The sequence below is a fragment of the Glandiceps talaboti genome, chromosome 1 (genome assembly GCF_964340395.1).
Source record: "Glandiceps talaboti chromosome 1, keGlaTala1.1, whole genome shotgun sequence".
Classification (NCBI taxonomy): domain Eukaryota; kingdom Metazoa; phylum Hemichordata; class Enteropneusta; family Spengelidae; genus Glandiceps; species Glandiceps talaboti.
The window spans coordinates 24,286,877-24,347,824 of NC_135549.1; the positions used below are offsets into that span (position 1 = coordinate 24,286,877).

The 60,948-nt window shown below is 36.6% G+C and overlaps 5 protein-coding genes and 1 long non-coding RNA gene across 6 annotated transcripts; 2 read left to right on the plus strand and 4 right to left on the minus strand.

Annotated features, from left to right (window-relative positions):
* Positions 1-13,620: 13,620 nt before the first annotated feature.
* LOC144441153 (MICOS complex subunit mic25-a-like) lies at positions 13,621-19,450 on the minus strand. Its single transcript, XM_078130694.1, has 7 exons — positions 19,299-19,450; positions 18,584-18,632; positions 17,308-17,336; positions 16,726-16,824; positions 15,735-15,805; positions 14,784-14,919; positions 13,621-13,886 (listed from the first exon to the last, which is right to left on the minus strand). The coding sequence occupies exons 1-7, from the start codon at positions 19,365-19,367 to the stop codon at positions 13,848-13,850; spliced, it is 492 nt and encodes a 163-aa protein (XP_077986820.1). The 5' UTR covers positions 19,368-19,450; the 3' UTR covers positions 13,621-13,847.
* Positions 19,451-21,954: 2,504 nt separating this feature from the next.
* LOC144443287 (uncharacterized) lies at positions 21,955-23,028 on the minus strand. Its single transcript, XR_013481681.1, has 2 exons — positions 22,904-23,028; positions 21,955-22,610 (listed from the first exon to the last, which is right to left on the minus strand). It is a non-coding gene; the product is annotated as an uncharacterized LOC144443287 (long non-coding RNA).
* A 544-nt stretch (positions 23,029-23,572) lies between these two features.
* LOC144434724 (uncharacterized protein aq_928-like) lies at positions 23,573-38,346 on the minus strand. Its single transcript, XM_078123239.1, has 3 exons — positions 38,225-38,346; positions 24,329-24,655; positions 23,573-23,711 (listed from the first exon to the last, which is right to left on the minus strand). Exons 1-3 carry the CDS (start codon positions 38,278-38,280, stop codon positions 23,573-23,575), a joined length of 522 nt encoding a protein of 173 aa, XP_077979365.1. The 5' UTR covers positions 38,281-38,346.
* LOC144437751 (uncharacterized) lies at positions 31,074-34,233 on the minus strand. The gene is made up of 2 exons (XM_078126769.1): positions 33,987-34,233; positions 31,074-32,066 (listed from the first exon to the last, which is right to left on the minus strand). The coding sequence occupies exons 1-2, from the start codon at positions 34,186-34,188 to the stop codon at positions 31,888-31,890; spliced, it is 381 nt and encodes a 126-aa protein (XP_077982895.1). The 5' UTR covers positions 34,189-34,233; the 3' UTR covers positions 31,074-31,887.
* A 7,628-nt stretch (positions 38,347-45,974) lies between the features above and the next one.
* LOC144434740 (NCK-interacting protein with SH3 domain-like) lies at positions 45,975-48,791 on the plus strand (the record flags this gene model as incomplete). The annotated part of the gene is made up of 3 exons (XM_078123240.1): positions 45,975-46,200; positions 46,890-46,999; positions 48,644-48,791. Coding segments are annotated over exons 1-3 (426 nt in total), but the record flags the coding sequence as incomplete, so codon positions are not given.
* A 33-nt stretch (positions 48,792-48,824) lies between these two features.
* On the plus strand, positions 48,825-59,813 carry LOC144438508 (NCK-interacting protein with SH3 domain-like). Its single transcript, XM_078127566.1, has 8 exons — positions 48,825-49,769; positions 50,101-50,271; positions 52,401-52,487; positions 54,112-54,331; positions 54,733-54,861; positions 55,520-55,612; positions 56,541-56,713; positions 57,264-59,813. The coding sequence occupies exons 1-8, from the start codon at positions 48,849-48,851 to the stop codon at positions 57,459-57,461; spliced, it is 1,992 nt and encodes a 663-aa protein (XP_077983692.1). The 5' UTR covers positions 48,825-48,848; the 3' UTR covers positions 57,462-59,813.
* Positions 59,814-60,948: the final 1,135 nt, after the last annotated feature.

The window sequence follows — 60,948 nt, forward strand, 5'->3', positions numbered from 1 at the left end:
AGAGTCATATCTTTAGAAAACAGAATTAGGGGAGGATCACATTTTAGTTGGATTAATTGGATTGCATCATCTGACTTCAAGTTTTGCATTATTGTGTAATTGTTTGCATCGCTTACCAGTGCCACAACTGCCATACCTTTCTACTGCCACTGTTTTACCATAATATCATAACACATCAGCCAACTCGATGCTGAAAACAATGCAGTGAATCAATTATTAGTTATGGTGTGAGAAAAGGAGTGGGTCTCGCAAGAGCATTCTCGCTTCTACTGAAGTAACTTCGCGGGTACGTTTCGGACGGTGTGTCGTAAGGAGGCCTGTGGTTGCACAGGAGTGAAGGGTGAACAGTGTGGTAAGGGATAACATGTTGGAATCATGAGTTCTGGCCTTCAGCTCCCTAATTAGATCCACTCACGGAAGTTACAGTGCCTTCAAAAACTGACCATGCATGGTGCTGGTAGTAGTGACAAACAACCAATGGCTACAGCGAGACCGAGTCCTTACCATTGATTTTGTTACTGTTGTTCCTTTTCATGCCTGACATTAGTTTTGTTTCATGTTTCTTACTATTTTAACAGGATCAGGAGCTAGGATCATATTTTACAGAAAAGGTAAATGATGGAGGGCCACTTTTTTAGAAAACAGAATAGGGGAAGCGTCACATTTAACGCAATAGACGGGGCTTGATTTCCCCTGGCCCTTCCCTTGTTACTGAAGGCTCTCTAAGATAAGATGACATCGTAAAGTTAATAAATGTAACACTTTGCGCACCCAGCTTGACTATATATAGCTGCATTGCACAAAATCACTATCATGTCTCCATGTTTTGCTAGGGGCCATTGAACTTTATCTGACTCAGTAGGCATGTACACAAAACAGGTTTATTTACGACCAGCGGTATGAGCAGGGCACTTTACTAAGGGACGGGTTAGTTTCTTCGGCCCTGAGGAGGAGGGGAGCGGTGGATTGGTAAGGGTCACCTTGTTTTGAAACTTTTGGATGGGGTAGGTGGAGGTTATTATGTTTAGGATTGTGATGGAAGAAAAATTTATTTCTACAATGGGATGACCTTGTCTGAACTGTGATATTTGTTCTTGACCCATGTATAGCCTTAAATATTACTTCACCTGGAGTGACGTTCAAACATATCTATATACATATACATATACATATACATATACATATACAGATACATATACATATACATCTACATCTACATATACATATACATATACATATACATATACATATACATATACATGCATTACCTACCATTTAATGTATGTGTGTTGTTAGCATCTTTATTTACTTTGTTATTATTCATACCAAAAACCTTGTGGTAGATTTTTAACAAATTTAAATAATAATTGTGCCTCGAAACTCCATACTCTCTCTAGTTTGGTTGTAATACTGTACATATCACAAGTGTCGATGTGTTATCGTTTGTTTCTAATTGTTCCAAATTTAACCTTTTTCCTCTAGATGTACACCAATAAACGGTATCCTTCGGCAGGTTTGTAAACAAGACGTAAAGGAGAAGTTACAAACAATGAATAGTTTATCGCCTAATATTTCAAATGCCATAGCTGAATACATGGATACAGTTAGTATGAGATGTATCTACATCTCACATCCACCGTTTCCACAGGTAATTGTGTAGCTGGTCTAATCGTAAATGGAGTTTGTTTGGAATATTCAAATAAATAAAGGAGGAGGAATGTCTTTGATTGAAAAGAGAATTGGAAAGTAAACGTGTACCCTTGTAACATTTTGCCGTAAATATAATTGCATTGCTATGAGTTGACCGTGTATATTGTTTCTGTTAGATGCCAGGGAGCCTTCAGTAATTTCAAAGGGGATTAGGTGGTGGGTCGCTTTTTACAGATCAGTCCTCGGGGGGGGGGGGGGGGGGGGTCAAATTTAGAAAATGGAAATTAGGGGAGGGTGACATTCTACTTTGACTAATTGTTATCTAGCTTTGCATTATTTTGTTATTCTATCCTAATCCCACCGCTGCCACCGGTTCTAAATCCTACTGCTACCAAATCCCAAACCACCATCGCCACCATTATAAGGTACCATTATAATCCCGTCACTTTTGCTAGATTTTAATAATTATGATTTTTTTTGTGGTCGAATTACTTGATTTATGAAAATTAATTTACAATTTCGCGTTGAATTGCAAGACGTGAGTGAGTGGGTCAAATAGTCTAATCAGTTTTCTTCTTATATTTCTTCATTTCCATATTTAGGATTCGTAGAATTAAAAGCTGACCCAATGGATGGTTATATTTGGTGATCGAAATAAAAAAAGAGAGAAATAATACACATTTAATTTGTAATTTAGTGTAATTTTTAATCACGTTTGTCACTGTGTTGTAAATGTGGAGACGGGTGTTGATACGCAGTACTTCAACATTCAGAAAGTAATTCAAACAAATATAAAAACAAATGTATGGAAGATAATTAAACCTAAACACATGTACTTCTCTATTATTTCAGCAAATAGTATCAGACATGAAATTTAGATTATCCGAAAACAGAGTGGTAAGCATTGATGACGTCATCAAATTACCCTGTATGAAGAACTATGCAAATGATACCTACGTCATCTCTCTCATCGAACAGGAAATATGCTTTCGTAAGTTTCATACATACGTAAATAAGTTAAACTTGACAATGAAACAGTTTGTCATGTGAATTACATCATATCCTAATTAATAGAGGCCCGGGATAGAGGGTGCCTAATATCAACGGGGTATCAGTATTGGGTGTATGTGCCCATCACGAAATGCAACAAACCCCTAACACAGCCAATGGTAACGCCTTCTATATTGTTGATGTTACATACTACACACTATCATAGGAACAATTTCATCCCTCCAAGTGTTTAACTGTGGGCTTACCTTTTAATCATTATAAAACTTGTCTGTTGATTATTATTTATATACCCTCTATTCCTTGTTCTTTCAGGGGCGAAAGAGTTTCTGCCTTGGTTTACGTATGGTTCCTGGAGTACAGTTGTTAACAGAGAACGCACCGCACAAGGCTTAAAGAACAGTCCGTTGTCAAGTCTTCCAGGGATTCCATCGAAGGCCATATCATTTTCAAGATGAATGGACTTTGTTGACACAAAAATGTAGTTATTTGTATATTTCGTGACGTCATTTTATAGATAAATAATCTGCGAGATAGGAGTCGGGACGGTGTAAATGCAGTGGAATACAACATAATTCAATAAGTGCTTCTACCAGTAAAATTATATATTACGTAATGCGGTCGTGTGTGTATGATAGTTTGAGATTGTCATTCAATGAGTAGATGTGTAGATGTCAATATGGTGTTATAAATAAGGGTACTCAACATGGGACCATACATTAGTCATTGGATTTCATTGTGTCAAAAACTGTTATAATTATAATTATTGTACTTGTGGATATTTTTTATGCTAAGATTTAGTGATTCCTGCTTCCACTGTACGGTTTCAGACATATAAGCTGTGTTTTAGTTTTTCTACATGTTTCTACGTATAGAGTGTAACTTGAATTTGAGAATGACATGCTTACAATATCATTTGTAATACGCGTGACAGCATCATATCTAGCTAGCTAGGCGCAACAACACCGCTGCATTGACAATTTTGCGAGCAAATGCTTTGTGTGAACAAACATGCTACAAATATTGCAACAGTTAAAGCAGAACTTGGTAATTATCCAGTTATTGGAAACATCTGTGTTAACAAATGTTTAAATTTTGGAGTAGAATTATTAAACAGAGAATATTGTTTATATGTTTTGTCTCAGACAAGTAACAACAAGATACTTGTCTGTGGTTTTGTAGTTAGATATAATTAGGTGTAAGTATATCCTTGACCATTGATTATGTTGTGCAAAACGTAATTTCAAGTCAAATAAAATATACTGTACTCTACTATTTCTTTGTGCGGTGACTCATTGGTCCATATGTCTAGTTAACACACCACGTGTTGCATCATATGGATCATAATTATGCAACACGTGGTGCGTTAGCTAGAGATGTACGAAAGGTTGGTATGGTGCACGGTACATTTGTTAGCCAGACACGGTACTAAAAGTTGGCCACGCAACAGGTGTCCAATAACGTTTGAAAACAATGAAAATCCGACCAATTCGCCGAGTCGCTCTCTCCCTAGGCCTATTGGCAACTGCCTTTATACTCACGTCTGTACTTGTATTACCAAATTTCACATATGATGGAATACAACTGAAGGTAGAGGCATACGAAGATTCGGGTCTACAAGAAAAGGTGAGCGTCCCCTACATTGTTTCCTTGCATAGATGATATATATGACTCCATTACTGGCATGATGATATCCCGGGGCTGATATTTGTATTTCATATACTGTCACCACATTCACCAATCTACTTAAAACCACACTTATGTTCAAAATCATTGGCGTTGACTTCAATTCCACCATGACGATGCCGTCAATATCTTTCGTTCACGGGTGTATCATTTTTTTCCCGATAATCAAATTATTTGATTGTAACTTTTCTTTTCTCGTTCTATTTCGCATTCCTTCTCTTCGGTTAACTGTGTAAAGACATATATTTCCTGAATTTATATTCAGAGTGGGTGTAATTTGGATCACCTGTAGACATCCCCAATAAGGAAATAATGAATAGATTGACAGACAGACAGACAGACAGACAGACAGACAGACAGACAGAAACATAAATACATACATGCATGCATGCATACATACATACATACATACATACATACATACATACATACATACATACATACATACATACATACATAATGAACATTACTTAATGAACCATGAATGGACATATGCATGTGAATGATTGCACGAATGAGTGGACGGTGGAAAATATTGCGCTTGGGCAAGGGCTGGCACTTTTTTACAAACATTTTGATGATCACCCTCGTCTTTGGCTTGCATTGGGCATCAAATTTAAGTTGATTTGTAAAGAGTGCCAATCCTTGTGCAGACACTAAATCGTGAGATATTGCCCTCGCTGGCATGGGTTATTTAAGCAATAAACCACCCCCTGGGGATGGTATACCAAGAGGTTTTGACCAGTGAACGAAATATATGCACGAGCGATAGCGAGTGCATATATTGAGTTCACTGGTCAAAACCGAGTGGTATACCTTCCCCAGGGGGTGGTTTATCGCTATTATATTATACCAGTATATTGAAAATATAGGAAACAAGATAAGAACTAACGTTTTCTCGTTTCATATGCGCCTCTGTGTCTAATTTGCACAACAATAACGCTGCTTTTCAAGACAGCTGATCTTGGCCTCAATGTGAACGTCGTGCAGCGACTGGGTTTATTTTATCTGCTCGTCGTTTCTAGGGATAATCTGTACATTGATCGGCTCATTAAAAGTGTACAGTGATGAATAAACAACCTGTTTGACTCAAGGTATAAACTTGAAGTGGTTTATTGAATACAGCGTGCTTCGATCGCTCCCGGCCGAATTCGTGACTCGGTGAAGTGATAGACAGGTTGATATTTACAATGTATTTATATTACTGGAAGTTACCTCAGTAGATTTTCGGGTTTGAGGATTTCCCTCTCGGATTGATGACTGATACTCTAGGACAGGATCCCAGACGAATTTCTATATAGATTAATGGTTAGTCGGCCAGTGTAACCTCTTTCACTTGCTTCATTTTTATGACAGGACAGGACAGCTCACCAATGTTTCCACTCCAGCCGCGCCGAGGCAGGGACCGATCTCGTGCATGCCTATAGCGCCTTGACCTTAGTACATGTAGTAGGCGATGATTTGAACAAATACGCGATGACTGGGTTGCTTTCGAAATTTCCTTCATAATTTCTCATAAAATATTGTCTCATTGAGAGAAAATCCTCCTCTGACAATTCGAAGAGTTCACTATCAGTATCACGGCGGACTACAACAAAATTTGGACGCGTGCCAGCAGTGCATTATCGTACCAGCAGTGCATTATCACTCGTTTTAGACGCGCTAGTTCGATGTCTAGACCAATCAGATCCCTCGATTTCCACCATCAATATACTGGTATAATATAATTATTGATATCCCCCTCACAGGAAATACATGATGTAACAGCGAACCTGTCAGAAGCTATAAACACAGAAGCTAGCACCGCCACCGCCAACAATAGTGACGTCGTGAACGACCAGGTGATGTACATGTTACCGTTATTAGATTACCAAAAGAACGGACCCGGATGGTGGATGCTTGAATTGAGAATAGCAGTAACCCTTGCACTGCACTTCAATAGAACACTAGTTTTGGTTTCTATGAAAACTCATCAACTAGATTCCGACAGAAGTAAATTGGCACCGTTCAGTTCTACGTTTGATGAGGATTTAATACGTCAGGGTTTGCCAGTTATTTCATTGAACGAATACAAAGAAGTCTGTGGCAAAGATCTAACGAGGAACAACATAGTTATTGATCCTTTCCATAAGGAGATTCCCTTGCAAAGATCCGAATACATAAAAATTTACAACGGTTATCGTGGATTTTTCCGAAGACATTTTGATATATTCTTACCCAATTCATCAATTATTCCAATCTCAGAGAAACAGTACGAGGAACGGTTACAATCATTACAATCCCAAAGATGCTTGGCTGTCCTGCGCCCTCACGAGGTTAAAATTGAAATTCCCGATATCGAAAAAATTCAAAAAATAGCTGCACAGACACTTATGAGAGCGTCGTACGTAAGAAATGTGGTTGATGATATCCAAAAGCAAATATGTGGTGGAAAACCATTTATTGCTATGCACTGGAGAAATAAAACTGGAGAAAGGTTGGTATTTCTTCGATGATGAAATTACATTTACACATTCAGAAATTTGAAGAAACAGTAAAAAATGATACAAAAATATATTGACGACATTTCAACAATCAAGGTGTCTACAACACAGGGACACGTAATATCTCTGAGATTCTTGTTTTCATTCTAGGCTATAGGCTCAAAATAATAATAATGTTGTGAGTTGAATATATTTTCCTTGCCCGTATCTAAAACAAACGAAGGGGGACATAGAGAGTTGGTATAAAGATACATTTGTAGTAGCTGATATTTTCCTTACGAAAACAACGTGTCCTTATGGTCTACAATATTCTTTACACAGAGGGAGACAGAAGACCCCGAAATCGACGTTTATTTTAACTAGCATGTTAAATGAGTGCCAACTGCTTTAAATTAAAATTTGATACGCCTTTCTAGGCTAACGACTCATTGCAGTACATGTATTTATCAAGCCAATACGGCAGAAAAGAAGTTTATAAACTTTCCAATTAGTTGTTGCACATATTCCTCCGCAGATTGTGATTGCCCACAATGCAATTGGACGTTTGTAATCATGAGGTGAGCCCCTTAGCCCGATGAAAATAAGAATACTAACATATTATAATCGACTCTACATATTTTTGGTAGCTATGTATTCGGAACTACACCATGTTTTATTTATCGTAAATTGGGGTGTTATACGTCTATTAAATAAATATTGTTATTGCTATCTTCCTCTATTTTTTTATTCCTTTCATATCATATGTACATTTATAATGGCAGGTAATGTTTGTTTGTTTTCCAATCTAGATGTACACCGACACCGCGAAAAGACGGCACTGTTTCTTTAGTTTGCAAACAAGATCTGAAGAAGACGTTACAAACGATAAATAACTTATCGTTAAATATTTCAAATGCCATTGCTAAATACATGGACAAAGTTAGCATGAGATGTGTTTACGTCGCACATCCACCATTTCCACAGGTAACAATTTTACTGTAATTTACGGCTTAAACAAGACAAAATAATTGCCGGCAATACAGGATTGGATAATACATATCACCCCATGTGTTATGTTTGGTAGTTACCTATAGCTATTATTAACCAGATTTAAACTGACCCGCCATAACTTGCACTAGTCTAAGAGTCCAACATGATTTTATATACTGTAAAAGCGTAAACATCAACTGACATATCTTCTTTCGGGCCAGTAAAAATCAATTTATGAATTATTTGTAGGAATACTGATGTTACGGCGATTTGATAAAGCATACTTGGTCCCCGGAATTTCGGTCTGGTTTTCGCTTATAGTTTCCTTGATACGGACCGGAATTGAAAGTTTACAAAATTCAAAAAAATTTGGCAAAGTCTTTGTGTACGAATTTTCATAGAAATCGGGTGATTCGACACGGCTGGCCTGGTTTGGCCGTGCTCTATATGTTACACGGCCAACAGAGATGCAGAAGTACAAACAAGTTCTAACTGTCGAAGTACAAAAAAGATTTTCAATATTGATTGAGAATGAAATAGTGAAGAGGTCGTATGAATTTATCTAGGCTAATGCTCCAGCAAGATTGCCCACTGATGCGATCTATTACGGCCAACACAACACTATAGGAAACATGTGTAAAACGTTGGGTCGGTATTCAAATTAGATAAGTCAACCGAAAATTTTAAAAGACTAATTACGAAATATGCAAATAACTAATTAAAACTAATAGCAATATCAAAAATATTTTAGGACAGATGCGCTTTGGTATCTCAAATGCAAGAATAAAATTATATAGAATTTGAAGATTGCACTCTAGATACTTAGGATGTTTACCAAAATTTGATCAGTTCTTGTTGTTATCATAAGGAAGATGCGTACCAAGTTTCATTGGAATTGATGCAGCAGCTTTTGAGATATCGTGTCCACAGACGGACACACACACACACACACACACACACATATATATATATATATATATATATATATATATATATATACAGACAGACATACAGACAGACAGAAGCATAACAATACGCTCCCTAAGATTTAAAAACAGAAATAGTGTCACTAAACATTTATGAAATTAAAGTAGTAGCTGTTGCTGTTTTTCCGCACTATCTTTAGTTCCCCCACCCCTGAACAATAGTCTCAGCATCATTTGGGTAAGGGTTAAAGAAATCACGAGCTCCTAAATATGTTTATTCCCATGTTTTATCCTCAGTGTGCAGCAGGCCTCTTCTAATCCAGAGTTTTCCAATTTTCATAACATCATTTCAGTGAGGTTGCACAAAGCAGGGTTGGTGAAAATAGCTTTTCTGGGTCCCTAAGCATAAAGAAATGCAGGCAGGATAAAATCCACTACGCCTTTGTCCTCCCCCCCCCCCCCACTTAATAAGTATTAACGTAAAAACTCTGCTAACGATATTAATACTGTACTGTTATGTTTCAGCAAATTGTGTTTGATATGAAATCTAGATTATCTGAAAATAGAGTGGTAAGCATTGATGACGTCATCAAATTACCCTGTCTGAAGAAATATGCAAATGACACCTACGTCATTTCTCTCATCGAACAAGAAATCTGCTTTCGTAAGTAAAAATACATGCACTGTTTTTGATAACATTCAACTTTTAAGAAAGCATGGTATGTTAACTAATATATATTATACATGCTATTTCTCATCTGTGTGTGATAAAATATGCCAATCAAATTATGCTCAATACCAAATATTTCTATTCTCGCCAAGGAAAACGTTTTTCACTGGTGATGCACACATGACATACTTTTGTACCTTGTCGGCAATGAGGACTCTTGGATACAAAACAAAAAAGTCAATTAGTGAGCATTCTATTGAGACCACCTTTGACCTTGACCATCATTTTAAAGGTTAAATAGCCGTAATTTGTCTTTTTACTGTAATTCAAGAAAATTGAATACTGCAGTCTCCATTCAAGTCTCTATACACACACCATTAAAATATCCGCATTCCCTTTATACTTTAACCTTCATCTTCAAGGTCAAATAGCAAATTGATTGACTAAATAAAGTTTTAACCTATAGACACCAGTAAAATATCTGCACCTAGGTAAACTTTCAAGCTTGACAGTAAAACCTGGACCTTGGCCCTCCTCATTAAGGTCAAATACACGTAGTAAATTTTTCAATAACTTTTAAAAGTATTATATCAAGAAGCACTGCACATTGCTAGAGATAAGCTTTATATTCAGACAGAATTGTGACCATGATCTTCAAGGTCAAATTTAAAAGTGTGCAATAACTTTGCCATGCAACAAACCAGTTTGAGATATTATCTTCCATGAAGGCTTGTTATTCCATTATTTGTTTCTTGTCTTTCCAGGAGCCAAAGAATTCCTGCCTTGGTTTACATATGGATCCTGGAGCACAGTCGTCTCAACAGAACGATCCACACATGGTTTCAAAAGCACTAGTCTTGCAAATATTCCAGGAATGCCATGGGAAGCAAAATCCTACCTGTAATACTGTTGACTGCAAGCTCCCCTCTCCCCCTCCCCATTGAACCTTTAAGATCTGATACCAGGGCATGACAAAAGCACATACATATGTAGTATAGCTGCTAGACCTTTCAGCTTTCTTCTGATATTTCAAGCGACCGAAGGTCACTTTTCACCAACAATCGAGGGTCTTTTGGCTGCGATTGTGCACCGATTAATATCATTTTTCGGCTACTGTTCGGCAACCTTTGGAGCACAGACCTGAGGTCTTATTACAGGACTACCGTGTGGTGACACACTGTTTTGTGAGACATATTGATTCATATCTATGAACTGGTAAAAAGAACACATAGGTAAAAAGAGGAACAAGTTCCATTCCAATCATCATGATTGGCTGGGGATTCCTTTTTGTTAGTAAATGCTGGAAAGGAAAGACAGCCTGGAAGCTTTCAAATGGTGCATATCATAATTTTACTGCCATAATGAACATTTTCGAAGATAAGGATACAATACCGTAGGCAAGCCTACATCTCATAACCTAAGTTATATACATCTTGGTATGTAATTTGCTGCATGTTGAAAGGCACTCGGAGCATACTAGCATTCAACTTACTAAGGCACAGATAGATAACCATGCATCGCTTGAACTCAAACCGATACAACATGTCATGTGATTGGAGGGTACTATACTTGCTTGTATCAAAATCAGGAGAAATGTCACCCAAACAATTGCCTCGATTGTCCAACAGTGTGTTTTATATCTTTCAATTTAATAGGTGAGAACAGGGTATTGTATTGCTTTGTCTTGTAATTAAAACTTAACAAAAATAGAAACGTGTGTCATTAAATAGTTATGATATATGTCATACAAGTATAACACACATATGATACATTACATACCTGGAAAGAAAAAAAAATACCTTAATTATGGACCCTATTACCCTACCACTCTGGTAGTGGCCAATAGGATACCAACACAAAATCATAATTTACTACATGTCACCATAGTAATGTATTTATATACTTCCACCGTGAATAGGTCATTAATTAATTACGTGTTTGTTATGATGGTGAATCAAATCAATCGGCGCAACTTGCATCTGTAAGTTCACCAACTTATTTTTGACAAAATCAATAGCCTAAAAGTCTAGTTATCCTCCTAGTTCTGATTATCAGCATAATTATGTTTAATGTTTACTTATGTTTAAATACAGACAAGTAAAAAACTTACTTGTCTGTGGTTTAACTACTATACTAATCACAGGTAGAAGAGTGTGTAATTCATTGATTGATCTATTTATTGGACTCGTGGAGTCATGATGGGCGAATGGTTAGAGTGGCCGACTTGGAACCTGCAGGTTGCAGGTTTGAGCCCTATCGTTGCCACTTGTTTCTGAGTGGTTAAAGTCCTCGGGCAAGATTTGAACCACGAATGTGCTTCAGTCAACCCAGCTGCATAATTGGGACCTGGTAGGATAAAGGTTGCAACGTGAATGTTTTAATCCTATGTGCTTATAAAGGCTGCAATGGATTTATGCTCCCCAGGGAGCTGAGGAAGTATAAAGGGCTGTTGTGCCGCTATAGATCCATACCAGGGTTAATAACTGTAAAGTGCTTTGAGCACAAAGTGGGAAAGCACTATATAAAAACCAACATTATTTCTTATTATTACTTATTTATTGATTTATTATTTGGTTGAATGACTGATCGATTGAATGATTAATTTTTGGGTGAAATAAAGCTTATTTTGTGTGATATTGATCAATTGACTCATTGATTTTTGTGGTGATTTTCTCCCTTCCCTGGCTAGTTGTCTCTCTGTAATGCACTCTTTATTGACGAAATAAAGACATCTTAACCATTCTTCTCCTCTTATTTACATTAAAACACCCATAATCTTATAATTGCCAAGAGATCGGTTACATCAACACTTTGCTTTAGCTCTTATCTTCTGGGAGATTATCACACCAAGCAAACACGCATTCATGCATGAACTATACTAAGTGTTTGTTCAGTGTGATCATGACCCAATAGATAAGAGATAAAACAAATTGGGTTGGTAATCTATCCCCATGGTAATTATGAGATTAGGAGTGTTTAGATTTAGATAAGAAGAGAAGAATGGACAAGATGTCTTGATAGTCAATAAAGAGAGAATTATATACAGCTTGAAGAGAGAAAACTAGCCAGGGAAAGAAGAAAATCAGTTTATATCACCACAAAAATCAAAGAGTCTGGTTCTGTGAGTGCATGCCAGCATTTCCAACCAGTCAAATGATATTTTAATCATGGCTTGGGTTTGACTATGGAAGGCATATGCAAAACACTTAAATTTGTGACTAAAAGCTGTACTAGCTGCAACTGGAATGTTTTGTTTTTTGAAAAACTTGTGTTTGTTTGTTAGATATGACATCATCATAATATCGTATACCCTGCACATTATTAGCTCACCTGTGGGTAAACATATATTTGTGTAGTACCGTAGTATGCATAGTACGGTGCAATGTATCCAATCAAATTGATTTTTGAGAATTAGTGCACCAATGTATCACTATCTACTATACTAGTTATAGATAAAATAGACCGCCAATTGACATATACATTGTCTAATTATTAGTTTTAACACTTTCCATTGACTAAATTGTTGGTTGTCTAATCGAAAAATTACTACCCAAGTTTCAGCTAGTGCCGGTTTACGACTTATTTCTGTATCATTGAATGTTTTACTCTATTATTCATATGTATAAACATATTAACTTTTAACAATTGATGACAACATACCCTATTACTCGTGGTGGTGAATTCACCCTTGTTTCCTGGACAACCTGTAGTCATACATGTATATCACAATTGTCCTATCAGAATACAAATTTTAGATGTATATGTCAATTAAAAAATTTGAATTTCTTATAAATGAGGAAAGAAAACCGACACGTGTAGGAACTGAACCCACGTACCCTAAACACTAGTCAGAGTGCTCTAACCAGCTGAGCTAACATGCCAACTGGTACATAACGTATATGATATCCACAGTAGATAACGTGAATTTATCCTGGATAACAGGATAAATTCATATTATCTACCAGTTGGCCTGTTACAAAGATAAATTCATGTTACCTACCAGTTGGCACGTTAGTTTAGCTGGTTAGAGCACTCTGACTAGTGTTTAGGGGACGTGGGTTCAATTCCTACATGTGTCACTTTTCTTTCCTCATTTATAACAAATTCAAAATTACTTTATGGTGAATTTCTTTCATTTATAGCAAACCCGAGAACAATTTGATTTGAAAAAAATAAACAGCAACAACACCATTAACAGCAAAATTAATATTTTATTACATTTTGTCTGATTCTTAGCTTGATTCAAGTAACAAACACCTACACTGAATGCTTTGATTGTATATGCTGAACACTGGTAGATGATCTTCAGGTGTTTATACTGAATAGCGTTACTCCTTGGCAACAATCTGGCTAACAATAGTAGTTCAGGAACTTTGAGTGCAGAAAACTTAAAAGTACACACACACAGGTAAAACACTCCTTAAGAAACATTCAGGAACAGCTTCCATTCCATCATCATGATTGGCCTGGGATATCCCTTTTGGTTAATAAATTCTGGAAAGAAAAGAAAAGCTATTAAGAAATCTTGTGATTACATAATTTGAAACTACTACTGATCAGATGATATGCTGTAAAAAGGGCATCAGCTGTGGCAGCTTGTTAGCAACCTACAGAGTAGTGTTGTTGTGACATCCAGTTTTTTTTAATCAACACAATTTTCTACTGATCTATCCATTATAGGAAAAGCCCGATCAGACATATTTCTGCCATCAGTACACTTACAATTACAATTACAAAAGTGTCAATAAAAAGTTCTTCGGCCTAAAAAAAAATTGTTTGGTTCCAGTTATCCGACCCCACCTAGTTTTTCACATTCACCTTAAACTTGTTTTCTGTATTCAAGAAAAAGAAATAAAATTGTGAAAATTGCGTAGTCTTGCAAGAAATAGTGGATGCGGAAACTGACATCAACTTAAAATTAAAAAGACAATATAAAACAGTTCTTCCAATCTGTAATGGCTGTACATCTGATGAGAAGAAACCAATAACACACAGAGACCATATGGAAAACAACGAAAAACATAACTACCTGAACTAGACACTCACATATGAAAAAAAAGATATATAAAAAAAATAAGTAAAAAATTTACCTACCCCCACCTACTCTAATTCTAAAATTGAGCGTAATTGGAACCACACAATTTTTTTTTGTTAGGCCTAGTCAAAAACATGATGTTTTCCTGTTAAACTTTGCAGGAAATTCCCACAATGGGCAAACACATGTCAAATGCAGCAGGGCTTCTTTACAAGATTTCAAAGTTGAGAGGGTCACCGGGGTGCTTTTTTAACACTCAAAATCATATGGATATTGACAGTATTGGTAGTAACCAATACAAGTGTACTACAGGCAGAAATAACACAATTTATTTTTCCTTCAGACATAAGACTTACATTTCTGGTTTCTTCCACACATGATGTGAAAGCTCTGACTTGGGCAGCACAGTTTAGTGTCTCTCCTGGGTTAAGACTGTAACACTGCAACACCTCATCCTGTAGATCTTTACATATTGGCCTGTATGTTTGGTGTCTACAAGCACAGGACAAAGACAAAAAACACGCGAGATGTTAACCCTTAATATGCCATGCCAGTATATCCACTATATCATACCAGAAAGAGTATATACTTGTACACTATCAGGGCAGTGAGGACTCTGGGGATAATACAAGTATTTTCACTGTCGTAACACATTATAAGCATCACATTTTTTACGCTCAAATCTTCAATGTTTGACTGTTGTCCACTAGCAAAAAGCAAGACACAGCATATCTCATGTTAATGTGTGTACATTTCCTGTAAACCTAGATATTTTCACTACAACTTAGTAGAACATTTTGTAATTTTAAAGCCTTTTGCCAGTTCCCAAAGATTAATTTTTACTAATTACCAAAATGGTACATTGTGTTCATGTACAAGAAGACATTTTATTTACTAACACTACTTATTTTTCTGTTTTTTGTTTTCTAATGAAAGAAGCAAAAATAAGTCTTTCACAAAAAATTCCACGTTTACAGTATGTCACACTCTGCAAATTATCATCAGATTTCACATTCAAGTTTTCCTTTCAAATTAAAGTATGAGTGGAGGCACATACAGCAATAAAAAATACAAGAATGAAATGTACCCTTTCAACACTGAAGGACCCAAACCTAAAATATAGCTATGAGTACAGGTATACGTTATATTGTATAAGAAAGCAGACTGGTATATTTTGGAATCAGCGAAAAACATCCACGAGTGAAAAAAGAATACATGCTGTAATTCTATCTATAGTATAGAGAAAAGAAATCATTTTGCTGCAATGATTTGGGTGGGGGTGGGGGTGGGAGGGGTGAAAGACTTACATGAATTTTGCTTCGACCTCTTCAGCAGCTTTAGTAAACTGTTCTGTTGTTAATTGGTACAACTCTGCATTCTACATGTATAACAAATATTCTAATGTTTAACATACTAAAGTGAAAAATCACACAAAATAATGGTATGATATAACTGAACCACACTGTAATGTGTAATGCCAGATTTGTGTATCAAGAATTTACAACATTGTCGTCATTGGGCTAAATATATATTGTGAACTTCCTATTTCACAGTGGCACAATATACATCATTTTTAATCAAATTAGAGATATTCAATATCTCAAGTAAATACTCATAAATATTACTGGCTTGCAAGTGTTAGCAAGTAGATCAGGTTGGTAAATATTTGTTAATTGGCTTTATCTATAGTAGTATGTAACTGTACTAATAAATAGTTCCTGTTACAAAACCAAGGCTTCTAATTACTTACTGGTGACATTCACCTGTTCAGGTTGACAGGCCTTGTTAAACTGTCAGTTTGCTTGTTTTACTGCTAGGGAGTCAGTTTGACAAAGTCTGTCAACCTGAACAGGCAAAACATTACTTGTATGTAATTAGAACCCTTTATAGTTGTGTAACAACTATGTTATGCCTAGCCTCTCTAACCAGTCCTCGGGAGCATTGCTATTAGCTGTTTTGTATGTAACAATATCTACCGAAGAATTGTACTAGAATATCCTTGTACTGTGGACCCTCATCAACTACATAGGGCTAATCATTTGTTGACATGTTACTGCGATTGTGCCCGGCATCGCAGTAACAAGTCAAAAATGATTAACCCTATGTAGTCGATGAGAGCCCACAGTACAATTTTGCAGTAGATATCGGTACATAAAAAACAACTCTTTTAGCAATGCGATGCTCAGAGGACTGCGAGAGAATCTATGTTATACCAACCAGATGAATGTATTATTGAGGACAGTGTGTAATTCTTTGGAAGGCCTGGCACAGTGTAACAACAATGGTAAATACATGTACCTTCAACTCTGCCTGTCTGAGTTTTTCTTTCCAATGTTCCTCCCTCTTTTTGAGTTGTTCTGCTGCCTTTTCGTCTGACTTTGGATCTTGTGGAGTTGACTGTGTAAATAATTCAAAAACAAAACAGAAGAGAATGTCGTCATACACAGGCAAACATAAAATAGAAATAAAAGAAAGTCTAGTTTCATTATGAGTGCTAAAAGTCTTATTGTTGTATCTTATATACCTACTTCTTTCTAATACAGTATTGTGTATTTTGTATTCCACATTTCTATTTGCTGAGATGCATTCCATGGAATCTCTACAATTCCTAGTTTCTCTTCATAACCTGCTATACATACAGATTAAAGCTTTCATGTTGCCTTTAGCAAGGTTGCAGAAGTGTCATGTGCAAATTAATGATTTTTAAGTATTTCTGACCTATTCATAGAAAAGTTACAGTACACTTGCAGCATTATTTTTCACTCTGTTTTATTAGTTTATCCATAACAATGCTGAAAACACTGGACAATTTCTTTATTTTTGAAATCTGTGATATAAAAAGATGAAAGGAAAAGATATACGAAAGCATTTCTGTCTTACTTGTTCTGGTCCCTTTGCTGGTGATTTAGCTGGAAAGAAAGTATACATTTGAATTTAATAAATTAGAATAATGTATGACATTTTTTGTAAATACTGCTGTTGCTTAAAAATAGAAATTGTATAATCATCTGTCCTACGTGATGGAATAGTACAAGCATGAATTTGAAGACAAGTAAAACAATTACACCTCAACGATTCACAAATTGTTCAACTGATTTAAAAGCTGCACTAGCTGTAACGGAAATCATTTTTTTCGATCAGACAACCAGCAATATATTTACTGAAAACTGTTAAAACATCAATAATTAGATATTTGCTCATGTTAATTTGAGGTCAGTTTTATCCAAAAGTGGTGCAGTAATGTGTTGAAATCACAGCAGCACTGAGGGCGCTGTGAATTTAGGTTGCCATTCCAAAAATCAATTTGATTGGATTCATAGTACAACTACAGAAATAAATTTCCCCTCAAATGATTCAATAGAGTTCAGGGTTGTATGATATTATGAGTAAGTCATTATATGTGACAAAAACAATTTTCTAAAATGAGCAAATTGCAGGTACAGACCTGCCCTATATAGAGAGGATTATGGCTAATGCAGATGCGGGAAATTCAAATTGCTGTACAGAGCACTAGCTTCTGGGTCTTGTTTTCATCATTTTTTCTGTTCTCCGAGAAATGCACAGGTCATGAATCATGTACAATTGTTTGTGAATGTCATAGGATGGTAACTTGATTGATACACAAATTAGTTGAAAATCAATCTATTTGTTTCATAGAATGTAAAAACCTTTCAAAATGAGACAAATTCTCCTGCAAACAGCTCTTTAGATTGTGTGTCACTCAGGATTATTCAAATATGCGACATTTGCATGTGTGAACAACCCAGCTAGGGAATGTTTATATTTTGGTGATTACTAGTACTTGTCAGTGAGTCACCACAAGTTCTCCACCCCCAAAACATAGTCAGTCATATGCAAAATAGGGTGCCAGGCACAGGCAGTCGTGCATAAAGACTGTAATCCCATAAGATCTCTTTAAAAAATGTACAACTCTCTCCTAAAAATATATGTGTAGTAAAACTTGCACATTTGAACCATAGAAACTTATACATGTACATGACTTCTTCTCAATACCAAGAAACCACTCAGTTTGGAATGGAAATGGTTGGACCTTCATGTTTTAAATTGAGTCTCTGGTATCTCAGACCAGTCCAAAAATTAATTCACTGATGTTGCTGAGAACCATTCATCTCAAGTCTTATGAGAAAATACCTACCTACTGGTTCTGGTTCACCCATCATACGCCGTACAACAGATTCAGATATCTGAAAATAAGCACACATAATTGTTTCAATAACCTCCCAGGTAGGAAACAGAACAGTGTAATGAAATTTGTAAACCCTAAAACATGTATTATGTTATTGTTACTAAATCTATCGACCCCATATACATCTATAAATGAGGGATGTCACATGCATGTGTGTGTGTGTGGTGGTGGTGGTGGTGGTGGGGGGGGGGGGGGTCTTCAGTCACAGAGTGAGAAACAAAATTATTTTGTTTGTTTGTACACGTTTATTTACGATTAGGTGGTGTTTGTTTTGCTTGTTTTTATTTAGATAACGACACTCGTAGACCTAACGAAAAGACTAGACGTAAGATAACCCCATGGGCCATGCAGTACGTGAGGGCGTACACACTGACAGACAAGTAGGGATGTTGTACAACTCAGTGTGTACCGGTTTATCATGTACACTCATTGTTGGGATCTACACGAGTCTTTGATGATCATCTTCATTCTGTATCTATGGAATTTTGCTGTCTAGACTCACTATTACCATGGAAGAAAAAATGACCTTTAAAATTTGACGTTAATCTAAACCGTAGTTTCAGAGTCACAAAACGTACGTGAATTAGCCGCTTGCTGTAGCTTGACAGTGTAAGTAACCGTAGGGAAAAATCCTCAAAAGTTTGATTATAAAACACGTACTCACCTTTACCGTTCCCTTTTCTTGATCCATCTCCACAGTTACAGTTTTCGGTGCACTTCCAGATGCCCCCATTGTGGCAAATTATCTGATCAGAACTCAGTGCTTAGGGCCAAGGTGATTTTCCGTCTGAAGAACACGTACATGCACGACCTATGACCTCATGTGACTGTTGGTTGTTTCTTTTCTCACAAATCAATCTAGCATGAATAGGCTGTGCTGTGTATATGTGTAAACACCGATACTTATTACAAACTCGCAATCAGATGTGTGTGTGGGCGTTGGGGGGGGGGGGGGACTCGTGCACAGGGGCGTGTAATATTTCATAGATTGTTGTTTTCTTATTGCTTAGAATGCCGTTTTCTTAGGAAAATATCGTACGAATCTTGCTGCTACAAATGTATCGATCTCTATACTACTAAGAAATATCTCCCTTTACATGTAGGAATATATATTAATCAAAAGGTTGTTATATTTAGTCTGTAGACCTGGAAAACAACAATCTATGAAATATTACACGCCCCTGTGGACTCGTGTGGGTAATGGGTATATATACCCTTGTGGACACAAATTACCACCACAAACTCAAAAATTCAAGAACTAAGGGTCAAGAGCCTACATTTTACCCAGAAACAGAGGTCAAATCGTCTGATCTGAGCTGGTCATGAGTTTTGAACACTTTTGCTATGATACACTTTTACGTGCATGCTTCAGTCACCACTAGTTCAAGGGCGGCATACATACGTATACCCAATAGGCGGGAGTACCCCCCCCCCCCCCAGTTCAAACCTTTAGAAATATCAAGACTCAAAGGTTAAGTCTACACGAGTCGAAAAACGGGGGTCAAAACCGCGGTAGATACGTATATATACCTTTTTATGGCAGTAACCCCCCCCCCCCCCCCGTTCACTGAGATCACTCGGACTGTTATTTTATTTTATTTTATTTATTTATTTATTTATTTATTTATTCATTCACGTGTTTGTTTGTTTTTGTAAACAAAAGTATCAGATTAGTCGCTTATAAATGTTGTTATATTTAAATTTCTTTGATATAATATCCATCATATATAAGCTTATGTCTCATACATTATATGAATGCAAAATAATTCATCATTATTATTATAATCATAAAACAATACATAAATGCCAAGCTAATTCCCAAATCAAATTCCTAATCAAACAAAATATGCATGGGCAGTAAATGAAATGTCATTCTAAAACTCATGTATAACTATTTATATATTGAAATGATATCCTATGTTTCTAGATGCACTATCTACATGTACACAATATAAAAACATAGTAAATTATTTCAATAGTATCCAGGCTCGTATATGCATGAATATAGATAGTAATCCATGAGTTTAAAATTATATTTCATTTACCCATGCACATTTTTGTTTGTTTGTTTGTTTGTTTGTTTGTTTGTTTGTTTGTTTGTTTGTTTGTAACATGAGTCCCGGTCTCCCTGTGATTCGACAATGCATGACACCCATTTGAAAAATACTTAGTTACATCCATGTTTAAAGCCATCCCAGGTCAACTGAACTAATACAAATGCCACACTCAAACAAATAAATTTATATATAGAATGAAGTTTTATTTATATATTGTTCACAACAATTAATCTACATGTATGGTCATGTTAACAAGAAATGTATGCATATATATCAGAGTGTGTTTGTAAATGCCTAACTATATCACATCAAGCAGTGTATACAAATCTGTAAATATTCCTAAGCATGGGAACTTTATTGCAGTGAATCTAAATGCATATAATTCCAAATATTAGATTAAATCTAATTAAAAATAAAATAGTATATTCTATACACAAACTCTACAAAATAATTATGTTACCACCAATCTAGCTGAAAAAAAATTGTCATCAATGCAGGCTTTAAAAGCATGATACATTATGGTTAAGATATTTAATGTGACAATTCATAAAAAAAAAATATACACCTGATAATCTATGATAGACAGAGGAGTCAACAAATATAACAATTGTTACATATTGATAATTTTGGGATATTTTATTTACTATTTAAAAAAAACCCTAATGTGCTAATAATTACCTATGAAGGAGCTGCAAGGTTATTGTTTAAACCTAACTTTGCAAACTTTGACAGGTATGTTCATACAGTGTGTGTGTGTGTGTGTGTGTGTGTGTGTGTGTGTGTGTGTGTGTGTGTGTGTGTGTGTGTGTACTTAACTCATTTTCACTAACATTGATTTAACCAGATGAAGTTGTGCTAGTTACATTGAAAAATAGTGCTAGTAGACATGTACTTTGGGATTGATAGTAAGACTGACTTCAGAACTGTAAATCTCTAAATACAACCAGTCATTTCTATATTTCTATTCATATCTATCTATCTATCTATCTATCTATCTATCTATCTATCTATCTATCTATCTATCTATCTATCTATCTATCTATCTAGTTATTTTCCATTATATTCGTATCATCTTATAATATATATATATATATATATATAATTCGCTCTACTACCCGTATTGAGCACTTTTATGTGGTTTTATCTACATCCAGTCAATTATATATATATATATATATATATATATATATATATATATATATATATATATATATATATATATATATATATATATATATATATATAGTTTTGGTAGTACTGGAACTCTTTCTTGGTTGTAACTCGGAGTTTCACGCATTGCGCGATCATCTTATTATTTGACAAATGATTGACAAATATAGAAATAAAAAAATGTATCATAAAATTAATATAACTTGTATAATAAAGAAAATATTATATAAGATAAAATCTCTTAGCAGTTTTTGAGTTTAAGTCATACACACATACACTCACATACACAGACAGACAGACATACAGACAGACAGACAGACAGACAGACATAGACTTACAGACACTGCACCATGCTTATAGCACTTCTGAACTTCATTAGTTCAGTTGCGGTTAAAATGAATTATAAAAACCATGTATGGTTAACTTTTGTTAATGTGTACCTGAGTGACAGATATTATTAGTTTAAAAGTATCATCAAGTCTTCTTCGTAAAAATTCAGAAATATAAAATTTAATCGTATTAATATCTCAGCTGCACCAGAAGAGGTCATATTCAGGTATCATCTTCACATACAGTAATCTTCTTTCCTTCTACCAATGTTTTGTACTCCAGACAGCATCATCTTTCTGAGTAAATTTGATATCTGCATTGCCGTAATTCATAGCACCAAGTCTGGATACTGACTCTAGCGATTCTGGTACGATTTTACCATTCTTCCAACAATTTTTGGATATATATACTGTAAGCAGCTGGAAGGATAATGGTTTATAATGTTATTGACTGCTTGGTAACAATTTGCTATATGAAAGTACATGGTTTATATGCTAATGAATCATACTCAACTTATTATAATGGAATACTAAAATTAATTTCATGAAATTATATGTAACTATCATATATTACATCATGTACACGGAAATGAAAATTAATCATACATTGATCTACTTAATATTGTACATTAATCTAGTTAAGATTATAAAAAAATAAATAAATACAATTTGACAATGTAGAATTTCAACTATATTATGGACAAAGTACTTACCTTTCCTACAACAATAGTTGAGCCACCATACTTTGGTTCACCAATATCCATGGTAGAATGGAGTGAACATTCCAGGGAAAGAGGTGACTCTTGCACTAATGGAGCGATTCCATGTTCAGTAGGAATTGCAGTCAATTCAACTTCATCAAATTCATCTATTTCTGGTGGATACTCCTGGGCAGCTGTGATGACAATTAATAGCAATACATTTACAGGCATTCGTAAGAGTTGAACATTTGCCAAAATGAACATGATTGACAGTGTGTAAGCATGCACGGTAACAGAATTACACACACACACACACACACAGAGCTATAATACCTTATATGTATGTGTTTAATTTGAATGTATGTGCTTTTCCTCACACACTTAGTGAGTCCCAGATCCAAAGCATTTTTTGTAACTCTATTTTAGACATATTGCATGATGCAGGATTAGTAAAAATGACCTTGCTTAGTCCCCTGAGCTTAAATGCCCTATAGGTAAATATTAAATTCAGCCTCGTCTTCAAATACCCCCAGCCCCACCCCAACCTGCCTATATTTATAGGTGTCAATAATGATTGTAGGTAAACAAATATTTGGACACACCAGATCATTTAAACTCAATACTGTTATATCCAGTAAATCTTTTTTTTTTGTATTACGCACAAAAACAGATATCAGTTACTTAACGAGTGAATTGTGTGTGAATGTAAGGTTTACCTTGATAACCTTTGTCAAATACGGAAGAAGCACAGTGATTGACAACAAAGTGTTTCGTCTCCAGGATATTCACTAAGGTGTCCTTCATAGAGTCATCTCTTTTCCTACAGGAAAGTATTATTAGAACAACTGGATAGTATCAACACAACACAACACAGTTTCAAAACATTCTGACTGGCTTGATAGCCATATGGGCTCATATTTATGTATAACTCAAGCAAATCTAATTGTATGTATTCAAACAGGGTATGATTATGTTATTCCTATTTCATTGAACAGGTAATATCCGTCACATAAATGTGGTTTTTTTTTTCAATTTCTCATCTGCAACTCATAGCAACAAGTTATTTGCATTGTATTTTCCATGGCTGAATGTAGAATAATATTGGTGATTAACGTATACATGTCACTGTTGTGACAATTATGAACTAATTTTCTAGCACGGGTTCGAATATTTCCACCAATGATTTGCCACTATGTAATAACCATGTACCAGAAGACATAGTCAACTGAAATATAAACATCCTAAAAATACATACATCAAATTAATAAGATTTAATTGATGCAGTTTCATAAATTGAAATAAGTTTGGATGAAACTAGATTACTCCCTGATGTGCAATTAATCTCATAGCTAATGTACTCCTTGTGAAATTACTTCATGTTTGAACCACAGTGTGTTGTATATTTGTAGAGATATAGAAGAAACAGACTATCTTTACCTTGTTATTGAAAATGCCAGTGTTGGAGGCTCACTTGTAACAGGCATGAAGAAGCTGAACATTGCCAGATTTTTTACTTTGCCGTCTGTGGAGCAAGTACTAACAAAAGCAATTGGACGGGGTGTTATGGCAGCACACAGGATATCATACACTGAAACTTTCTGCATCTGTCTCACGTCCATCTTCAGCTTCTCATGACTGTTACATGACGTCAACCCACTACTTGGATTGATTATCTGCTGTTGTGCTGGCGCCTGCTGGCTGCCTTTATACTCATCATTTGAGAAATTAACAACTGATACCATATTCCAAATATTAGCAGTTGTCCTATAAGTAGAAAGGCTGAAGGTTAAAACAACGTGTGTAATGTTCGTACAATTAATATTGGAAGTAAGGGAGACTTCAGTATTTACAAGGGATGAGGGCCTGGCCGGGGGGTCACTTTTTACAAATCGGCTCTCAGGGGAGGGCCATATTTTATAGGAAATGGGATTAGGGGAGGGTCAGATTTTACTTTGAATCATTGTATTGCCTAACATTGCGTTATTTTGGATTGTTATGTCATCCCATCGCTGTCATTGGGGTTAGGGTTAGGGTTTGGATTAGGTACCGTGATATCAGCCTATGTCAAATTGCTGCAGCATGCATACTTATAATCTAGTTCCTGATGACCTTGTTCCAGCAGGGAATGAAGGCCTCACCATTGTTTCTGGGACCCATGTCCTTTTTACGGCACTTAAACATTTGTTTTGAATAGGTGGCCATGGAGGGTCATGTTATAGAGAGAAAGAAAGTTGAAGGAGGGCCACTTTTTAGCTTGACGGAGTTGGGGAGGGTCCCATTTTACATAACTTTCCGAGCCTAATTTCCCCGACCCTCCCCCTTTGTAATTTATGAAGACCCCCTAACATATGTTGTTAAAACAGTCGCTGAAATAGAAGTTAAAATAGAAGTTTCGGCATTTGAAACATGCATACTCGCAAGGTAGTAGCATGGAAATCCCGAATCGAACTGTATTCAATTGTCGCTGTGTTGTTTTGAACATGTGCACTCTCCTCATCGAGCTCGAGGTGAATCTCAAATACATGAGATTGAATCGGTTTTTACCTTCCGTAAGGGAAGGTTATAATTTAGGGATAAAAAGTATGTGTGTGTTTTGGTAAACATACCACTAATATTAAAGATACAGTTGCATAATGAATGGTTTTCTGTAGTTAGACGAGTCTATATCTTAAGACTGCGAGCTTCAAATTCAACGTAATTGGTACATACATTAATATTGATAATAACAAAGTTTGATAGTATATAGCTTGCATGCATTTGCATAATTAATGATTTTCAGTAATCAGGCTATATCTTAAGAATGCACACTTCAAACTGAATATAATTTGGTACATACTTCAAACAAAACAAAGGGCACATACCCTGAAAAACTTGTTGATGTAGCTTTAAGTTTTGAATAGTCATTGCTTAAGTAATGATTTTCAGTAATTAGGCAGAGTGCGACCGTCAAATTATATATGATTTGGTACATACATTCATGATACCAGGGTGCCCTTGTCCAATAAAGTTTAGTTAGTCATTTGCATAATTAATGAGTACTAGTTTCGAGTGCACGCTACGAACGCAACATAATTTGGTACATACATTAATGATAACAAATTCAATTTGCCATATAAAGTTTGATAATGTGGCTTTTAGTTTTAATTACTCATTTGCATAAGTAATTATGATTTTTGGTAATTAGGCTATAACATCAAAACACATACTTCAAATTTAATATAATTTAACTCGTGCATACTTCAAGCATAACAAATCACATACGTTCTGTTCATTCTCCCAAACCAGAACTGTTTTTTCTTCCGCCTTACTACGAAATAACAAACCATCTGGACGGCACGTTTCGACGGTGCCGTAAAAGAGACCGTCGTTTGGACGATGGTTCTGTTACATCCAATAATTATTGAGTGTATGGGCGAAAATCTAAAGACTTTGCCCACGGCAGCACGAGAGATTAACGGTATCGATTATATTCTGATGATCGATCTGTCAAAACCAAAATGTGAAATAAGAGTTGAGCCAGTATTTTAAGGTGCTGTAGCAATATATTGCCTGACTTTATCTTAGTGACATTTCTTATTCTGACATTAAGAAGTTTGGACAGCCGTACGTACATTTGTTGTTAGTATTTATCACTATTATTATTATTCATACATTTGATCCATCAGCAATATTTACTTTTTGGGTAGCATAGCAGTAAAATTTATTTATTTTTAGAGGAAAATATGTTCATTGTAAACGGGTATTTGTGAAACGTGCGTTCGTTCTAAACGTCATTATTTACATAGGAAACAATAGCAAGGGAACGGTACCTTTGAATTGTGTTCGTTTATGGCGCTTCATTGGGGCCTTTATTATGTACATCTTATTTGACTCGCCTCGACAACTTATTTGGCAACTCGACATCTTATTTGATTCGTCTCGACAACTTATTTGGCAACTCGACATCTTATTTGATTCGTCTCGACAACTTATTTGGCAACTCGACATCTTATTTGATTCGTCTCGATAACTTATTTGACTCGCCTCAACAATTTATTCGGCTCCTCGATACCTTATTTGCCTCAACAACTTCTTTGGCTCCTCGATAACTTATTTGACTCGCCTCGACAACTTATTTGAGTCGTCATCTGCATATTCGCCATGTGTACATCTCATTCAAGTACTCTATCGCACGTTCTGCTGGTAGACCTAATTTGAACACCCCAAGTCACTGGAAATGTTTACCATGCCAAATAAGTTATCGAGCATCAGAAAAAGGAGTCGAGTCAAATGTGACATGTATTATTCTTAGAATACTTTTCAGTAGGCTAGAGGTACCGTTGTATCATGACCCGGAAATACATCAGACGGTATGCATACGGTGACGGATCAACTCGTCCCAATTTCAACTCGTCCCATTTCAACTCGTCCCACTCAACTCGTCCAATTTTCAACTCGCCCCAATTTCAACTCGCCCCATTTTCAACTCGCCCCAACTCTTAACAATATAATTTACCTGTGCATATATGAAATCGAAGCTAGTAGTACTAAGTTTGGAGGGTATGTGGTATCTCGTATTCCACTAATGAAGTACCACTTGCGCTGTAAACACATACTACAATATTTAGTTTGCGTTAAAGTAACTAGGGAGAGGATCGAGACACGTCTCCAAAACCCGTTTTATTTGGTTGTAAACATTACGTCCTAAAAGTGTGAAATGTGATATTCCATGACTGAGGAAAGTTGTTGTGCTAGTATAAGTTCTAGATCTACCAAACACTTAGCCAAAACCCACACCACTTTCTGCTACGAAATGTTACATTTGCTACGCTTCAACTGGCTACGTAGGTAAAATCATGTAAATTTTTCGGTTCCCGTACTTCGAGTCCATGTATCGTTTAGATTTATAAACGTTTCCTAGTGTTGTTGGGGCGAGTTGAAAATGGGACGAGTTAAAAATGGGGCGAGTTGAAAATGGGGCGAGTTGAAATTGGGGCGAGTTGAAATGGGACGAGTTGAAAATGGGACGAAGTGAATCGCAATCGTATGCATACCACTCAGAAACTATACGTTGCTGCCCGAGAGTATCACACATCTCACAATACAAGACACATCGTCATTATCCATGTTTATATCAATAATCAGATATCGATCTGTGGAATATCCTAGAGGCATTCAATCAATTTGTGTCAGGATGGGTGAAACTTGAAAGAAGTGTTTACGTTATATGTCCACAATGAACTACGACTCGTACGACGACTACTACTACTACTACTACTACTAGTACTACTAGTAATTGTAGCGAGGCACTGCCACAGGTAAGATTTTCGCCTGTGTTTTCAATTGAAAACTAATTTGAAGTGCAGTGGTTATATTTACATTAACTATAGAATTTATATACTATTCCTCATATGTAGCGTCACTTCACAATGTCAACGAAGGTGCTGACACTATTTTTGAAGGACCACCCTCCACCTTCCCACATCCCAATCAAGTATTACATTGTGCCAGCAGTTTTGAAGTTGAAAGAAGCATCATTGCTATGTAGCACACATTTAACGAACTCACTTAGTTGTTGTATCACACTGTTGTTTATCATTTTAAAAAAACACCAACATGTTGATAAGATACATGTCATATGTATACACAAACAGCTGGCACTGATTCAACACACATTCATACATCCCATAATGATCACATCACTTTTATAAGAAACAAATATAGAATACATGTGTGCAGTCTAGTGTTTGAATATGCTTTGCACTCCATGCACAATATAAACAGAAGTCTATATAATTAATCATCTCTAATCTATGCTGATTAATTGTAATGTTTTTGTATTGCATGATAATATTGAGGATAAATCAATTGTCCCTAATCTTAATTGATTTTGAGATTCTCGTCCTAGAAATCATGGAGTAAAACAAACTGAGATTCACTGTGCCAAGTGTTTTCATGTGAAACAGAAATAAACATGCCATAGATGAATAGAAACAATATTTTACCATAGCTTATTTTGATATAGGCATAAAATATCTAATCAGTATTTTAGTAACCTGCTAACAAAATATCTATTTATTTTAGGTCCTGTATTGTCAGCACTTGATAAAGAAACCACTGAATCCATGAGTGATTGTTGAGATTGGTGGAAAGATAGTAGCAGCTCACTGATTACATGGCTGGTCTTGGTGAATGCTGTGCTCATGGTGTTAAACAAGCCTTAGATGAACCAAAATTAATTAACTGCAATAATAATTGATTAACTGCAACCACAGTTGCAGTTAATCAGGGTACAGACAATATTTTATTGCCATGGTCACAGTTACTCAGTCCACAGGCAATCTTATCATGCCATGGTTACACATACTCAGTCTACAGACAATCTCACCAGGGTTGCAGTTACTCAGTGCACAGACAATTTTCAAGTTTTGCAATTCCAAAGTTTTATCATTTTCTAGCTCACCGTTTTCAGTACCTTTCTGCCATTTTTCACTGTAATAGAAAGGTGGAGTGCTTTGTTTAATCAATTTAATACATTTAGTTCTGATCTTGCTGGTTATTAAAGCACCCCATTTTTATGCAAAACCAGACATGTCTGTGAATTGTGTTTTGCATATTTTTGTGTGGTGATTATTTGTAAGAAGTTGTTTTTTGTGTGTAACAATTTAGCTGCATTATTATTTTAGCTTGAATTGAGGCATCTGTGAAAATCAAAAACAGCTACATTTGTAGACTAGACTGAGACAAAGCCTACTGGTTACTTTATAAATGACTCTGTGCAAGTCAGACAGTCACTGAACAATCATTGAAACTTAGTGTATGTCAGTCTCTGAATCCAGTTAAAAGAGTATGTGTTAGTTAATCAATGAAAATCGGTGTAAGACAGTTGCTGTATCCATTATGTAAAAAGTATATATTATAGTCAGTCATTGATAATCATTGAAACTCTACCCATGTCAGTCACTGAACTGGATTAAAATGGCCATATGGATATGAGGATTAGCTATTTATTTTGGATTTTCAATTTATAAAACAATGTGAAACAACATATGTTAAGTCCTTTGTTTGTAACTCAAATTCTGAAAGATTAATAAATGTATAACATGTTTGTTATTGTATGTACAATATCAAACTTTTTACACATTATTTTAGCTTTTTACAATGTAATGACTTACATAGACTTGGTCAGTATTATTTCACATTGAAGGAAGCCATGATAACATTGTTTTATAAATAAACAATTCAAAATAAATCCTCATCCATGTATGGCCACTTTAAGGTAGTGTGTATGATTATAGACAAAAATAGCTTGACTGAAGAATTGAAGAGTCCTTTCCTGTGTATTTTAGTCACATCACTATAAAGCAGATATGTGTGTATGCTTTTCTTTAGTGCAATCATACCGTTTCCATGCTATAAACAGTCTAGCATGTTCAAGGTAGTGGTAATCTGCTGTATTCAAAGAATTCTATAAGAAGAACCTATGGAAATCAAGATGGTGGACAATTTGAATTCATATGATTTATCCTCAGTATATTAGTGTGAGCAGCACATTCTACATTGTTGTTACAGTACTTTACTTGAGGATCTGTAGACTGAAAGATCCAGTCTTGTGTAAACTCCTTCATTACATCTGAATGGAATATTGAGTTGCTGCCCTGCAGCTTTATATCCTGAGAATTTGACATGTGTTACTGTTGTTGACTGTGAATGATCATGTAATATTTACCTTGTTGGGTATGCAAGTTTTTTTTAAATTTGATTTATTTCATGTTTCTATACATTATGTAATGTAATGTAATGTAATGTAATGTAATGTAATGTAATGTACTGTAATGAAATGTAATGTAATGTAATGTAATGTATGGGTGGGTGGGTGGGTGAATGGATGGATGGATGGATGTACATAGGGATGTAGCTAATTTTAAATGTAGCCAGTAAAATGTGAAACATAGGCAGTACTATATTATCTAAGAGTGAGACCAATGATGGAAATATAGTGGTTGAAACAATGATTTTGTAGAGAAATCCGTAAAAAAGGAGTATACTAACCATGCATCCACCTATGGACACATGCTCATATGTATAACTGTGTGTACATGTAAGTTAAGACAATGGGCCACAAGTGAAAATAGAAAGTTAAAAGGAGATAATGAGGGGTTATTTAGAACAACAACTACAACTGTGATTAACTAGAAATATTTATTTATAAGATGAACGCCTGGTGACTTACATTTCATCTTAGCTACTATGTCTGCATACTGATGTGATAGGTGTTTAGTACTTTGGCCTTGTATATATTTCAAAACAACACAAATTAATAGGTATGCCCAATTTTATTCTAATATTGCTACCCTTAGTTGACTCTAATTACTAAATGTGGGTCTCAAAATACAGTGGACTCAGGCATAGGTGGCCATTACTTATAAATTCCCAAAGATTTTTTTAATTCTTCATTCAGCCAAAGAGAATACAAGTGAGTGAGGGGTTTTCAGTAGGAGTCATTACACAAGTAATGAAAACAACCTCTAAGGGCACGAGTGTCATCAGTCAGCCTGAAGAAGCATCCATGAAAGGATACAAAACTGAAGTGCAGTAGGATGAAACAGGATACTTTGCCACAAACGATTCTAATTATGCTTTAAGCTAATCAAAAATTCAAGCCAAGTTTTGTCATTGCCAACAATACTTATTGAAATTTAGTAAATACTGTACATGTACCTTTCAACCAGACTGAATATAATACAGTCATTATTGTCGTGAAATTTAAGTCCGGTATAAAACTTCACCTTTTCATTATTAGCATCAATGGTTTAGTAAAAACAGTAAACTGTTCCTGATTCTGTTGAGTCCGTCTTGGTGCATTTCTCAAATTATTAATCTCTATATATAAAGTCTCATTATCTCTGCATGAGAAATATCTGTACCACTGCACTGTCTGTGTTGAAATGGTGCGATGTCCCTCTTTTAAAGTCTCGGTGTCTATTAAACTCACTACTGAATCAGCTGGTTTAATTTTATTGCTGGAAAATATGTAGAAGGGAACCTCTCTGATGTCCACTGAGTTTTTTTTCTGACCTCTGCATGGTTTGTTCATATCTTTCCATTCTGCCTGTGGATGGGGATTGTGACACTGTATGTCTCATGTGTAGAGAAGGAACTGGATTTGTCGAGTAATACAACTTTGAAGGCTGACCTGTCAACATAAAACATCAAACAGAACAATGTTGAATCATCATTTTTAATCTCAAAATGAACATGAAAAAAACACTCAACATAGGAACCAATAGTTGAAATTGGTGACAGAATAGCTATGTAATAGAGCCCTAAGAAATAATAAGGTGTGTGTGTGTGGGGGGGGGGGGGGGTACTTTTTCCAAATGGGTCCTCAGGGAGGGCCATAGTTTAGAAAATGGAAATTGGTGTGAGGAGCAGAGTGGGTCTCACAGTAGTAATGGGGGAACAACATTACAAGATATTGGTAATAATGTGGTGGAGTTGAGATGTTGACCAATCAGCCCTGGGGTTGTCAGTTGTGCACTCCATCTAGGCTTTGGTAGTTCCGGCCTTCAGCTCAGCCAATAGATCAAAACACAGGCTTTGATACAAACACAAACTGTGATGCCTTTAAAAATTATCAATGTGGTGGGATCTTACTACAGAAAAATTATCTGTTTCTAATCTTGAGCTCTAACAACTATGCCACAGAGAGGCAGTTAAAAATGTTTTTCATTAAAATCTTTTTACAGGGCATGGTCATTTGTTGGAGAAAGAAAATTGAGGGAGGGTCACTTTTTACATCCCCCCCCCCCCCCCCCCCCGGCTAAAAAAAAAACAAAAGTAGAATTACATGTTTCTCAATTTCACAACTTTCAGTTTGGATATTATTGCTTGCATTAACCTGCAATGAATGTAAAACATTTTGGAATTGAAAATCTCAAATTACAATTGGGTGAAAATATTTAAGAAAAGTTCAATACCATTATGACAGGTTGTTGGTGCATCTGATTGTTGGTTGAATGCAAGAGTGGCCTCTGGGGGTGAGGGAGTCCTTGGGGTTTTCCCCCTGGCAGATCTGCAGTTTTTGGCTTCTATTAAGACAATGTTTAGGTTATTCATTGCCTTTGAGGTAATATTTCCAAGCTTCGAATAGCTAATGTAAATGTAAGTTTTAAATGAGTTTCCCATGTCACATAAAAATGGCCCTGTAACATTGGTATAGTGGCATTAATATTGCATGTACAGTAAAGTCACCGGTATGTTAGAGAACTTTAGGAATTGTCATACCGAGTGTATAATAGAAACTGGAATCTGATGAGATGTGGTGATTTGTAGTGTCAATAACATGTAGTGTCCAAAATAGAAAGTGTATTAATCCCTTCAGACAAGTTCATAGTGACGAGTAAGGAAAATTTTAGATTAACTTCTTTTATAAACTATCTATGAAGATTACCATTACAAAACCTTCAAGTTCACTTTTGCCCCAAAGTGCAATATAAGTGAAGCACTGATTGTGAAACAGCCAAGCATTTACATGACATGTTCTGTAACTAGTGTGGTAGCTAGGTAATACATGTATATGTATATTTATTGCTATGCGTGAACTAATAAGGAATATTAAAGAAATCATGTAAGAAACAGGGAGAAGAACAAATATTGACATGTACCACATTTCAGACAAGGCTATATGCCATTGTAGAAAGAGGATTTTTTTCTTCCATCACAATCCAAAACACAATGACCCCCTATCCACAATTTTGAAAACAGCATGACCCCCCCCCCACTGCCAATTTCAAAAACAGGGTGAGCCCCTCCCCCCACCCCCAGGCCGAAGGAACTGACCGACCCCTTAATCCTATTCAAGAATGGTGATGGGTCATAAGTAATGGTGTTATTTGGTATTTACGATATTCAAAACTATTATCAATGCTGACGGTATATTTTGAATATGACGATGCCTGAATAGAACTAGCTCACAAGTGACACTGACTGTGCTGTGTCACCGTGAACGTACACAGAACGATCCTCAGACAGTAATAATGGACGGGATCACAACAAATAATTAAATAATAAATAGCGTATTGAATATATTTAGATAAAGTTTAAATTTCTCTACCTGTGACAAAGTACATGTAATCTCCACAGACTAGACACGCGTGACGTATCCGATACTCTGTTGTTTCCTTCTCGAGATAAAGCGGTAAGCCATCATTAAGTCCTCTCTCCTCTCGGACAGCTCTGTTTGATCTCTTCTCCAACATATTTAGAACGTATACTTTGGTTATATAACATTTACTTCCGCGTTTCCGGGTCAACATTGTGAGGACCCACCAGTCACTCTTCAAAAAAACTACACAAAACTTTGATGACGCTCTTTGACGTAACAGCAGATTTTGTATGACGCGAAGTGACGTTTGCGCAAGAGAGCACATATTTACTGAAGGGGAGCTAGGGATGCTAAAATATCGCCTACAACAGAACGTCATACATGTTGACTAAATAAGTTATCGAGGAGCCAAAGAAGTTGTCGAGGCGAGTCAAATAAGTTGTCGAGGAGCCAAAGAAGTTGTCGAGGCAAATAAGTTATCGAGGAGCCAAATAAGTTGTCGAGACGAATCAAATAAGATGTCGAGTTGCCAAATAAGTTGTCGAGGCGAGTCAAATAAGATGTCGAGTTGCCAAATAAGTTGTCGAGGCGAGTCAAATAAGATGTACATAATAAAGGCCCCAATGAAGCGCCATAGTTCGTTCTAACCGGGTTTTCGTTATGAGCGAGTTCGTTCTAACGAGGCTAGACTCTACATACATACATACATACATACATACATACATACATACATACATACATACATACATACATACATACGCATGCATGCATGCATACATACATACATACATACATACATACATACACATACATACATACATACATACACACATACATACATACATACATACACACATACATATACATACACACATACATACATACATACATACATACATACATACCTACATACATGCATACATGCATACATACATACATACATACATACATACATACATACATACATACAGTACAGTTTTCGCCTCAATTCGCGTTCGCATCGCTTCAGCTTCGCTTTCGCTTCGCCTCAATCTCAAGTTTACGGGAGTTCGCTTCAATTAAACATCGCTTTCACTTCGCTTCCTTTTCGCGTTGAGTTCGCATTCGCATCGCACCCCATTCGCATCGCGTCAACTTTGTTTCTGAATCGCATTGTGTGGAACATGCGCTATTATACCCACATATTTGCATGATAAAGGATTTGAAACGAAAAGTATAGATCATTACGGCTACTAAAATTATGCGGGGTTGTACTTTACTTTTCTGTCTACGGCACGATAACCCTTTTGGTTAAATTTGCGTTAATAAATCAGGGCATGCCTTTTGAGGCGAGCGATCGCTCCGCTCGCCTACCGCTCGCGCAAATTAAAATCCACGAGAGCGATTTTCCACTCGCGTGGGCCTCAAACAACCTGTACAACAGCCTGATGTTATTTTATACGGAGTGTCTGGTGACCAGCGCTTGTCAGCAGCATATTGTTCTCGTGACAAGCGCCGAGCGTACGTGTGTACTACAGCCTGGTCGACGTCAACGTACCATGTGCGCTAGTACTGACCCGTACCTTTGACACAATTAAGTCCCGGAATGGAGTAATACCGTCACCGTGTCGTTTTCCTACCTGTAGTAGTTTCAAGTTTCCCACCCCAGCTTTAATAGTACTGAGATTTAATGTTTATTTCACGATTCGGCGTTTAACTTGCGCGGCCGGTGAGCTGTCGTCAGCTGTATGTCATTACTTTGAGGCCATCACTGCACATGGGATAAAACAAGTAAAAAGACCACGCAACACCACAAAAACTATACGCATTTTACTTGTCCTTCACAATAATGAATGTTATTGATGCAACAAACTTTAGTTGTTTTAGATTAATTACCTTTACTGTTTACACGTTGCACGTATACTACATCACATACGCGGCCATGGCCATGGAGCATATAGGCGGTGAAGTGTACATGTGAGAGTACGCGGTTGTTGGAAAAAAACAGGAGCTATCACACGTAAATTAAGTTTTAAGAACTGATGGTGTTTGATAAAGTGATAAAGTGCAATCAATTTCAAGGGTAATAAGAACGTTTTACACTTGACGCCAAAACGCATCATAATGGGTGTCAAAGGTCACGCTTGTCAGCAGCATATTGTTCTGGTGACAATGCTTGTCAGCAGACTCGGCCTATTTTATATCATTTTTCAATATGTGGTTACCATAAAAATCAACGTTTATTTGGTAAAATTACGTGGTGGGAGCGTGGAACACTTCCGTGTTCATAATCGTCGATCTCCAGCTGAAGTCAGCGCTGTCATTCATGACCTATTTATGTATCTGAAATTTGCATTGTACTACCCTTATATGGGAAAAATAGTGACGTATTCGAAGCGGGACATGCATGATGTCATGGCATATCATGAATATTGATCAGCTCAGTATATAGGGAGATTTCAACTTTCGCATCATTGCAAATTGCGCAATTACGATTGATACGATGACTGTTTGGAGTTCTCGTTTTCAGCAATCCATCGATGAGTTTAGTTTTAAATTCCGATCGGCCTAGTTTTGTTAGAACGTGGTTTTGGAGACCATCCTACGTGAATGTCTCCTCCGGAACGAACATGAACAACAACTGCGATTTATAGTTGCTACACAAAGTACATGCCCAGAGTTCCGACAATAGCTTGGCGATGTTTTGGAGTTTTGAAAGAATGACAATAAAATATTATACGATTGATTATTTTACAAAATAAAAATAAAACTAATCTGTCGATATTTCTCGTGCAGTTTTCAGAGAAATTCCCGGGCTTTTATTTCATAATCTCCAACACGCAGTTTCATTGTTTTTGTCCGATGATCTATTCAACTGCCGACCACGTCTGTTTTACCTCCATGACTTTATCGACTGCTGTAACATATAAAATATTTGCTCGAATTTTCGCGTTGTCGTGATTTCTAAAAACAAAGTAGGTCTGCTGCTCAGACGTGAACGGATCTCGCTACTTTAGTCGGCGACACCGGTCGTCCGTGTGCAGGTACTAGGTGGGGGTTACGTGTGTTATTGTCTCGGATCGAGTGAATGGTTACAAATTAGTCAAATTAGCAAGCAATTTAACGTCGCATTGCAACTTATACAGATGACAGCATTACGGTCGTTTCGATAAATTGTCAATTTGGTACGTAGTTTGGCGTTTCGCTACATACTGTTGGACGTTTCACTACATTATTCGCCCATTATATATTGCGGTGTTCGTGACCTATGAGGAACGTAGGACATCGTAGTGTACCGGGTTTTCTGCAAAGAGGACTTGTGTTTATCACCACTTTATTTTTGCTCACCACTGTGCAATTGCTTTTTCTACATTTGTTAACATGTGTATGTTAGTGGTTTGTACAAAGGGATCGTCCCGTTTGTAAAATCGATTTGACTGGTCATTCCATTTAATTGTTGTGACAGTTGTGGCCGTGTTCACGGCACCGGCCGACCAACCCTAGCGGGGACGATTTGGTAATTGGGGACAATATAACGCACCACCCCCTAATAAATCCATGCATAGAACCTAACTCAGAATTTTGAGTTTTAGGTTTGTAATGTGCGTAACAGACAGAATTCACGACGTACAGCAGTGAAAACAGATATGCAAATACTGTCACACCTTTCAGAGTATCGCTTCACCTTCATTGTTGTTTGACGTGAAGCGACCTTCATTGTTTTTTGATGCGATGCGAACATGAAGCGAAAGCGAAGCGAAATGACTGCGATGCGAATGCCGTCATGAAGCGATTCCAAGTTACGAAGCGAATTGATTGAAGCGATAATGAGGCGATGCGACTGCGAAGGCGAAGCGAAGCGAACGCGAAAAATGCGACAGCTTAGGCGAAAACTGTACTGTACATTTAAATACACAAGTAAATGAGTCCGCATTGACCCTTAATTATTGGAATAATTATTGCAAGAACAGTCCAAATGCACGTCAACAGTTTATTTTAGAATATGACAAATACAGTATAAACAAAGCCCTGACCTACATCAGGGGCATACGCTGTTGTTTTGTATCAGTGATTACGATATAACTCACACGAACATATAACCTTAACTGAAGGTCGGGTCATAGCGGGATCACACAAGGCAAACTTAAATCACCGATTTTGAGAGGGATGAACCACATACAATGTGCAGATCTTGTACTGCCATATATGTGTAGACACATTTTTAGAAAATGATTTACATTAACAGTAAACTGATACACTTTGCTTACCTTCTCAAATTGCCCGCAACTGCCTGCCTGTGAGCTAACTGTTTGAACCCAAACATTATACATGTACCACCTCAGTCAGATACATAAGTATATTTAAATGAGCCTAACTGCACGTATTGTATTCACGGACTCGATAAGCCAAGGACCGAGGCCATCAGGTGCCGACCCATTTAATGTGGAGTGGGGGCTAGTACCATATCATCCAGATTAAATTACCAATGTTATTTCTGTACGCGAAGGTTGCTATGTATTCATGATGTACGTACGTCACAAATCAAATGACATCATTAATTCATTCATTCTTTCTTTCTTTCTTTCTTTCTTTCTTTCTTTCTTTCTTTCTTTCTTTCTTTCTTTCTTTCTTGTGATTGCGCTTCGGCAGCACCTTTTTTACGAATGTTTGGTGTATTTCGTTGCATTTTGATATTTATACAGTGGTGTCTGTATTTGTGAATGCTTGAAGTATCAAATGGCCCGCTTCTTAGCCGCCAAACCGTCAACAAGTTGCCCTGCTGGTTTGATATGAGTGCTTTTTCCTACATTACATGTCTCAAACTACCTGCAAGGATTACATGTAAGGATGTCTTTTGCATATTCAAGAGCGATATGTTGACTGGGATTATGAACACCGTTGTGAATAATCCACTATTGTACTGACTGAATGTCACCACCACTAAGAAACTTGAAATTGTGTAAAGCCCAGCCAATCAAGAGAGGCATCGCAGCAGGCAAGAACAAACTGTTACCAATCGTGTGATGGAGGGTCCATCCCAATATCAGCAATACAGCTGTCACAGGACAATATTGCCATTAGGGTGACCTTTTTTTTGTTTCTCATCTCCAGTGGAATAGTCAGGCGGGGCGGGCGAAATAAAAAAAAAGGGGGGGGGGGCAAGGAAAAAAATCTGTATTTTTTCAGTTCTATTCTCTGTCCTTTCTGTCCTGTCAGTCTCTCTACAACTTATTTTCTCTTCTCTTTATTGAATTCCTTGTTACAGGTCTCTTTCCTTCATTTTAGCAAGGTTGACAAGTCCGTAGAACAACTTTGTAAGAAGATGAATAGTTATCATCCTGTGATGGGTATATATCTGTAGCCATGAACTATTGTATGATTTTATCAGGAGTACTAATACATTCGTCCTATTAATCAAAGTGGCATTGGCATAGCTTGCATTTTTTTCAAGTTATCCAATTTGAACTTAGTATGCAACTTTCTGAAACACTTGCGTGATTGTCATCAGTTTGCTAGAGGAATTTTCATTTATACAAATCATTTAATACTACTATGAAACATTTTGCTTCAGCATGAACTTGTCAAAGTAATCCGCCAGATAACATTCAAACATTCCAATGCTGAAGCTATTTAAATGATCATCTATCACAGCTCCTTTTGAGTCGTTTTGTACAATTTTTGTAACATCCATGCCTAAAACCTGTGTTTATGACACAATTGAAGCTTGTAAGTTGTAACAAACATCGTGAGTGCCCATGCTACGTGACTCCGTGATAATTTCATAATATTGCACATGCGCAATGAACAAAGAACGTCTTCCAAGGTCATGCGTGATGTCATGGGTCATGATCAAACGCATTGCCATTACGGAGCTCGGAGTCGGTCATTTCCCCGATGATACAACTGATTTAAAGCTAAAAACTGGCCAAGAAATTGTTTTTTGAGGAATGCAATATGACTTTTACCAATGTTAAGCATAATTTTGAAAATGATAGAAATATTCTGAGCTATTACTATTAGTGCAGCAAAATGTATAGTCCTGCTTCCATGACGGTGCACGAGTCTGTATTACTGACTTGACTCTAAACACCGTCATGCAAAGAGCAATAGAGTTTGCCTATTACTACACCGCCAGCAAAATGTACCCGCGCCAATTGCAAAAGAATTACCTACCGACCGATCAAATATTTGCAACCGATCGAATATCTACGCCATTTCGATTCCTCTGACGGTAGTATTCCCTGCTCAGATCACAAAAAGCGTCGAAATCGGACCTTTTCAAGTGCGAACTGCAACATTCAAGTAACCCTCGTAACACCGCCACATTTGATATCGTCGAGTGAATGAATAATTACCCAGAGACACTTGCGCCGACGTACGTAAGGAGAAGTGATTAAATTTACGATAGAATTTGAAAAGTTCCGATTTTGATAGTTTTGGTCATCTGCTATAGGACTTTTGCAGTCAAAATGAGGTAAACCGACTAAATAATAGATTTATTGCTAATATTTGACCACTGGGCGATTTTATTCCTTAGTTACCGGCATTTTTTGTAAGTCCGTATTTCACGGCTGGCTCTTCGCAGGACGGAGGGGGAGGGACAATTGTCAGAATCGAGTCCCGAATTCCTCCGTATGCAAGCAGGACTACAAAATGTACAGCACGACGGTATTAATTTCAAGCCCTGTCCCTCAAACCTCAACGACTCTTCACGACGTAACAAAGGGGGTGGGTGCAGTGGGGGAGGGGGGGGGGGGGTAGACGCCATGAGGAAGGTTTGATGTTCGTTCGAACCTTACAATCTTGCTGTGTTGAACTCGGGTCGGTCGGAAATTTAAAAAAAAAAAAAAAAAAAGTGGTTTTTTTTGTTTTGTTTTTCTGATGTCGGAGCTGCAAATTAGGGTCGGTCGGGAGATGAGAAACAGAAAAATAAAAACAAAGGGTCGCCCTTACAGATGTCAAATGAGAAGGTAAAGATCAAGACCCTTCCCAATGAAATGTTATACAATGCAAGATCATTGGTTAGGAAAGTAGGTGAACTTCGGACTGTATGCAATATAATATGAATGATATCCAAATTGCCGCGGTGACTGAAACTTAGTTCTCAGAAGATATCACCAAAAACATTATATATCCATAGAAAATGGTCACCTTTTTCGCAAAGACCGACAAAAGCAATGTGGTGGTGGTGGTGGTGGGGGTGGGGGGTGGGGTTGTATATAAATGAGACTCTACAGCCTAGACTTCTAGGCTATCAGAGTGACAACATCGAATCTGTATGGTGCACTGCGCGACCTCATTGGCTACCAAGGGGAGTAAACCAGTTGCTAATATAATTGGCTGTATATACCACCCACCTGGTAGTGATGAAAAACCCTTGACAAGTCATATTATGAAATGTTGTTGACAATACAATTTCAAAGTCGACGTCACCCGAGACTGGTATCATTATTCTTGGCGATTTCAACCGTGTGAACATTAAATCAGTTATCAATAGTTGTAATTTAAAGCAAGTTGTATCAATTCCAACCACAGTGTGCTCAGGCTCATTTAGTTCTGTTTACAATAATAAACAAAACAGAATAAACATACAGGTAAACAAACAAACAGATAAATAAACAAGTAAACAAACAAACAAACAAACAAACAAACAAAATAAACTGACAAATGAGTAGATACATACATGAGTATTACGACAACAAACCAACGAACACCCAAACACTGCCCCCCCCCCCCGAAATGGTCACATATGGAAATAACCGTGGGTTATTTCCATATGTGACCATTTGGGGGGGGGGGGGGGTAGTGTTTGGTTGTTCGTTGATTTGTTGTCGTTTACTCATGTATGTATCTACTCATTTGTCAGTTTATTTTGTTTGTTTGTTTGTTTGTTTACTTGTTTTTTGTGTGTTTACTTGTATGTTTATTCTGTTTTGTTTATATTTGTAAACAGAACTAAATGAGTCTGGGCCTGAGGTGATGTTACTCTTGACCTTATATTGTTCCTACTTTCTTTCCCAAGTTATGAATTTTAATGTAATATTCAGATTTGACATAGATAATACAGTGAATGAATGCCCACTCAAATTATAATAAAATATACTGCCGCACATTATAGACAGATACAGAGACCAGAGAGAGAGAGAGAGAGAGAGAGAGAGAGAGAGAGAGAGAGAGAGAGAGAGAGAGAGAGAGAGGGGGGGGGGAAGGCAGGCATACACAATACATTCGCATGGCTGTCACCCAACTCAACACTGAATATAGATTTTAGAAGGTATTGCGGCGAAGCCATAAATCTGTTAATTTTAATACTTACTAAACGACCGCTCCTGAGGTTTAATTTGATTCATGAGCAAAATATTTCGCCCCCTTTCAGACCATCACAATTTTCATGCCTCCTCCCCCCCCCCTGTTTGAAACCTCAATTTTTTTCAGGCCCCACACAATTTCTCTCCAGCCCCCCTGCCGTAAATTCTGACCACAGCCTTATGTTCGAACGCTAGGTACAATAAGCAATCCTACTAAAGATTTGTTCTGTATACATGGGTAAATGTCTGTCTGTCTGTCTGTCTGTCTGTATGCTATGTATGTATGTATGTATGTGTGTGTGTGTGTGTGTGTGTGTGTGTGTATGTATGTATGTATGTATGTATGTATATATGTATGTATGTATGTATGTATGTATGTATGTATGTATGTATGTATGTGTATCTATGTAAACTAGAATAATTTAATTCAAAAACCTTACACCAGTTTCCACTACATGCTTAGATTGATACCACTTAGGGGTAGACCATTCGATATCCTGGGGGGGGGGCCTTGGAAGATTGGTGGAGTCATTATTTTTTCCCACCTGCTTGCCTGTGAATTATTTTTTCTCTCCTTCGCCTATGCTGGCAACTTTTTTTCTTTCCTTCTTTGAGATATCCGGATTTTTTTTACGTCAATGTTGAACACCTACAATTTTCTGTTTGGTTTTCGCACAGGGTAATACAGAGAGTAAAAAGATGCTGTTCTTCTAGGGGGTCTCCCCCTAGAAGCCCTGGAGGATTTTTACTTCTAAAGGTAATGGTTAGGCTAATCACAGACACTTTCAGACAATAATTTGCAAGCTTTACAAGACAGCCCTAACATGTAAAAAGCAAAAGAAGACAGAAGTGTTAACCAAAATGCATCCAAAAAAATTTAAATATCAATAGTCTAAGCAGGGTTCCTGACACCTCGTTCTCTTAGGCTGCTTTCACAAAAACTTGAAATTGTTAGGGGGGGGGGGGGGGGGTCGGGAGATTTTTTGTAAAACCCTAATTTTTTTTTCAAGTACCCCCCTCCCTGCCATATTCCAAAATTTTTCAAGTACCCCCCTGCCAAAGCCACAAATATTTCAAGTACCCCCCTACCCGAATCAATTTTCAAGTACCCCCCACCCGAATAAATCTTTTTGGAATACTCTTCCTGTGCGTTAACATTCCATACCAAGTACAAAACTGTACATAATACACTTAATACCAACTTTGTCCGTTATATATATAATCAATTTGTATATTGGGTATATATATATACACACAAACACCAGTTAAAACAAAATGTTAACCAGTGCATTGCCTTTCCAAAAAACAACATATACTTGTAAATGAATTACACTTTGAATAACTCTTGTAAAATGATCAGCAGACCAACTGAATCTTTGTTTTCTGTTCTTGTATTAGTACATTATACTAGTAGTGTTACAGTTGAATGTCATTTTAGTTGTATTTGCAAATGCACATGTTATCTAAAGAGAGTTTTATACTGTATTGTTCCAGTTCAGTTTCCTAAATGTGTGCTGAAAGAAATCAAATTGGTCTAAATAACACCGAAAAAACTCTTAATAAAATGCATTGCCATGTATCCTGTTCTTGTTTGATGTAAATTAGTTCAATATAATGTCAACAGAAAATAAATGTATGACTCAAAAATGCCAGCCACATTTCATCTAACAGAATAGGAATCAAGTGAAATATATTAGTGGTAATGATAATTAAGATGGCCCTATTATCATAGTAATTGTATATCTTTGAACCTGGTAAAGAGCCTGATTATTGGACTGGTTTTGACGTTAGATTACAAAGGTGAATGCAGGATTTTAAACAAAGTCTCAGAATGTGTTTATTTAAATTTTTGATTTCCAAGTGGTAGCCCTCCTTCCAAATCTTGTGTATATAAACATGGCATTGTCATCATCATCATCATCATCATCATCGTCATCATCATCATCATCATCATCATCATCATCATCATCATCATCAGACCTAATTTCTCCTTCAACTTCATCAGAGTTGGAACTAGCTGTATCATCATTCTCACTGTCACTGTCATCAGATGACAAATCACTCTCACTTTCTTTAGATTGATAATAGTGGCATCTTACAGCCTCAACTTTGTCTATTGTGTGCATTCCTGCCACAGCTGGAATTTCATAGTTGGAATGGTACTTATCGAGTTCTTTCACTTTCAATTTGGAAATGTCACCGTTTCTGACAAGCGCATCCCAGTCATATTCATAAAAAAAATTTCAGCATGTTGCTCCCTTTCTTTCATTCTTTTTCTTTCCCTCATAGAGGCAAGTGTTCTCTGTTGTTCTAAATGAAGGATTGCTCCCTTTAATATCTCTTTCTTGACACACAGTTTCTTGCTCAATTCGTCAAGTTTCTCAACATTTTTACTTGACACTAACCCTTTACTATACAGGTGTTTTACGGTAGTTGTGCACGGGTTGGAAGTCATCTGGTGGTCTTTCACTACCATCATCTCTTGTTAATGGTGTTGAGAATACATCCATATAGTGTCAAAGTTTATTTATTTATCTTTATATTTACAAGTAATAGTATATTCATGCAAAGTTGAAAAGTATGTGCAAAAAACTTATTTCACTTTTTCTCTGTTAACTCAGCTAGTGAGATATTGTCTTCTGTTTCACATGCAGCAGACGTTGCCAATATGCTAATTTTAGGAAATATTTAGAATGTGTTATTAAAAGTTTGTGTTGAAAATTATAGTCGTATCTATAGGATGAAAAAATAACTTGCATATCATTGTGATAACCATAAACCAAAACACAGTCATGTCACAAAGAATATTTTCAGTACAGTGTAAAGGTAATTTCACACATTAAATGAACCAAATTTCAGTAGATAGTAGTGTACATGAAAGACACTGGTATTTTCAGACAAAAAACAATCTGTACCACTCAATTCGCCCATACTAAAAGAAAATTAAAATTTGACTGTTTTTGTTTTTCATTTTACTAACTTGTGAGCAACTGCTGTTTGTAGCCGCCGCTGTTGTTGTTGTTGTTGTTGTTGTTGTTGTTGTTGTTGTTGTTGTTGTTGTTGAAAAAGGAAGACCAACATTTTAAAAGCTTATTTTCCCATGTTTGCAAAGTCATGATGTCAATTTATTTTCAGGTACCCCCCCCCCCCCTCTACAACCCAAAACATTTTTTCAGGTACCCCCCACACACACTATCCATATATTTTCAAGTCGTCCCCCCCCCTAAAAATCTCCCGACCCCCCCAACAAGTTTTTTGTGAAAGCAGCCTTAGCTGCTGAATACTAGTACTGGTGTTGTCCATGCTGTTTTCTCTCGACCTTCCAGCTCAAAACCACAGACTTCCACAAGTAAACACAACTTACAGTAGTATCCACCACATATTCATAATGCCTCAGTGGTGCATGGTGTCTTCAATTTAACCGCTCAAAGTTGTAGGTGAAAGCACAATTGTAGTCAAAATATATCAATAGTATCTCGATATTTTATTATATTCTGAAACATATCTCGGGAAACAAGTGTCTGAAAATCCTCAATGTCTGCCCCCCCCCCCCCCCTCAAAATCAAATGATCTGTCGGATTGACCCCTTGTCACGTGCGAGGTACCACTTTTAGAGCGCCCTCAAACCGAGGTCAAAGTTCAGTTGTGACTCCATTGACGTTTTACCGGTTGTTGTCGTTTGCATGTTTGCCCGATCATACGTACGGAAGCGGCAGGATGTGAAATATCAATGAATTTAGTTAATATTACAGGTAGAATCAAGTAAGATGTATCGCGCAGCGTACTCATTTCAAAATGATGACGAAAAGACCCTGAACTTTCAGAGGGGTGACAAGTTCACCTTGATCGACCGGAGTGATCAAAACTGGTGGCAGGTCATAAATGCAAGTGGAAACATTGGCTATGTCCCTGCCAACTATGTAGAGAAAGATCAGGTATTTATCAAAATTCACGTTATTATTTTGAAAAAACCCACTGTTGTAATTACTTATTTGGTGCGATTAGATAGTTGAGATGGGTTGGCATACCTTTTCGACTGAAAACTACCCAGTGATATATGGACGCAGTTTGAAATGCAAGACACACCCACCCCTCCCCCTGTCTATCGAATCATGCAAATAGTACTTCGCAGAAAAAAATACGCGTTATCAATTATTGTATGCTCAGTGTTACACCTAGTCCTGACTAGGCAGACTACTGGACTCGATTCTGACAATGTCCTTACAGTGACGGAAATCCCGACTTACTCCGTCTGCAAGTAGGACTATGTTACAACTGAAGTACATGAAATTACTGTCACTGTTATAATTTATTTTATCAATATAATGTCTTTTTTTCCTTCTTTTAAAAAAACAAACAAACCATTTCATGCATAGAGGTATCCGGCTATAACACGAATGTAACATTATTTAAAGAGAAAAGAGAAAATGAGATGATTTTCTCTATTTTTCCCAGTAACAGAGAGTGAAAGTTATTTTCCTTGCTTGATTTTTTGTAATATAGCATAGCACCCCCCCCCCCCCCATCCCACGGATATGGAAAAGAATATTGATAAAAATTACAATGAATATTTCACGGTATATAAGGATTGCTGTGTTATATGGTGTTTTTTTTTTATTGACAGGTTTCGCACGATGATGTGTTGTCGTCCATAGACCGTGCAATGGAATCTATTCACTTAGCAGCAACAAGCAAATCAGGACATTATACTAGAGAACAACGTGAATGTCTAGAGTAAGACAATATTGTGTAAAACTTGACTTGAATGTTTGATGTCTTTCAGTTCTTAAGAATGAAAAGAGATGAAAAGAGCACACTTACCTAAATCAAAGTTTCCTTGTTTTGAATTTGTAAAATCACACTGTAGTAGTAGGATATGCTGTAGTTCTGTATATTTATGTGAAGTCATGATGCATGATGGCACGAATGGTTAGAGTGGCTGGCTTTTGAATGTACAGGTTGTAGGTTCAAGCCCTGTCACTGCCATTTGTTTCTGAATGGCTAAAGTCCTTGGACAAGCTTGATTTGAACCACGATTGTGCCTCAGTCTACCCAAACCTGGAAATTGGGGACTTGGTGGGATAGAGGTTACAATGTGAATGCTTAAATCCTATCGCTTATAGAGCCTGCAATGGATTGTATGTTCTCCAGGGAGTTTAGGAAGTAAAGGGCCAATGTGCTGTTATAGATCTGTGCCAGTGGCATTTTGAGTACAGAGTGGGAATTAAATAATAACACATGCCAATGAGGGCATTATCACAATTTAGTGCCTGCACATGGGTTGGCACTCTTTACCAAAATTTTTTAAAATTGTGATGTTGCCCGAGCACATGTGTTATTAATTTTATTACACTGTCCATGCATCATTCGTGCAATCATTCACATAGCTATTCTTCATTCATCATCATTCGTCATCGATAGAAAAGTTTCCTTTTCAAGGTGTATTTCCAAATTGTACTTGTAGTTAAGCATCAAATACAGACATGGCATGCATTATTTGTAGGAGCTAATCTGTAATTATATTTATTCAAATTTCTGCAAGAAATAAACTTGTGTGACTTACTGTGGTTAGTTTGCCATCTCAAGCGCGTAAAACTGGAAAACATGCGCAGAATAGATGTGCAACGGTAGAAATAAATCGAGCGGGCAATAGTGCCGGGCATTAGTCTGTGCTCACGTGAGCTATATCACTGCGCAGGCAATACTCTATTTAAAGTAGGTCATGTGATTTGATTCTGACTAATGGCAGCTTGTGTAAGAACGTCAAGGTGTAATGAAGTGCTGTATAAAAACCAACAGTATTATTATTATTAGAATAATGCATGAATACAGTTGCTAGTCAACTTGTCCCAAAACAACTCATCCCACTACCTCACACTGTGCTCCGTGAATTTTCATGAAGTTTGTATATAGTACACATTAGATTGCAACATAAATGATGCCAGGATTCCATTTTTAAAAATTTATGATGAGAGCATTTTAAAGTTACCAAGACAAGAATATGCCACCCAGTTTATGGTTTAAATTGCTTCAAATCATTGGACGTTTGGCTGTGCATTTCTCGACTCTAAATGTCTTTTTTGATACTACCATTTATTGAAGAGACTCTACAAATGTACTTGGGGTATCGTTGTTGGATGAGATTATTAGGGCTCTTAGATGGCACACGATAATGGTGAGACGAGCTGACTGTGGTATGAGTGTATGGAATGAGTTGGTGTGGAACAAATTAGTCTGGGACAACATGGAAGTGACCTCAACCCATGAAGAATACACTATGCTCAAAATGATGTCTTGACATTCTTATTGTGTATTAAATTTAGTATTGATTTTCTAGCAGTTTGATGATTGTTTTTTTCTTTCTTTTCAAATTTAAAGTAAATTGGTCAAACACAGACGTTCAATTATGTCTAAGACGGGGGAAACATTACTCAGTCAACCAAGAAGAAAAGCTCCAAGTCCACCAAGTGCAAGCAAAGCTAGCGCTGACACTAGCCCTAAGCAACAACAACAACAACAACAACAATATCATCATAAACAACAACAACACCAACAAGGAAAGGCAAAGTCACAAAGATCATCAATGAAAGGTCATAGAGCACCGCAACCTCCTGTGCGAGGAGACTCAGTTACATCTGAAGAAGATACACAATTATCATCTGCTACTACCAAAACTGTCAAAACAAGGGATAACAGCCGTAAAAGTCTAGCATCAGCACCACCACAGGCATTCTCAAAAACTACATCAGTTTCAGGTCTTCCAAGTCCATCATCATCAGCACCACAGGCATTTTCACAAAGTACATCAGTTTCAGGCCTAGGAAGACCATTACCACCACCCCCTGAGACATTCTCGCAGACTACATCAGTTTCAGGCCTAGCAAGTCCGACACCACCACCCCCTGAAACATTCTCACAGACTACATCAGTTTCAGGCCTTGCAAGACCATTACCACCACCCCCTGAGACATTCTCGCAGACTACATCAGTTTCAGGCCTAGCAAGTCCGACACCACCACCCCCTGAGACATTCTCACAGACTACATCAGTTTCAGGCCTAGCAAGTCCTACACCACCACCCCCTGAAACATTCTCGCAGACTACATCAGTTTCAGGCCTAGCAAGTCCGACACCACCACCCCCTGAAACATTCTCGCAGACTACATCAGTTTCAGGCCTAGCAAGTCCGACACCACCACCACCAGAGACATTCTCACAGACTACATCAGTTTCAGGCCTAGCAAGTCCTACGCCACCACCACCAGAGACATTCTCACTAAGTACATCAGTTTCAGGCCTTGCCAGTCCCAGCCAAACAGGCATCAGTGCTCCTGTACCTGAAAATATAGCTGGAGAACTGATAGAAATTGTAAGAGTAAACACTAATCTAAGTTATGACAAATCCAGGCTTGCTGTTGGTACTACATTAAGTCATATTGGTAGTAGTATACCTGCCATTGCTAATATTATGGAAACCATTCTCAAAAAATTAGCAAAAGAACATGTGAGTATAAGTTTAGTCATTAAGTAACTATTATTACCAGGCGCTACTTGCATTGTAGTGCTAGCATACTAGAGGTTGTGTAAATATGGTTTAGAAAATGGTATTGCATAAATTTATGCGAATGAGTATGCGAATGAATGAGTGATCCTCGGATTTGAAACTGCATGATCCTATGAATTTTATGGCATTTTGCTGTTTCAGATACACATGTGATAACAACAGAACCCCATGACACAAGAAGGACATGCATGCACTGAACATGTCCTCAACTACCTAATTATAGTATCATCACCAAAAAATTAATGTAGAAATATTATTGTTATTGTTACAGAAAGAGGGTGATACTATGGACAATCTTGAAGGTAGTTATGATGCAGAGAGACTGGAAGTCATCTTTTCAGAGCTGACTAGTTGTAAAGATGATTCACAACAAAGAAGCTGGGCCTTGCATGAAGATGAAGCTATCATACTGGAGTACATACAGGAATTGACTACCATACTGGTAAGCTGAAGTAGTGTCTAATCAGTGTGTCCTCTGTAAATGATAGCCAAATTTTGTTGTTGTGAGTCAAAATGATAAAAACTGGCATTTCTTTTGAGTCACCACATAGGAAGAGATAGGGGAACACCTAATTTTGGTGCGTCACTAGAAATTTTGTGCCAAATGGGCTTAGAGGGCACACTCTATCTAATTAAAATAAAATTCCAGTTAGACTTATTTATGGTTGTATTGGTTACTGCTATCAACTGAAATATAATTTTGGGTGATAAATATTAAAATAGCACCTTGGTTAGTATTAAGTGACTTAACTTTGAAATATTGTACAGAAGCCTAACTTAAGATTTAAATTGTTGGTGACCATTTTGGAATTTCCTGCAAGGGTTCATGGGAAAATCTCTTGTTATGACATGTTTACCCTATCCTCTTTGTCTTTACAGTCTTTTATTTGTGACGACGAATGATTTAGAGGTTTCGTTTATAACCCTTACTTAGAAAGCCTTGCTAAGTATAATGATATGACTGAAGACGCTGGGCCCAATTAAGGCATTTCACTACAATAGCATACTGTGTCTCTGAAATCTTTTCAGCTCACTGCTACTATTTGCTGTCAGTGTTTCTAAAACTTGTTTTGAAATGATATATGGGTATATCTGCAAACAAAATATTGGATTTAAACTCCCTTAAAGTTAAAGGGGCACAAGCTGAGTTTATACGTATTTGAACATAGATTTTGGTGCATATTGAGAAGGTATGCACAGTATTGTAATTCCTGTAGCATACTTTAACCAAGCACTTGCAATTGATTGAACTCAAACCTGGTATTAAGATACAACTGTTACCCATAAACAATCCGATGACGTAATTTATGAGTAACAGTATCAAAAAATGTTCAGAAAATCCCTACTATGCAATCAACTATTCTAACAATGCCAGAAGACAATTGTAATGTTATAGAAGACATGCATTGATAATTAACATTATACTAGGATGTGGTTTTCTTTATAAGTATTTTCACCTGAGTAAAAAGTTTATAAACTCAGCTTGTGCCACTTTAATTTTCGAATTCCCTTCAAGACTGGAGTGAGTTATTATTCCAAGGAATGTTGACAGTGTCTGGTATATGTCAAACAATAGGGAACTTGCAATCCAGACTGAGCATGCTCAGATGCAAAGGACTATGGGATTATCTGTGGTTATTGTAAAACCTAATCTAGAGCTAGCGATAAAAAAACCCTCCCACAATGGTCAGGGTAACTATGAATTGATTATTTGTGGTTACAAACAATGTAACAGTATTGTTTACAATACCAATTCATTAGTATTTATTATCACATTTCCCATGATGCAACATTCAACATGGTGGGTTTGCAACATTCTCGCAAGCCAGAGTTATTATTTTTAAAAACCTGTGGGAGGCTCGTTAAGTTACGTTGCCGTAAAACAGGCTGTGGTTTGTGACGATGGTTTGCAAGTTCCCTATTGACACAGGTACTGGTATTACATGTACTAGTTCAGGTACATGGCATTCTAAGGGTTAAACTTAAAGCAATATTTGGTAACAAAAGTTTATTAGTGTTTGAATATGTACATGATCAAATTGCGAGATGTAAATTTATTTTAAATCTCTCTTCGATGGAAATTAAGACAAAATCGTTCTGAAAAGACACATTTTTGTTTCTGGTACATGTACATGAAATTAATGAATTTCCTTTATAAATACAGATTTGCTTCAAGATAAGATTTTATGCACTTTATTTGTTATAATGCATCTGTAAATGAATTTCCATGCATGTATTGTACTTGTGATAATACTAGTATACTGTTTCCATCAGAGTACAGAATAGTCCTCAACTGTTTGTAAATCCGTTTCCTCTACTTTATAAGGAGTTGTTGAATATATTTATCATCCATTATAAATATAATCACAGTCTTCCTTGTCTGTGATAAGTCCATTCACAGAGGGTATAAAAGGTGAAGAGGATCAGAAGCGTTGTTTGATCTATCTAGATATGTGACCTTCCCTAGAGAGTGCTTGCATGCCCTTCTAGTAGTAGTATCTGGCCCAAAAGACTTCAGTTGCCGACGGTTACAGATCATGCAACTCAAAACTGATTTCTTTTATATTTCAGAATGATGCTAATCCCAATATATGTAAAGCTGTTATATCAAGAGATCATTATGAATCATTACATTCCCTGGTTGTCTACTATCAAATGGTAAGGTTTCAAATCCTTGTCTAGTTTAACTTCAGGATGGAAAATTATATTTCAATAAAGGATGTCTTGATTCAGGAGCATTGACTGACCATCAGAGATGCTTTGTTGATGCCGTTTGTGTACATTAATAGCTTGGAGCATGGTTTACCTGTTTACTCGTGGGGTTAGCTGGGGGGATATTCTCCACAGTCACAGTTATTGATATTACCATAATATACAAATGACCAGCTGAAAGGAATAGACACAACTGTGATTTTCAAGATAAAGTCAATTGATGAAACCCCTGTATATAAACAATTACACTCTTTGAAAAGTCCAATTCAAACAATCAACACCTACAAGTGTGGTATCTGATAACAGGAGGTCATAAAATAGATGTTTTGTGTTCAATCTCAGTCTAAGGTTCAATCCATTGTATTGCGAGGCTGCCTATAAAATAGTGTTTCTATTAAGGTCAACTCACTCAGTCTAGATTATAGACTGTAAGATACGTCGTGACGTTTCGCCCTCACCGGCCTCCTCTCACACGCCGATGGTTGAGGGCGCCCCGTCACGGCGTACCTTACAGACTATCTAGATTATAGCTGTTGTATTTTCAACTTCTGTTATCAGATACCACACTTGGTGTTTGAATTGAACTTTCCAAAGAGTGCAATTATTTATATACACAGGGGTCTTATCAATTGACTTTATCTTGAAAATCATAGCTGTGTCTATTCCTTTCACGCTGGTCATTTGAATTTCATTGTAAGTATTACACACTAGAATGACAGGACTGAACTACACTAAGTCCAATATCATGAATATTGTCTGCCCCCAACCCATTTTAACAGTCAAGTAAAATAAAAGGGTACTGTATTACTATTAGGGTTACAGTTGTGAAGTGGTTGTTACAAGCTTTAAAGTAATGTTATCAGAATTACTTAGGTTTGGTTTAGTACCTGGAGGTGTACAGGGAATAGAAGGTTACTGTTCACTAGCTCTGTTTGATACAACCATTAAGAAACTACACATGGTACATTTAAAGATAGGAAGATCTCAATTTTTTGCTACATTTTAGTCTAAATGAAATAAACCATTTAAATGTACTGTAACTAGATACAGACATGCGGGTGCCAATGTCTTGATGACTGCATTTGATGTTTACATGGTGGCATGTTATGTCATTGTATTTCCTTTTGTTTTAATAGATAAAATATAGACAGAAAATTAAACAATATTCATTCATTCTTCATATTAAAGTGTAGGAGGTGCAGTTTCTTTTTGGATTTCTGCACGGTTGTACCAAACACTTGAAACACTGAGTGAGCAGTAAATAGCAATGCTCTGTATACTATTTAAATTGCTAGTGGCAGAAGTGCGTTGTTTGGAATGATTGTTTTGTGTAAATCTCTCAGTATAACTCTTATGACCTTTTCAAAAGATTTGTAAAGAACTATAAAGCGTTTTAGTTGCGAAACAGTGAGAGTCATCAAACTTTCAAAGTACCTCATAATATCATCATAATAACATAAAGTGTGTTGATAGTGTCGTAGTTATACACAAACAACACTTAAAAAGTACTTAAAAAGTTCACTTTCACGCCAGTTAACTATATTTTCAATAACTCGATGTCTTTTCACAGGAACATCGACTCACCATCAGAATTGCTTTGTTGAAAGCATTCGGTGCTGTGTGTGCATTAGAGTCAGCCATGATTTCCAATTTAGTGTGTTCCATTCTACCTGTGGAGTTAGCTAGAGACATGCAAACAAATCCTGATGACTTCCAGAGATTATGTTACTCTGCCTTGGTCAGTACCATGCTACTATCTACTGGTGAATCTCTGCCATACACACACTATCGTAAGTGATTTTTTGAATACTCTTACAATGTGTGGAGGAGTAATTTATGTTGATTCCTAAACTTGTTTCTTTGTGTTTGTAAATTTTATTTGTTTTGTTAATTTACTTAATATATATTATATATTAAATATATGAACACACTTTCATTATTTATCTATTTTTAAAGAGAATTTTAACCCATGTTATGTATTTACACATCAGTGTGCCCTCTAAGCCACTGACACACACAATTTCTAGTGACACACCAATATTTGGTGTTTCCCAATTTCTTACTCTGTGTTAACTCACAGGAAATCTCAGTTTTTATCATTTTGACTAACAGCAACAAAATTTGGCTATCATAAGAGGGCACACTTACTACACATGTTAACTTGAAACCTTCCCGCTGTGCTCTCTTGCAGATCAACTAAATGAAGCCTTTGTAGAATTCTTATTAGAGCAAATTGAAAAACCACTGCTTGAGGATGAAGATGAACAAATTGCAGATCTTTTTGTCAAGTTAATTCTTGCCTTTAATTTACACTTTCAAGGTAATTAATATTCCTATATTTTTATTTAGAGTTGTTCAAAGAACTATTTAATATAATAGACAGAATTTCTGTGCAGATGTTTCTACAATAATAATGATCGTGGGTTTTTTCTATATTGTACAAAATATACATTATATTTAGGTTTTTAAGATTGGAATCTAACTGAAATCTATGATTTGTTTTGCAAGAAAATATCATATGGTTTCATCTGTTTTGTAAAATATAATCAATCTTTATCTTTAAAACTGTCATAGTACCCTTAGCTAGTAATATTATAGATTCTACTGACATGTATTTTGCATATATTATCATAAATTAATGATAATTTGCATATTATGTGATGATAGTTCTTACTGATTTACAGAAATTCTCAAGTATAACCCATTCCCTAGGCCTTCCTTTGTTTTTTGTCAAGTGAATGGTTAGTCTGTAAGGTATGCCGTGACGGCGTGCCTACACGCACCAGCTAACCAGGCTGGTGAGGTCAGAATGACACCATGTATCTTACAGGCTAAATAGTTACTACATTAACTGAGTACTGAAATCATACTTGAATAATAAATACAGTACCAATAGTTGGCATAAAAGTCTCTCAGCACACCAGTCAGTCAGTACACATGTGATGTTGATTTTCTTTCTTTCTTTGATTTGAGTGTAGTACCTTCAGACAACACAGTGATGAAAGTGCTAGCATACAGGAAGAATGTTAAAACATTCAGTGAAAAGGTTATGATATTGGTCAATAGAGGAGGTAAGTGTAATATTCACTTGGAATTTGGTAAATGTACTTGTTCCTTTTATTAGACATAATACAGCATGTTGCCAGTTACTGTTCACTCTCTCTGGTTGATACAATCAGACAGAACCCAATAAGAAACTACACATACTACACTTTAGGATAGTAAGATTGTAATTTCGTGCTACTTTTAATATTGCGAATGAAATTTAAAATGTACTGCAACCAGACACCAATGCACACCAATGTTTTGAAGTCTCCATTTGGTTTGCATGGTGGCATGTAATAGTTAATTTCATTTAGACAAGATGTAGCAAGAAACTATATTCCTTCAATCTTTCTATCTTAAAGTGTAGCATGTGAAGTTTCTTTTGGGCTTTTGCTTGGTTGTTTCAACAGAGCCAGTGAACAAGGATAAACTTATCACTATTAAGAGATGATTAAAAGTGAGAAAATTATTAAAAGATGATGATATCGAAGTTGTATAATTGATTGTAATGTTAAGTGAGTCATGGAGGAATTGAAATTAAAATATCTAGAAAGGAGTACAACATATAAAAAGGTGTGTGTGTGTGTGTGCATGTGTGTAAAATATACTGTTATGTGTATGATGTGAAACAAGCTGTTGGTCTGTGACAGAAACTAATCATAAAAGAATAAAGGGGAATGTAGTTATCTGAATAGTTGCGATTTTTAAAAACAATGTCTCAAATAGATCCAAAGAGATTCATCAGCTTGGTTTCATAACATAAAGGTTATATAAAAGTTTAAGGTTAGGTTTTACAGGCGGGCCTTTGGCCCTCGTATTGCGCTGGATCGGAGCGCGGCAACGACTTAAGTTTGAGATAAAACGTAGGGGAAAAAAAAGGCGCGAGCGACTGTTGACAGTCTACCTGTAACCATATATATGATAATTATATATATATATCTCTCTTTCTAACAGATGATCCAGTCAGGATGTTTGACCACAAACCTAAGCCACCAGACTCCCTGTTGAAATTTTTAGGAGACATCTTTTCCAGTTCAGATACATCTGATATATTTTACAGCAGTGATTTGTTAGTTTTAATTGATATTGTCGTACGACAGCTGTCAGATCTCTCACCAGGAGATGAGGTAAGGAGCTAGGATTTGATGTCTGCCCTCTAGTATTTCAAAGTGAAAAAAAAAATAGTGTGCAGTGTAATCTTTTTCTGTATTACTGTTACTTGTATTGGACGGGTATGATTTTTCTTCACATTTGTGCTCTGAGGGCAACCAATGTTTATTCATGAGTTTGTTGAATAAATGAAGATCAGTCCAACTACAGAGAATGTACACTTTGTGTGGAGACTAGAACTTGAGGAGATAGGCATGAGTTTGATATAAAATGACAAGAACTTGTTTCCAATGAGGTTGAATTTTAAACATTTTTATCTCTACACTTATTTATGTTATGTACATGAGGATATTGACCTGGGAATGTGCTCTGGATACATCCGATTCTTAATTCGAATGCTAGTTTCTTTTTCTCTTATCAAAATGTTGCTAATTTTTGGTAACTGTCAGCAATTATAAGAGAACTTCTCTACAGAATTTGACATATTTCATTCAGCAAAATCTGAGAAAGTATGAAAGTGTTCATGTAAAAAGTAACAATATTAAAACTGTTTGTCTTCTATTGCAGGTTCGCACAGAAAACCTATCATTGATTCACAGTATAGTGACAACGACAGACTACAGTGAACACAGACATAGATGCGCAGAGCTTGGTAGATGTTTTAATACCATAGCAGTGGAAGAGTATCAAGAAAGTGAACCAGACAGAATGATTGTCCACCAAATCTGGAAAGATTTCCCTCAGTTTTTCAGTGAATCCTCTTGAAACGACTGAAAAGCAGATGATGTAATGAGTTAGTCACTTTGATAATGTGAACCTGACACCCCTATTTCATGTGGATATTTGGTACAACCTATTGTTTATTGGCATATTCCAATAGTACCACAGGGGTGTTTAATTGGAACAGAATCTTCATAATTCTACTGTCAGTGAAAAAACGTCAACCATAGTTTTGTTATGTAGATACCGGTAATCCTGTCAGTAAAATGTACAAACACTGCTAGACCCAGCTTTTCTTTGTAATTTTCTCAATGAATATTCTTCACCAAACACCTTTAGCTATTTAAATGAAACTTGAGTCTAACACTCAAAACTTTGTTAATAAATTTTTAATATAATTTATTTCCATTGGGTTCATTTTTGCTCAGGACACAGTCTCAGGTGTTGGTCACAAATACATGTATGTTCTCCAGTTGCAGACAAAATTTGTTGACACTGGTCAAAATGATAACGGCTGGGTTTCCTGTGATTTATGCTTGCAAATCTCAAAGCCATGGTGGTCTTGCAATCAAACTGCCAAGAATAGTGTTCCAATGTATAATTTATGGCTTTAAGTTACTAGTAACTTTTTATTTGGTAATCCCAGTAGGCTACCACTTTGTGAAATTGGTAGCCCAAGGATGGTGACCAGTAGAACCATATTCCTGAACTGAAAAAAGAGAAGATCCCAATATGCCATATTCCAGTTATAGGAAAGATAAAAGATTTCATGGTTTGGCCACTAGGAGTGCTATTCACAAGCTATTTGTTGGCAGGCAGTGAGGGCCAGATTAGTATAGAGTATTGTACACTAAGTTACCACACATTCTCTATGTTGTTCCCACAATACTATTTTAGTAGTGACTACCAGTAATCAAACCATGCCTAACCACTGCTGTAATACTCTGTTATAGACATTCAGAGATCTTTAACACACATTTCATGCACTACTTCATGCAACCAGTAGCCATAATTGACACAAATTTTAGCCCCTCCCCCCCCCCCCCTTTGCCAAATCTGGTGCATCCTTTTGTGGTGATTTTGTGAGAAATGACTGGAATACGAAGTATTGTATTATTTAAAGACTTTCATGTTTGCAAATATTCTTTCTTCTCAGTTGTTGCACAGTTGTAGCCCAAATGGTAGACTGTAAGATACGTCGTGACGTTTCGCCCTCACCGGCCTCCTCTGTTAGGGGTTGCCTGATGTTTGAGGGCACCCCGTCATGGTGTACCTTACAGACTACCCAAATGGGTTCAAGGCTACAAATTACAGTAGCCCCATTACAAAAATTGGTAGTCTGTGGATTGGAGAAAGAAATACTGTAACCTAAATATATTTTTCACACATTCTCAAGTTATGCAAATAACATGTGAATGGCTATTGTGTAATGATCAGTTTTCTGCAATGCAATTTGACCCACCACCACGACTGAGACAATATCTTTTAGATAATTATATAAATATACCGATTTAATACTAAGATATTGTTTTATTTAAAAGTAGAATTTTGTTATATATCAAAAAATAATCATTGCATTTACTATTTAAAGTCATGTGCAAGAACCTCTTTTGAGAATTTTTGTAATTTTAATTACAAGTTATCCGCACGTATATATTTGTATATTGTGACCGTTTTCTCAAAGAAATTCCCTCAACATTCAATAGATGTTAACTATAATGTTTGCACCACTTCAAATACTTTGATTTTGGTATCTTTCATTACTATGGTTTGGTTGAGGAACCAACTGATGAATGGCTGGGGAAACTCAGGTATATTTATTTACCTGCTTACCACCATTTTAAAGGGGAACATTACTCTAGGAAATAAAGGGATTTTCATAAACTATGGGTTCTGGAGAGTCATTTCATGATTTTTACATTATTTACAATTACTTGCAATTTCAGAGAAACATCACGTTTGTCCTTTGCCTTTAAAGGGTATCTTTGCTGTGGACCATTGCATTATGGGAGTCAGCAGGCACAAGATCAACTTCATGTTTCTCTGAAATTGCAGGGCATTGTAGGTGATGTAAAATCACGAAATGACTCCCCAGAACCAACAATTTATGAAAATGTCTTTATTTCCTGGAGTAGTGTTCCCCTTTAACAAAAATACCACAGGTTTATATTGTACATACTAGTGTTTAGTATAAAATTAACATGAGCAAAGCATACTCTAGTAATATTATTATGGAAGTATAATAGTAATCTAGTTTAAGTGTCCAGTGATAACTTTTTTCCAATAGAGGTAGATTTGCATTTGACTATACACAAGTATGACTTTTTTTCTACGGTACACTCAGTGGTCAGCTGAAATGCATACAAGATATAAATGTCGAAATCTGTCAGTGTGTGTGGTGTGTGTGTGTGCATGTGTATGCATGCATACACATGCATGTATGCATGATGTATGTATGCATGCATGTGTGTATGTGTGTATGTATGTATGTATGTGTGTATGTGTGTATGTATGTATGTATGTATGTATGTATGTATGTATGTATGCATGCATCTGTCTGTCTGTGGCTATATATGTATGTAACTATGTATGGATGTATGCTATGCATGTATTTATGTGTGTGTGTGTGTGTGTGTATATGTACCGGTATGTATGTATGTATTCAGACACAGTATTCAGACACAATTTCTTAACTGCCATCATTTTTAGCAACTCACGATATTTGTAGACTTAACAACCTGTTTTGTTATGTTTTACACTTATATAAGGTTTTTGTAGAAGGTACCCATGGCCAGTAGTATCAATTTTGCTATGAAATATCCAGATCTCAGGTTGACTATTTACCATGTCCTTGGGATGTTATAAACAATTATTAATTTAATTTCATTGACATTAAGGTATATTTAGTGGTTCTTTGTGATGTGATAACTAATAAATAAATGTTACTCACAAATATAAAGTCATGGTGTCTTTTATGCAAATACGAAAGTTCTTAAATTCCTTGAAAGACTTGCTATTTCAATCCACTTGATGCATGTGGAGTCATGATGGGTGAATGGTTAGCGTGACCGGCTTGGAATCTACAGGTTGTAGGTTTCGAGCCCTGTCGCTGCCTGCTGTTTGTTTCTGAGTGGCTAAAGTCCTTGGGCAAGATTTGAACCACGACTGTGCCTTAGTCAACCCAGCTGTATAATTGGGGACCTGGTAGGATGTAGGTTGCAATGTGAAGGCTTTAATCCTATGCGCTGAAATGGCTGCAATGGATTGTATGCTCCCCGGGGAGTTGAGGAAGACTAAAGGGCCGTTGTGCCGTTCTGATCCGAGCCAGGGGTAATAATTGTAAAGCGCTTTGAGCACGGTGTGGGAAAGCGCTATATAAGAACCCAACATTATTATTATTAAAGCAGTTTAGTTTTGGAAACTTAAATGTTTGCTGGATAGGTCATATATCGTAGTCTGTCAGTCAGTGACAGTGTGTAGTCTAGAGTCCAATCATGAGGGGATGTTTGGCTCTCGCCTGTCCCAGAGTACA

Excerpts from the sequence above, each read along its gene's own strand:
- LOC144437751 (XM_078126769.1), bottom strand. The coding sequence starts at position 34,188 with ATGTTGACCCGGAAACGCGGAAGTAAATGTTATATAACCAAAGTATAC. Across the intron at positions 32,067-33,986 it reads TTACATGTACTTTGTCACAG|GTCAGCCTTCAAAGTTGTAT; the intron begins GTAGAGAAATTT and ends TTATGTTGACAG.
- LOC144434724 (XM_078123239.1), bottom strand. The coding sequence starts at position 38,280 with ATGTTTGGGTTCAAACAGTTAGCTCACAGGCAGGCAGTTGCGGGCAAT. Across the intron at positions 24,656-38,224 it reads GTTGCGGGCAATTTGAGAAG|GACAACTGCTAATATTTGGA; the intron begins GTAAGCAAAGTG and ends TTCTACTTATAG. Across the intron at positions 23,712-24,328 it reads CTGGCATTTTCAATAACAAG|GAAAAGAGATGACTCTATGA; the intron begins GTAAAGATAGTC and ends ACTTTCCTGTAG.
- LOC144441153 (XM_078130694.1), bottom strand. The coding sequence starts at position 19,367 with ATGGGGGCATCTGGAAGTGCACCGAAAACTGTAACTGTGGAGATGGAT. Across the intron at positions 18,633-19,298 it reads AAGAAAAGGGAACGGTAAAG|ATATCTGAATCTGTTGTACG; the intron begins GTGAGTACGTGT and ends GCTTATTTTCAG. Across the intron at positions 16,825-17,307 it reads CAGCAAAGGGACCAGAACAA|TCAACTCCACAAGATCCAAA; the intron begins GTAAGACAGAAA and ends TTATTTACACAG.
- LOC144438508 (XM_078127566.1), top strand. The coding sequence starts at position 48,849 with ATGAAAGGTCATAGAGCACCGCAACCTCCTGTGCGAGGAGACTCAGTT. Across the intron at positions 54,332-54,732 it reads TCTGCCATACACACACTATC|ATCAACTAAATGAAGCCTTT; the intron begins GTAAGTGATTTT and ends GCTCTCTTGCAG. Across the intron at positions 56,714-57,263 it reads ATCTCTCACCAGGAGATGAG|GTTCGCACAGAAAACCTATC; the intron begins GTAAGGAGCTAG and ends CTTCTATTGCAG.